General features: G+C 46.0%; 1 protein-coding gene across 1 annotated transcript; it reads right to left on the reverse strand.

Moving 5' to 3' along the window:
• Positions 1 to 43,187: 43,187 nt before the first annotated feature.
• On the reverse strand, positions 43,188 to 56,084 carry KLF15 (KLF transcription factor 15). Its single transcript, XM_056501376.1, has 3 exons — positions 55,961 to 56,084; positions 50,970 to 52,077; positions 43,188 to 45,148 (listed from the first exon to the last, which is right to left on the reverse strand). The coding sequence occupies exons 2-3, from the start codon at positions 52,010 to 52,012 to the stop codon at positions 44,980 to 44,982; spliced, it is 1,212 nt and encodes a 403-aa protein (XP_056357351.1). The 5' UTR covers positions 52,013 to 52,077; positions 55,961 to 56,084; the 3' UTR covers positions 43,188 to 44,979.
• Positions 56,085 to 70,056: the final 13,972 nt, after the last annotated feature.

Here is a 70,056-nt window from a genome sequence, read left to right on the forward strand (position 1 = left end):
TTAAGTGGCAGAAAGGATGAAATTAATTCCTCTTTCCCTTCAAAAAACACAAACTGACAGAAATAAGAGAATTTACTCCATCTGCTTCCAGTCTCAAGTCCACCTTGTAAAGTTCAGTACCAAATTCAGTTTGATACCAAAGTGAAACTTGGGAAATAATAAAGGCATGCAAAATCTTAATAAGAGTGAACTCATTTTTAACTGTATTGTGCTAAATTAGACTGGGGGGGAAAAAATCAGGTCCTGAAAAAGTCTATGAAATTTTATATCAGACATTGGCAACAAGTATTCTGGTGTCTAGACTAGTTCAGTGAATGGCTCAGTCAAACATTGTACAAAACTGTCAGGTTTATACTGCACAGATCTGTTGAAAAGCTTTTTATTTACAGCAGTGGTTTGTATGCAGCTATGCCCTGACATTCTTCCTAGAGTGCTTTTGCAAGCCTCCCCCTTGCAGAAATTCCTCCTCTACCTTCAAAGCAATAAAGAGCAGATTGTTACCAGACAGCAAAGAGTGCTCCAAGCAGCTGAAAACACAGAGGGGAAGTAAATATGGGATTACACAAATTACAATCTGGGCTCTGGGATCAGGACAGAGCTCCAGAACTCCAGCTCTGTATCTGCTGATCTCATCACTGCAACTTCTCCCACCTCCCTTAAGGTCTTGCATTAAAACAAAAAAAAAAAAAGGCAATAAAGAGGTCACAGTCAAAACACATGTTTATTTCAAAACTCTCAACACAGCCTTTAGATAAACAGTTCCTGTAGAGACTACTGAAAATTCCTCTGTTACAACAAGGAAGGAAAGGCAAATATTGGGTTCTCCAGTATCACACAGAATCATCCAGCAAACTCCAAGGTCCTCAAAATGTTTTCCTCAACTTTTTCTCAAGGTATTCTTTCTTTCCACATCCTATACAGAGTGAGCAGGCATTCTGAGGTAGCCAAAAGAAGCAGTTCCAGCCCCTTAAGAGCTGTTTCAGGGAAGCTCCAAGGTAACTAACTCAGCTTTAGCAGCGTGCCAAGAAGGTCCCTTAAACACAAAGGAAGAGGTGGAAGGGAAAGGAGGGTTCAGACCAAGGTGGTCAGGCACCTACACTTAACCCAGAGAAGGGACCTCCATGAATTCTATGTGTTTGATAAACAGCCCCAAGCTATCACTAAAGAAATGCAGCCATGGTGAAAGGTGAGAGGGGAAAACAGCTTCACTGCTCCAAAGAAAATGATCATTTTCTTTTTCCTGATTTATGGCCTAGTGTGAAAGGAATGCAGCTGTCTGACATCCTGATGGTTTTGTTTGTTTTTGCAATAGATAATTCTCCTTTCAAGCTCCACTACCTCCTTTGTGTTATTTGTACAGTCCAGGGTAATGCTCAAGGCTACCAAGACTGAAACTCACACAGCTCTTTTTTATAGATATTCTGAGCTGCAATGCAACAGCAGAGAGCACTGCAGCCCTACAGCCTACATGAATTGTCCCCAAATCACCCCCACCAATCTTCACTCTACCATCTGCAAGTCCTTCCCCAAGTTCAGTGTTGCTGCACCTTCCCCTTCCTTGAAGTAGAGGATCCAAGGACCTGCAGTGGAATTAACAGGAGAGAAGATATTCTCATTTCATACAATGCTCTGCTGATCTCTGGTCTGCCAGAGGCACCAACCTCATCACCAGAAAGAGGATGAGTGAGTTGAATCTCCTGAGGAGATGGAGACAGTCAAATAATTCCAACTTTGGAAATATGAGCAGTTACCTTAGAAGCTGTGGCAGGATCCAGCTTCAGCCCAGACTGCAACAAGAGGCATCTGGAAATGTCTTTACATCTGGTCACAGAATAAACCCATAGCAAGAAGCTCAAGGGTTGCTGCTCTGGGAGTTCTAACATAGCTTCAGCTCCAGATAAAACACTCTTATGGGTAAGAAGCAGATTAAAAAAGCATCTATTTATGGGTTCTGTGACTCACAGTCATTTATTGGAGCCTAGTTCTGGGGACCTCACTTCAAGAAAGGCATGGAAGGGGGTTTGTTGGGTTTTTTTGTTGGTTGGTTTTAGGTTTGAGGGGTTTTGTTTGTTTGTTTTGCTTTTTGAAAGGGAGGGAAGGGAGAAGAAACAAAAGTCCTGCTCACACTGCAATTTTAGTGGTCCAAAAATTTGGGAAAATTTGCCTCTCAACATTAAAGCAAGCAAGCTCTTCCTTTATAAACCTCTTACTTTGCATTATTTTTCTCCTGATCTACCCTTTGCCAGACAGAAATAAAGAGTTTAATTCTTAAGTTAAAAAGGGCAAAAAATATTTCTTACCACCATATGCTTACCTCTCTTTTTGTCCCTTTTTGTTTAGCCCTGCAGCTGCACCTTAACCTGGTCTAAACATCCTCTTTTCTCTGTCCCCATTCCCTTTTACAGCTACTCCTGTGTAAATCAGATTTCTCTCAAATAGCTCCTGCTAATCTGACAGCTCAGCAGGGACTAACCCTGTCACTTCCTGCCTAAAGATAAATATCTGCTATAGCATAAAAAAAAACTGAATGAGAAGGAAGGGATGCTCTGGGTCAACAGCTATCTTTGTATCACAGAGGGGGTGGGGACCAGGGGAAGAGTAAAAGCTCCTCAAAGAGTATCTTTGCCACCAAAATAACAGCTCTGAGATAAGAAAAAAGATGAGCCATGTCTGTCTATCCACCAGGCCACATCAGACCTGATGAATGTGCATCACAGTTTGTTACAGGCCAGAGTGGATGTTCTTTATTTAAACCTTTCACATTTTTCTCACATTGACCATTATTACTCCCTTTTTCACTCTCAATAACACATCCAGCCAGCTCTCATCACCTGAACAGTGGCAATCTCACAAGGTTACAAACCCTCCTGTCAAGAGGCAATAAACCAACAGAGGAAACGTAGCCCAGCCTATAATCCCTTCTGCCCCACACACACATCCACTTCCAAGGGTAGCAGAACAGCTCCATACCCTCATTTCTTCCTCACTCCTCATTCTTGGTGTATTGTCAGTGATGGAGGCAGGAGGTGAGAAGAAGTCAGGATATTGTGCAAATTTCAGGATGGGTGTTTAATACCAGCTGCCCTTCTACCCCATGTCACATCAGAGGAGCCACACAACTCACATTCAGCCTCCTAAAATTGCCAGCATGTGGGAATCAAGAGAAAGCAGAAGGAAGCCCAGATTTATTATGTTCAAATGATCACAACTTAAGGCACATCCAATCCTGACACATGAATTAGGAATGACAGGAGCAGATGCTGTAAAATACATTTAAAGAATAATTCATAATTATGATAGCTCATCACACCTTTCCTTCAAGTAGCTGCATTTGCTGTAAATCCTCCTGCTTTTTCATTGCCCTGGCAATGGGAAGCCTCACTTTCCAGAGGAGTTTCTGGCTGATCTAAGTTAGCCTTTCAGAATGTAGCACTTAGACTCTGGAAAACTTCATTTTTGAATCCCAGCTTTGCACCTGGGCCCTAGAAATGCATCTGGTTTAACCAACTCTATTTTACCCCTTAGCAAAAATCTAGCAATTGTAAAGGTGTTTCCTAACTGCCAAGAATTCTTTTCCTAGATATATATCCTTCACTGTCCATTGTTCAATTTATTTTTAACTAACTACTTCAAGCTTTAGCCTTGATCTTGCTGCTCCTTGAGCAATGCCTTTCCTCTGTCTGTATGCTAATACATTTTAGAGAGTCTGTAAAAGGCTAATAAAAATTGCACCATCTCCCTGATCAGATTAAGGCAAGATATTAGCTTTATCTGTTCTCTAACTGCTGAGAAAGGCAGGATAGCAGGGTCTGTGGGGCAATGAAGGAAAATGTTTTGTTGAAGGGGTCAAGACATGGGGATGGAGAATAATGAATGCAGTAAAAAGATGAGATTTGTGTAAGGCAGCACTACTTCTTGGGAGTGTTTTTGCTTCACCAAGTTCAATTAGAAGCGGCTAGAAAGATAAATTTGTTGTGTTTATTAAACTACAGACCAGGAATCTGGAAAGGGAGAGAACAAACAAAGGTCACAGTGCACAAGCTATCACAACAAATGTAGAGACCTTTGTGTCTCTTAAAAAACTTTGCCACAGTAGCTCAGTAGGGCAAGCTCCACTTCCCAGTGGCTACAAAGGCTTTGCACAGTGTAAGAATGAGCTCATGTGTGATGGTGAATTAAGTCAGCATAATGCAGGTTCATAACCAAAGTGGCCTTTATAACCAGTTCAGCACTTTTTCCCCTCCCTTGCACTGCCCTAGGCAGGGTAACCTCAGGAAGTTGCACATGCAACAGAAAATCACCCACTTCCTCCCTTAATGTGCTCTCAGACCAGTTTCTGCAGTTCTCACAGTTTTCCCACCTCTTTTGACTGTGATGCACAAATCTTTGGCTATCTAGGAATTCAAAGGAACACTGGAGAAGCCTCTTGGCTACTGCAAACAGTCAAAATTACCCAGCAAAAAAAACCACCAGGAGCTAAATTTGACCTGGACATTATTCATTTCAGGAGTGAATCCACTCTGTTTGAGGCAGGCCCCCAAAGCCTACAGGTTAAGCAAACACTAGGTGTGATTTCTCAGCTGTTGCTTATATGTCAGTGTTTGAATTAATTTGCCTGCCAAAAGGCACATGAAGCAGTGATCAAGCAGGGTCACAATGACACCTGGCCCCCTCAGAGCAGCTCTCTGCTCCTCCAGCACCTTTGCTCACTGTGCTGTGCACAGCACCTTTGGCCTCAGTCTCTTTGATAATCAGCTGAGCTGCAGAGCTCCTCCATGGAAGCAGAACCTGGCCCCTGGCTTTTCCAGCACACCTGCAGCAGAATGCAGAACTTGAGCAATGGCCACTGCTGAAGCCTCCTTCCCCCAGGAGAAGCTGGAACATGCAATGCCACAGGAGGCAAGCTGAGCTGCAAGCACATTTCAGCAGGGACCCAGCAGGTACAGTTGTGTAACTGCTGTCACAAGAGAACCAACACACACTAAACAGCATAACAGAAACATTCCTGTCTCACCCCCTAGCACAAACATTTCTGGAGAGTTGGACAAGGACCCCTAACCTGTCTTCACTGAAAAGATGTTTTGGTTTCTCCTGGGGGCTGAGCCCTCACCAAAGAGAATGAGGGATGGAGGGCTGTGAGCCAGGACACCCTGAGGTCAGGGGAGCATCAGGGTGTTGGTGCCTCATCCAAGGCACACACCTGAGCAGGACAGGGCCAGTCGTGCAACCTCATTTTGCTGCTGGCAACTGCAGCATTAAAAGCTTCAGAGTGGAGCCTTATGCATATGAACAAATGTTTTAATTGCTTCTAATCCCATCTGTACTACACTTTCTCCTCCTAGGCATTACCACATTCTGGTTGCTTACAAACATCTCAGCTCATTAAGTCTGAAGAGTATAAGTTTTGACCTTTGCATCATTTTCAGAGACTTTCCTACCATGTTAATATAAAGATGCTTCTTCAGCATGTTTTGACACATCTGCCTTGCTCAGAAGGGGCAGAACACCTCTCCCATGAGACACCCTGGGAAGAGTCAACAGGAGAATGAACCAGAAAATCTGCATGGGAAAGACAGATGTTTGTATGGGAGAGGAGCTGCCACTAATTACAGCTATGACAGCACTGAAAGCTATCAGCACAGGTTCATGTTTAATGGAACAAAACATCCTACAAGGCCTGATCTGACCCAATTCCCAGAAGTTCTGCCTCATTAACAAGTGTTATTAACTCCAGTGAAATTACTCAAACACACAAAAGGTATCCACAGACAAGTCCTGATTCAGTAACCTCTAACATGTGACTAAAGCCCTGGAATGTGGGTAGTCAGCATTGCTTAGAATGACTCAGGTCACTCTAAATATAAGATATCTACTTTGCCTTATAGCTTTGGAGGGTTTTAAACCATACATAAAATGATCTCATCATGTGCTGCTTTGCACCTTATTGTTCAATCAGGTGTTGCTAAACAGAAGCATTAACTGATTTATTGTATAGTAGACAGCACTCTATAGTACATACAGTACAGAGAATTCCACTCTAATTCCATCAGCAGTTTGTTGTGTAATTTCTGGTGCAGGCAATATATTGTCCTCTTTACAGCTCCAGGAGCACTTGGAGTTGTAGATCCTGAGCATACAGTGTCTCTCTACACCCATGAAATCCACTTGTCACCTACACAAGACAGCCACACACATTTTTCAGAACTTCTTATACTGCAGAATGACACTGGTTCCAAGCCTTCCTAAATTCCCTTCAGACAGCACCTGGGGGTCCCTTTCATTAAATATCCAAGGTGACCCCATGACACCCATTATTTTGCTGACATTGAAGATCTATGCACATAAATACCTTCACACTGAGAAATGCTTGAACAAGATCCTGTGAGATGGAGATGATCACCTCATCACGTTAGAAATAGGCCCCTTCCCATGTCAAAAGCAATGATCACAACCTAAAATACTTTTTCCCTCCTTTCTTTTTTTCCTTGACAAAGGACTCCCACTCAGGTATAGCAAAGTGAATGCATTTCAAGAACAAATTTAAAGCACATGCACATCAGAGGGTTACAAAGGAAAAAGCACACACTCTCTGGGACGTTTTGCTTCAGTTCTCTCAGGCCCCAGTTATACAAACACATAGGCTTGTACTTAACTTTAGTACAGAAACCAGCAGGTTTTGTAGCACAGTTGTGGAAACTGTGGTGGGCTCACTCCCATCTGAAGAATCAGGGCTGAAGCCATGGTCTCTTACTGGAGTGAAGTCTGAGAAATACAAGATAGAAGTGAGCAAAGTAAGGTCACACAATTGGAGTAGAAACTGTAGAAAAAAAGAAAGAACCCTGTTGGTAAAGCCACGGTTGATGGATCTGCAACACCTGTTTAATTTGGGGGGAAACTACAGTCTGAAGAGCTTTTCATTTCTATCCACATGGGACATTTAACAAGTATTCAAATACAGTACTTATTACAGCAAAAACACCCAAGGGTTAAGCTCATAATCACACAAAAGGGGAACTAGGGAAGCAGAAGCATTCAGGTGGAGAGCACAAGCCTAGAGCATTCCTAATCCCAGGAATCTCACATATTGGAGCAGCAATTTTGAGCAAGAGAAGTGCTGTGGCCACCTTCTCACTGTTCTAGGCTGGAACTTATCCAGTGCATCTTACCTCACAGAAGCAGCCTGGGGGAGAAAAAAAATACTTGTTTTTTTGTTTTTTTACAATCTGGGAGGCATCCACTCAGCAATAAATAGCACAGCATACAGCATTCATTTAGCAATATCCCCTTTCCTCCACCCACTCAGCCTGGGCTAAGCTTTTAGCACCTCATAGTCTATTCATTCTCAAAATCCATCAGGATGCAAACAAGTACTCAGAGGAGATGAAGGATCTGTGCCTTCCTGTGTATGAATCACTAGAGCAGACTCACCATGTTCAAGTGAGTCTCAGTAAAGGTACTTTGATGAGAGTTTCTCTCCAAGAACATGAATAGAGTGGTTGAGTAGAACATTCTGGTCTGCACAGGCTTTGAGATGCAGCTGCCTCTCCCCAGTCCTGGCCCTGGACGTGCCCAGCAGCATCAGGAGAGTCAGGGGACTCAGCTGAACTGCTGCTGTCTGACTGCTCCCTTCCCAGACACTGGGACTGCCAGGGCAGGACTCTTACAGCTTCACTCACAACCTGAAAGTTTCCTATCACAAACAATTATCTGTTGAATGTTTTAGATACTTTCACAATCTGACTTGCATTGCTGGTCTTCCAGAAACCTGGCATAGCACATTAACAGATGGTCTGTTTGGCATTTGAAGAGTTTTGCTTTTTTGCTTTGGTCAGATTTAGGAATTTGGCCTGCCCCAGGTAGCAGCTTCTTTTACTGGTTTCTGTATTGATGAAGAGATCAAGGATCTCAATCATAAGCAGTCCTGCTGAGCAGGAGCTGTACAAATGCTGAACAAAAAGACATCTCATGCTTTTTACTTCACTTTGAAATAGATATTTAGATGTGAGACAAGAAGATCTTTCTTCCTCACAATAAGTACACGGAGCAGCATAAAGAGAGATGGCCAGCAGAAAAAAATTCTTTCACAGAACTCCCCAGAGGGGGGGATGAATAGATTGGTAAACAGGCTTCGGGAGACTTCTACAGAGCAGTGGTTCAATATGTTCTCTCATCACTTAAAATCCCCCAGACATACACACACACATAGCAAACACGGATTTCACTTACCATGTTCCCAACAGTGCCTGGTTAATTTTTTAATCATCCATTCTTTGCTCATAAAAGTAAGCACACACACAAAATCCTGTGTATTTCAATCTTTCCTTTTGGGTGATGATTTTACTGTTATTATTTCTAGACACTCACACTCCTGACAACTCTATAGTTTATTGCAATTCCCAAAAAAAGCCCAGAGAATGCTGACTAATCCTGTTTTTGAGGGAAAGAATAAGCAGTGATGCAGACAGCTGTGAGACATAACCTGGTCAAAGTGTGAAACTGCAAGGCCATGGACACAAGCCCCTGTGCATGCCCACAGGGAGCTGAACATGTGCTCTGGCAGGATAGTTCTTACTGTCACACACACACTACTTCTGCATCAGCTGCTGCTCTGGACCTCGGATCTAAAGAGCTGCAGAGCCTATTAGATGCCTAATCAGCCACGATTAATTCAAATGGAGCTTTCCCATTCACAGGAACACTCCCTGCTCCCGAACAAGAGCAGCAGTGTTCTCCATTGTGTCTCAACATGCTCTATAAAGTGTGATGAAAGACGACAAGAAATTTTCCTCGAGAAAGACAACAGCCTACTCATGTTTTAATAAACTTGTACATTTAGTTCTTCACGAGTGCAGACTTTTATTACCTGTGGCAAGCCAAAACTGCTAAGCAACACACGCCTCTGGGATAGACCCTTTAGAGCTCTCAGAGCCCAAATTAACATGCCAAACACGCTAAGCTTTGCTTCTCTTTGTTCCTCTCACAGTCCCATCTGCCATTTCCTTAAAGTGAGACCCAGTTTCAACAACACACGCCACTCACACGAGAAATTCATCCTGGCAGGTTCGTAGCTGCATCTGCTGCTCCTTGCATAAGGCTTGTATATTTTAGAAATGGCAAGTCACGTCCTTGGCAGCCCATTCTCACCTGTGCACTACAGACAAAAGCTAAGTAGGCTCTCTGAAGCAGCCCCTAGCTTCAGGGTACGTGTAGGTGGAACTATTTCCCCCGGGTAGTTTTTCTTACTCAAGGAAGAAGGTGGGTGAAAGGTAAGATTTTTTTCTTTCTTATTTAAGGTGGTGCAAGGTAAGAACTTTTTCAAATACATATATTATTCATACAATTCACTCCTACAGCAGCCAGAATTGTGCACTGAAAAGGCACCACACACCTCCTAGACAGGAGTGCACACCTACAGTGGAGAAAGAAAACAAGGTGGGGTACACAGACAGGGCTGATGAAAAAAAACCAAAACAACAAACAAATAAAACCCAAAAAAAACCACACAACAGATTCTATTAGAGGTCTTGCACTGAAACACCCAAAATCATCAGCTCTAACCAAAAATCCCACCCCAAACCCTTAGATGACATTCTAAGCTCTCTCAATGATTTCTTGCCTCAGTTTCCTCAGTTACACAACCACGAGATTAAATCTTATTTGCCAATACAGAATATGGATGACAGCAGTGTGGGGGGTGGTGGTGGCACCATTTTCTTCTTTTAATCTGGGACACTGCCCATGAATTACTGCTTCACTTCATGCAAAGGCTCTGACCTTGGTTTTTTCCCTTGAAAATGCCCAGAAATTCTCTCCCAACCATAAAATTTCACGTGGAAGAACCACACCAGCTACATCAGCCAAATTCAGCTTCTATAACCCCTGTGAAACATAAAGAGATTCATAAACCCAACATGGAGAAAGGAAAGTTCCTCCAATACTGTGCTGAGCCAGCCAAGCCTTTCTCTTGCCATCTCTTATAGCAAACAACCTCTTGGTACTTCAGTTCCAGCCAGACAATGTGAATGTTACCCTATGGAAAATGAGTGTACCAACAAAAAGAGGTGTTACAGGTTTCCAGGTAAATAGGAAATGATGGATAAAGCAAGTCAAATAAAAGAGAAGAGCCTCCCATCACAGAAGTACATGCCAGGAGCTCCACACTCAGCTGGCCCAATCCAGCTCTCCAAATACACCCAGAGGGTGAAACAAGGATCTGCACCAGCAAGATAACACTGAGATAAATGAACCCAGAAAGCACAGAGAGCCTTCCTCACCTGCTGCCCTGGACCTTCCCTCCTGGCCCTGCCAGCTCCAGGCAGACAGGGCTCTCCTCCAGTGCCTCTTGGGATGAAGGGACAACGCCAGTGCTCCCCACTTCCAGAGCAGCCAAGCTGCTCATTCCTACAGCAAACACCACTGAACACAGCTCTTTTAAACACTGAGCCCATCCACCTCTGCTGAGCAGAGCCTCCTGCCCAGCCCAAACCCCACCAGCTGACAGGTGTCCCTGAGCAGCTGGGTGATTTCAGACAGTCACAGCCCCTCAGCTCTCACAGGGGAAGAAGGAAAGAGAGAAATTGCTAGAAAAGAGTCACCTTCCTCCCAGTGTCCTGCCCAGGGCTGTTGGCTGACTCCCTGCTGAGAGGTGTGCACCAGTCCCTCAGCACTTTTCACAGCAGGCTCTGGAGCCTGTGGGGAAATGACAGCTTGCCCCAGGGCTGAGAAGGGGATGGGCAGAAATTTGGAAGCCCCCTTCTCCTCCTGGTAAAATGTGAAGTGTCTTGGGATCTGTTTTCAAATTAGCAAAGTACTTCAGGCATTATGAGGCTTGGGTTTTGCAATACAGAAGAAGCCATGGAATACTGTGAAATGGCCACCAGCTGAGATACTGCATTGCTCTGAAAAGCATGAGGTGATAGGAGGCCACAACACACAATTAATGCAGTTTTTATAAGATCTCTTCACAGCCACAAGTCACTGCATGATTTTACATCCTGCTCTGGCCATCCTGTAAAATCGCCTCTACCTCTCCCTTGAGGTCACATCCATCTTTATTGTGAGTACAAAGAATAAATGAAACTTTGTTCAACAGGGAGGTTAACTTGCCTTCTCAAACCAAAGAACATGTGTGGTTAGGGCTGTGAGTTTCCCTGATGCATCAGAATCATCAGTCTCATGGAAAGGACCACAGGGTTGACAGAAAGCTCTGACCTATTCAATTTCCCAGGAAGAATCCTTGGTGGTGTAAAGTCTGTCCCTCCTCTGTTAAAAAAGGAAGCTATAAGACTAAGACTTAGCTCATTCCTCCCACACATCACTCCTTTAAAGCACCACACCACTGCCCTAGGTTGATGAAGTTTATTCAGCTTTCTTCACCATTTCCACCTTAGAGCTGATGAAATCATTTATCCTGTAACTTGATAGTAAAATTCACCTATAGAGTGCACACAAACTCCCAGCTGGCTGCCAGATGACAAGAAAGCCATCTGATTTCTATTAACTTCATTGGATTTGAACCTGAGAGCTGAAAAGTCCCACATCTCACAGCCAGTCCTTGGCTGAGTCCCTTCCCTGCTGCTCTCCTTTCTTTGAAGATTGAGATTCCATTCACACAAGTCTGGCCAAGCACCACCTCCAGCCCCAGCTAAACTAAACCCAGCTACTCATGTGAATGATGAGCACAAAATTAACCAAGTAAATCTTTGAAATGCAGTGTCTGAGCAGACATTTGGAGGTGATCTCTCCTACAAGTGTAGCCAAGCCACCTGCACCTGCATCTTCCAGGAAAAGAACTTCAAATACAGCAATGATTTTAAATTCACAGTCAAGTGTGGCTGCTCACACCACATTGCAGTTTAAAAGCCATGAGGCAAAGGTATGCTAATCAACCCAGATCTGTGGCAAAGCTTATAGCAAAACCCAACTCTCTCTGCCTATAGTGCTAAGCTGTGACTAGAAACACAATCTTCCTTTATATTAACACCTCCTCTGCCCAGTGTCATTGAGAATAACGAGATAAAAATTGCAGCAACATAACTGGAATGGAAATTAGTTGGAAGTCTTTGATAAGATTGTCTTCATTGCAAGGTGATATTGCTATGTTAGCTTCCAGCTGACACACAGAGAACTGGCAATAGCTTTGTGGTCTTGCATGGAGCCTGGAATGGATCCATTCCCCCCTCTTTGGTTGAAAACTGAATGTCATACATTGATTTTCTGCTCAGCCTAGAGGTGTCCTTCACAACCTGGGGGCTCAGGCAGTTGCCCTGAGAGCTCAGCCTAGAACTGGAGATTTTGACAGAAAGTTCTGCTAGATGTTACACCATAACTTTGTTTGAAGGGTGTGGAGGAAATGCTGTCCAACCTGTTAACTGCGTAAAAGGCTGTTTGAACTGTAGTTACCTGTTGGCACAGAGCTCAGTTAGGCAATCTTAATTGTTTGCATTTGATTATACATATAAAGAAAATGTGGAGCTGTGTCACATTGAACTGAGATATTTTCAAAAGGACGTGGATAAACAGCTCAGGAACACACTGCAGGAACACTTGGAAGTCTGCCAGGGGAAAAACAGAGGAGAGAGACCTCAGGTCAACCTTCTAGATTCGTTCATCTGGTTGTTCATCTATTCACAGTCACCATCCTCCTTCTTAAGTGCCAGTGGGTTTTGGTAGAGCAAAAAGAAGGAAAGTTTTGAGTGGAAAAACACAAAATCAGTGTCCTCATGTGGTGGCCAGTCCTTATGTTTGGACTGGGCTCTCCCACAGCATCTACATTTTGGGAGAGTGAAGGTTGCACACATGCAGAGAAACACAGCAACAGGCACATGTCATGGGGCTTTATGGGACTGGTGGCAGCCTAAAAATACATGGGGGAGCACAAAGTGTTCTGGTCCCCCAGTGTGCAGGCATCCCCCACTCCCTGTGGCCAGGCTCTCCAAGGGCATTTGTTGTGTAGTGTGGAGTTTTGGTAATGGGGACACTAGCAGAGATACAGAAAGGCAGCTGGTTTGGTTAACAGAGGATGCACTGTGACTGTTTTGTAGAGGAAAAATGTAGCAGTGACTAAGGGAGGAAAAAGAGGAGAGAAAGAAGATATTTAATGATTTAATGTTAAAGGGCTCCAATGTACATCCAGATTTTTAGCATCAGCCTTTCTGGGTCGACACACGTTTATATGGAATAATTCCTGGGTGGTGAGAAAGCAAATAAATGTAGTTCTGTAAGCTGTATGTCAGAATGCTCCTGACAGCTGTAGGTGATTTATAACTTAGCAGACACTGAGATCAGTGCTTGGACCACACTGGCTCTTTTCCTAAAACAAGGCACAGGTCTGTGTAACACAGAGGGTTTAGGGCCTATCTGTCCATCTGAGACACTCATGGGACATCAGGTTTCTGATGCCAGGGAAAAGAAGTTTCCATTTACTGCTCCTGGCTCTGCCCCATGAGCTGCAGCATGTCATGTGCACCACTAGTGCTTACAAAGCAGATGTTTGACAGGCACAGAAATAATTCCTTCAAGATCTGCAACAGCTGTGGCCAGCTCTTATTCAGATAAGAGGTTCTATATTTCTACAGCCACCCTGCCAAGGCCTTATGCAACTTGGTTAAATTGCCTTTAGAGACGCTGCCTTGCCAGCTCGAGTAAGTGGCAGATACCTCGCTGTGGGAGAAGAAAATAACTCTTTTGTTAGACATCAATTTGCTTTTCCTTTGGGCTCACATTTTGAAACACTTCATTTTTTACTTCTTTTGGGAAGGTTTTCATAATGTGGAGTCTTCATGCACCAAAACATGGGCTGTTCCTGCCCCTACCAGCCTTGTGTGCTTTTTTTCCTGAGGTGCTGGACTCATTGCTGTTGAGTGGCCATTTTCATAACCCCAGACCTCATCCTCTCTTGCTGACACTGTTCACTCTGTGCAGGGTAGAGCCTACAGCTGACATGGGAAGTTTAAAAGACTCTCCTTCTGGAATTCAAATATCATCCTTTAAGGAAGAGGAAAGAGAAACCAGGCTGAGCTCACCAAAACCCTCCTCAACAAGCAGCAGAAGTGAGTCCCAAGATATTTATGCACACAAATGGGAAATGTAGGAACATACAATGCAGAGGTACTCACTCTGTGAGGACACAAGACATCCACAGTAGTTAGCACTGACCTAGTCCTGTACCCACCCAGTAGAGCCAGCCCAGCATCAGGGATTAGTGCTGGTCTCAACAGCTCCACGTGCTGCAGACTCAGCTCTTCTTGGCTGAAGTGAGTTCTTCTGTAGTCCCTATCTGTGGTGTTATCACAACTTCCTGGTTCACTGAAACCACATCTGGCTCAGAATTTAAACACAGGACCTGTGCACATGAGGCAACAGAAAGTCCACCTGGCACATTTCACACGTGTTTTTTTGATCCTAGAAGTAACAGGACATGTGCTGATGACATGGAAGAGCTGACACCAAAGAAGGCAGAATTAACTACTGCTCTTTAATTAGGAACACCTTGGTAAAAATGCAGATAGAAGAAAAACTTCCATATTTCCAATGAGAAGCTGAGAATAAAACTGAGTTTCATCAGTTCAGACATGAATTTCCTCCAGGTTGATTGCTCTGGGAGTGGCCATCACGAAGGCAGATCTAGGAAACAGAAAAGCCATGAGTAAACAACAGCACATGACCACTCATTGTAAAACAGCAGTCATAAAAGCTGGAAGGAACTGTTAACACTTCACCCTCTATTGTACCTCCCTCTGCAGGACTTCACTGGAGACATGTGCCAGATTGTGACACCTTTACTCTGCACCTTGCTATCTACCTGACCCCATTTGATTTTATAGTTCAAAGCATTATCTGAAGTACAAAGGGATCAACTCCTGCCCCAGCTGGGACAGTGTCAGCCAGCTTAGCACTGATTAAAATGTTGAGTCAAAAATTGCTGTCGCTTTCTCTTGGCATTAGTTTTGATATTCAGTCCAATGTATAGCAAAGTTGCAAATACAGAAGTCTGATAATCAAGGTACTTGTCAAGAAAAAATGGAAAACTGCCTGAGGTGTTCAGCACTGATCTCAGTGGTTGATACACTGCACATGCAACATTATTTACTGCATGAAAAAGGTATGAAGGACTCTGCTCTTGCACCTGATCTTCCAGATTCAGATGAGGCACCAGCTTAGCTCCTCCTTGGAAAGGTCACTGAGGTCAGGCCCATTGGGATAAGGGAAGGTGAATCAGGAGCCTGCTCTGTGCTACATTTCACCCCTGCTGAAAAAAGGTCACCCACAAGGGCAATTCCACAGTGACTAAAGTGCTGATCATTAGATCATCACAGCATGGCACAATCCTACTGTTGTTACAATGATCCTAATAAAAAAATCTTCATGAGGCTTCTCTTGGGTGTAGCTATCATTAATAAGCGTTTCCTCTTGCAATTTATCTCAGTTAAGTTAAATGAAAATTCCACTAAGAAATAATGTCCACACAGCAATGGTATGCATGACATGTTCCTGCAGGTAGCCAACATTTAAAAGAACTAAAAATATCTCAAATGGTTTTTATGGACATTTTACAGTACTGAGAAATTAAATTTCTTTACATGGGAGGAGATTAGAATAATTTTTTTCTGGCCAATATTGTGGGGGATTTCTGGAAACCTGAAATCACATTGTGAATCCATTCTTCAAAGGAGGAAGAGATGGAGCAGAATTTCCTCAAGATTTTCTGTTGTTTCCTCAGCTCCCAGGTGCAAATTGTGTTGACTCCTCCCTTTTGGCCTCCTCCTCTGAATTTTGAGTGTTTAGAGGCTTCTCATCTCTTGCCAGGCTTATTGAGGTAGGGACTGCCTGGATGTCCCTGCCTGTACATGTCCTTCACAGCCCAGCACTGGGGGTCCTCTGCTCTGCCATAATCAATCAACAGCTCCGAATACTCATCAGAACCTTTCTTTGTGCCATGTTCAGGTGTTGAAATGCCCACTAATACCAGAGATGATCCCAGTGTGGGAATCAGACCTAATTAGACGTTGTACCTTCGTGTTTCAGCCAGTAGTCCACACTTTGAGTCAAAGCAAGCAGCTGAAACCCTGATGGAGGGCAATGGAGCCCTCTCATTTATCAGTAGCACAGAGCAACTAAAATAACAGCTGCCCAAGAAGACAAAGAAGAATACTTTGAAGTGCTAGTGCAGTCTTGGGAGCTATTTCACAGTAAAAATCTTAATTACAGTGTTGCTCTTTAACCAAGTATTTCCATTTCTGGTTCTCATTGCTGGTGTTTTAGCTTATAGAGGTTTTTCAGAATGGGTAAGATCCTCACTTCCCCTGAACAATTGCTCAACATGATCACAATTTTGAGACAATATGTATTAGTCAAGGGCAGAACTTGGACTGCCATGCCAGAATTTGGCATTTGCAGCTTTTCTGCAAGCATATTTTTTGGTTTAACCCTCAGGTCAGACATCTAGCTGATATATATAGAAATTACTTTCTGTGGACCCAACTCAAATTTAATCTCAGTGTCCAAACAGGGAATTATTGTTCACAACTGATTGCACTTAGAGTTGCAACACAGGGGAGAGTGATTTTTTGCCTTTTTGCTTTTCCCCCTTGTCGCCTTTGGAAATTTCACAACCATCAGTTAGCCAGATTCAGTCTGAGCTGAGAATCTTGCAACACTGCTTCATCAATGCCACTGAAAAGCAGATCTGGACACTGTCATAACTTTCATTGATCCACCAGGCTGGATCCAAGCTGATAGCAGATCAGATGAGATCTCAGGAAAAAAAAAAAACAATTCAGATCTCTTTGTTCAGGCTGACATGGAATTGCATCCTGGCAGCACATCAGCCTGGTTAGCACAGAGACCCACAGCCCAAGGCTTCAGCCAGGATAAACTCTGACACAGGGCAGTAATCAGGCATGTCCCACCACAGAGAAGGATTCTCACATCCTGGGAGCTGTGGGCACAGCCAGGAGAGGCACCACAGCCACGTTATAGGGCAGGGTCTTCAAAGGTATAGCCCAGGCCAGAGACCCCAGTGCCATTCATCTAGGTGACCCCAAATAATCAATGCCCCTAGTCCTGCTCTTGCCCAACAAGACAAGCTTAGGAATGCTCTCATTGATGCTTTTGGAATATGTGACCTCGGGGCTGTTGGTTTTGTTTGCATTTTCTCTTTATTTGCTCTCTGTTACTACGTTAATGTAGTTCTCCCTACATGTACTGTAGCCTGGGTCTGTCCCGTGATCCTGTTAGTGATGTCACAAGCAGGGTTATGGCCACTTGTGACAGCACATGCTAAAAAAACACTTCAGAAGATAAGGAAGCCACTGGGAGGACTGACACCCTGGGGGCAGAAATCCCACTTTTGTGTGAAATGCCCCCTGTTAGTAAACCTGTAGAGAGGAGGAGAAATATGTGGAGCTTAGGGAACTCTGCATCAAGCACTGGATTTTCCTTTAGATCTCATTCCAGGCTCAACAGAGAGACAAAGGATCAGGACAACACGTTGACTTGATCTCTTTCATTCTCTGAAAATTCTCTGAATTCTTGAAGGGAACAACTAAAAACGTGAGAACTGACCTTTCCTAGAGCCCCTTCCGCTTTTCCTGGAAATCAGTCCTCAGTCACATGATAGGGTTTTGCTGCTCTTTAGGAATTCCAGATCCTGAATGAGGCAGACTGTAAACAAGGAAACCCGATACCTCAAGGACAGAAGGAGAGAACAAGATGTCCACAGACACACTGGAGTGTTTTCAAGCACTGCAGTGTGTTCTGTGGTTTGTTTATGGATGTGCCTGTCTCTGAGTGCACACACACATATATACACACTCCTACAGAGGACATGCTATCATTTTTTCTCTCACATCACTGGAAGCAGATTCAGGCATAAACAAACTGACATTCTCCAGGACAGACTCTGCTCTTTCAGCCACAGCTCTGTGTCTGCAGCTCTGTGGTTTAAAACCCAGTTATTTTCTAACATAAGGCTGAGATTGCAGGGCCTCATTTGTGGGTGCAAGCAGGTATATGAGTACCCACAAGCTGCCTCTCAATACCAGCCTCTCTTGACTAGCTGGTTACTAAAACCCTGTCTGGTTTTTAAGGAATGTATCTGACTTTGTGGCTGCTGGAGAAGAGACATGGGGTGGGCAAACAGAATTTTTTCAGCAAATAAGAAGCGTGGTTGAGAAAGAGAGGGCACAGATTCCTCAAAATGCACAAGGAGAAAAAAGAAACTTGGGGAATCAGGGTAGCAGCTGGATTGGTACACCCCAAGGGAAAATGGGAACTGCAGGAGAAGTTGAATCTTTACACTAGAGCATATTCTTTCTCCTCCGAGTCATATGGAGTTTGCAGTCTTAAGCCAAATATTCACATTAACTACTAGGAGCTCCTTATTTTTAAGACATTTATATTCTTAGTATTAAACATTTACTCCTTATCAGAAAACTAGCCTTAAACCTAATACAGCTGGAACTCAGTCAGAAACAGGGTCAAAAATGGCTTCTTCACCCTCCATTTATAATAGACAACTTTCAGACAGTTGGAGACAAATATTTGTTATCAAGAACTTCCCAAGTGAGTTGATTTCTTGCCATTTGCAAAACATTGATTAAGGAGCGCTGTTTGCTCCAGTCTGTTTTGGAGGCACAGCTCTGAGTGGTACTGTGAGAGAAACACACAATCACAGCATCCAGGCCATTAATTCAAGCCTTATAAAATCCCAGTGGAAGTTACTGGATGAATTCCCATTGATCCATTAGATTTTGGATAAGTCTTGAAGTACAACAACTTAACTGATAAAAGCAGAGACCTCTTCCTTCTCTTGCAGCATTTTTCCTGCTGTTTGAATCCTTTGCATGTCAAATGCCATCAGGATCAGCAGCCAAAATCTCTGCCAGAAAGGAAGGGGTTTGTTTGTGTGTGGTCACTTCAGGATTGGTGTTAGGGCTCAGTCTGAGCTCCAGGTGCTGTCTCCATCCTCTTTTGCTGTGGGATCTCCAAGATCTTGCAGTCAACATAATTGTGCCTGCACTGCACAGAGTGAGGGAAGAGCCCCATGGCCAGTTTTGCCAAATCCAGCTGAAATGGGCTGAGCTCTTCTGGTCAGTGTGGGCAGTGACCTCTAGGTATTTATCTGAACAACTTCACAAAACAAAACTGTTTGCTTACACTGCATGTGGAGCCACCATCCAGAATCTTTTCTCTGTCCTTTCCATTGTTATATTCTGATTTAGCTGAAGAAACACCAAAAGCAAAATAGTACAAAGGTGTAAATCTGAAACTGCTGGAAAGAAAAGGCCTCCATCATCTCAAGGACTCTGGGAGTAAAGCTTCTTGCTTAGGCAGCTGCTGAGGACTCATTTTGTTCTAGCCCTGAGCTAAGCACCTGCCAGGCCATTTTTCTGCTGAAGTTTTACTTTCTGTAAAAATAGAACTAATTATTAAATGTCACTAATACAATTTATACCCATCTTAAGAGCCTAATAAATAGTAGCAAATCCATGAGGGAATACATTTAGACTTGAAATACAATGTTAATACTAATCACATAATTGAAAAATTCAGCTGCCCTGGAAAACCAGTGGAGTTATGATGTTCCTGTTGTTTCCTCCTGTCCAAGTCCAGCTCTCAGTGACTTTGCCATCCTGCAGTGAGCTGCCTCTGTGCAGTTGGATAAATGTCACTGTGCTTCCTTGGCCATGAAAACATGGGAAGATGCTTTCTACCCTCTGCAGTGTCAGAGTGGAAAGCTGGGCTCTTACTGGGACAAGCCAGAAATCAGCCCCAAATTATCTTGCTCATACAGTCATAGCCTGGAGCTGCTGCAAAACAATACTGGTCACAGATTTTTATCTCTGGAACCTCTGGAGGATCCTAATGGATTGAAACATCTCAGAGGAAGATAAAAAAAAAAACAGCCAACAGCAATATCTTTGGCCAATCAGCAATTTTTTTTCCCAACAGTCCACCAGTGTGTGGATGCCTGATTGTTTATATCCCTTCTGATATTTTTCTCTCCTATCACTTTTAACTGTGAATCCTCTTATTAGTCATACTGCACTCATTCCAGCACATCATTTAATCTTTCTTCATCAAAACACCATTTAGACAAAGATGATCTTACTAGAAATGTGGCTGCTGTCATCACTTCCCTCTCTGCTGCATTTCTGCTCTATTCTTTTTTTAGCTAGTCGTGCCAGGTAGCTTTTGATGAGTAACACACTGTTCATCTGTTGCTGTCATGTAGCCAACAAAACCCCAAAGATGCCATCAGAAGTAAAAATAAAGCCCATTGCATGGTACTGAAATAATCTTTTCTGCATGAGACTGTGAGCCCTTCCCCATCAGACAGCTCTTTTCCCTACCATTCTCATAATCCCTCTCAAGAAAATGTCTTGTTTATTTGCACAAAAATAAAGCACAAATCCCTTAGAGTTCACTTGAAAGAAGCATTAAAACACTAATTGCAGATAAAAGTTGCTAGAGAGGGTGCAGGATACTGCACAGCTGCTTAGAGAGGCAAATTGTCCACATTGAAGTTAGTGTGAGCACGCCTGTTTCTTGGCTGAAAAGTCATGTATGCAGCATGGATGTGTGCAAGCATGAGCTAATTTATGTTATTGATGAAAATGTGTTTGCAAGCAAAGTGCTGGGCTTCAGAAATGTGCTGTGTTGCCTTGCTGGTTAGAAGTGGCCAGCAGAATGCACTGTACGTGCAGCACAGATATAATCTGCACCATTGCTCAATGCCCACAGGGCCAGGGTTAATAAAGCAAAAGGGAACAGAGCACCAAAGCACTGTTGATATCTGTATGTGCACCAGGGACCATTTCATTGGCTTTGTGGAGGAGCTTTCTGTCATGTAATTGCTCAATATTCAAAGCAATACTTGATACTGCTTATCCAGGGATCTACAGTTCCAACCAGAAAAATATATAGACTGACAAAAAGGGCAGTGTTGGGAAAGTCATAGCAGGAGTTGCAATGAAAAAGCAACTAGCCAAAGAAAGAAATTCAGTAATCAAGCAATATGACATAAAGGTCTAATGGAACTCAAACTTTGGATGTTTGGATAGCAAGGGTGTAATTCTGGAAGGAATTAAGTGATCCCCACTCTAATTTGAAGTGGGCTTCAAATTATTCCCACCACAAAGGTAGGAATGAAGGTTAAGGATCTGCCCAATATCTTGTGGCAGAGAATTAAGCAAATGTGGGGTCTGGTGATTCCTGCATGTGAAATCAGCTCCTGTCACCAGGTACCTTCTCCCTGCCTAGAACACCATGTCAAAGACAATTTGTGAGGACTCACAGAGGAAGAACTTGTATTCAGGGGACAGGAACTTGTGTTCAGGGGAAAGTTTCAAACAGGAATAAGAAGGAAAAGGAGACTTGCTGTGTCTTGGTCATGACAGGAGTGGAGCTGGGGGTGCAGGAGGAGACAAGACTAGAGTGAGCAGGGCTGTCAAAACAGTACCCATCCATCTCTGAAGGGAAGGGACACACTCACAGTCCCTTCCCTAGCACACAGGGAGGGGTCTGGGGACCTGAACTAGAGGGGAAGGAGAAGGAGAAGGAGAAGAGAAGGAGAAGGAGAAGGAGAAGGAGAAGGAGAAGGAGAAGGAGAAGGAGAAGGAGAAGGAGAAGGAGAAGGAGAAGGAGAAGGAGAAGGAGAAGGAGAAGGAGAAGGAGAAGGAGAAGGAGAAGGAGAAGGAGAAAAGGAGAAGGAGAAGGAGAAGGAGAAGGAGAAGGAGAAGGAGAAGGAGAAGGAGAAGGAGAAAAGGAGAAGGAGAAGGAGAAGGAGAAGGAGAAGGAGAAGGAGAAGGAGAAGGAGAAGGAGAAGGAGAAGGAGAAGGAGAAGGAGAAGGAGAAGGAGAAGGAGAAGGAGAAGGAGAAGGAGAAGGAGAAGGAGAAGGAGAAGGAGAAGGAGAAGGAGAAGGAGAAGGAGAAGGAGAAGGAGAAGGAGAAGGAGAAGGAGAAGGAGAAGGAGAAGGAGAAGGAGAAGGAGAAGGAGAAGGAGAAGGAGAAGGAGAAGGAGAAGGAGAAGGAGAAGGAGAAGGAGAAGGAGAAAAGGAGAAGGAGAAGGAGAAGGAGAAGGAGAAGGAGAAGGAGAAGGAGAAGGAGAAGGAGAAGGAGAAGGAGAAGGAGAAGGAGAAGGAGAAGGAGAAGGAGAAGGAGAGACACTTCTAAGCCAGATGTGAGCAGCATTGTCCCCCAGAGTCAGGTCCAGCTGGGGGAAGCAGCCAGCCTGGGCTGCAGCTGTGTTTTCCCAAGCAGAGGCAGGCTCCCTGCAGAAGGGCAGAAGCCTGCAGGTTTTTCTCCAGCAGCTAGGTCACCTTTTCATTTCTCACCCTGCACTGACAAGCTCTACTTCAGCATGATTTGCTGTCACAAAGACAGAGAAACCAAGCCAGACACTGCCAGATCAGAGAGCTTTGGGACAGCCACCCAGTCACACTCGTGTTGTGGAGGAGCAGTTTGGGTCCATCTTTCACAAAGTGGCCTCACAAGCCATGGGACAGTGGCTCCCACCCTCTTGTCTCTGGTACAGGGTCTCAGATGGCTGGGAAGACTTCCCAAGGAAGGGAAGGGCAGGACTGACACAGTTTGTTTTGCACATGTTTTCATCAGCAGAGCAGAGCTTTGTGAGCACTCTTGAGCAGGCCAGAAAAACCCTCCTACACAGAGTTGTCAGTGATGTTAAACAGGGAGAAGGCAGGACCCAGCCTCACACAGCCAGAGCTGCTATTTTCAGGGTCAGATTGAGAGCTTGAGGGCTGGACTCTGACTGAGGAGATTTCCTCTCAATTCTACTGGACAGAGTGAACAGGCTCTGCACTGTTCTGCATCTGAGGATGTGGCAGAGTGGGACAGGAGCCCCCTGCAGAAGCTTTTTATGACAGGCAGGTAAAATGAGGTTTTCCACAATTTTTTGAATGAACAAGTGCATGTCTTTCCTTTGCTGAGTTTATATTTATCCTTCTCAGCAGTGCTAGGTTGTTGTTCTACTACAGCCCAATGGCTGATGATAATAAGATAATGCAGAGTTTGGACTGCTGGGAGCTTATAATTATTTATTTGGAAAATAATGGTAAGTATATGTGCATGTTCTCACACAGACACATGCACACAGATATGCACATATAAATGCTCACCTATGCACATCTCTGTAAAAAGCAGGGAGAGGAGAATGAAGACACTGAATAATGAGTCACAGATTGTAGGGGTTTGACCCTTTGGGTTGCCACTAACAACAGAAATAGTGGTGCTGTCAGAGGGGTGATAAGCTCAGGTTGTTCTTTGGTACTGTGGGGATCTGTGCCTCAAACAGTCACAGATTCATAGATTCTTATTTGAGGTCATATTTTTATTTCTTTTGGGCAAGTAAATATCTTTTTATTCCATTTGTAATAACACAAAACTCCTTTTGAGCATTGTAATAATTACCACTGGTAATAATTTCTGTAATGATGAGTAGCAAACTCCTCTGGCAACGTGCAAGAAATACCTGCACTCTCCCCTAAAATGATGCCAGGGAATTGCTCAGGGATACTAATCATATTCTCCCATCCTTTACCACACTGGAAGCAGGAAGAAATGACAGCAAACCCAATGAGTTGGATGTTCCCACCAACTGTACCCACCACTAAATCACAACTAGGAATGCTGGTGCACAAATGGAGTCTGCCATGGGAAAAAAAATCTTACTCTCAGCAGCTTCCTAGGATTGCTGTGGTGAGTGCAGGATTTCTCATCTCTCCAACACAAGCAGTTTAAGTACAGACTGCTGAAGATCCCCTCTCCTTCCACAGGCTCATGATCAAATTGTAATGGTGCAGCTATTGCATCTGTTTGCCTAATTAAAACCAGCTGTCTCTGTGTGAGCTCCCATCCAAGAAATAGCTGTGCAAATACATTTTTTACTGTTAATGTAAAGAACAAATCTGTGGCCCCTGCCCTTAATGGCCCTTCAAAAGAAGCACTGGTGTTTTAATTCCTTTCAAGTTCACACAAAAATGTGATTCCCCCAAACAATCAGTTCCTGTCCTTTCCTACTATCCAGCACAAGGCCTGAGACATTTCCCATTTGTATGGATTTATTGCCTAGTAATTATAGTTCATGAAATCCATTCACAGTAAAGTGTGTCCTGGATACTCCCACTCATCCTGGCAAACCAAATGTTTAACATCATGAGGGGTATAAAAATATAAGCAGTCGTGTTTGAGTCACTTTTAGTATAACAGATTAGTTTGCAGGGTCTGGCAGTGTTTATAGTATAAATCACACTTTAGAGATGGGAAAATACTCTGAGATTATCTAGTTCAACTGAGTTTTTATGTAAGTATGTATTTTCTGCTGCCTTCATCAAAACCCAAATTGAGAAACATCTTCATGTACAAGATTTCCACCGCTTCCCTTTGGGATTATCCAACAACTTGACAGAAATTGCTATTGGGAAATATACCCTGACATTTAGATCTACAGTCTCCATTGCTCAGTTTAAGCTTTTTACTCCTTTTAGCATCCCATTCCCTTCCTTTCTTTCAGTGTTCACAGCCTCCAGATCCTTGCAGGTGGTTCAAACATCCTGTCACTGTTTCTCCCAGCTCACCTGTGTGCCAGTATAGACAAGGACACTTCTCCAGCTCTGCTTCCCTTCAGGAATCACCCTACAGCTCTTTGACATGGGTTTGTCAGCAGCAGAGAGAAAATAAAAAAGTATTGCTAAGGACTGGTCAGTGGCCAAATCAAACAGGTATGCTCACATAAAGGAGCCACTTCCAATATTTTGAATTATCCCATTTTTAATAGGTGTTTTTCCCCTCTGGTAATGGTACAATCACCTTTCCCTTAGCTGAACCACTCCCCAGACAAGAAAACAGGAGCAACCAACCGAGACATATTTGGAGCTGGAGGCAGCTGCTGTTTACTTGTGTATTTTGCTTTCTCACAGAAGTGCTGGGTACGCTGTGGCCTTGACGCTGAGCAAGGAGAGGCTGAGTGCAGGGGGCATGGAAAGGGCATATTCATATTCCCCTGCCTGGCAGCAGCAGCAGCAGCCTGAGGCACAGCCCAGCGCCCTGCCTTCCTCCTGCTGCCCCTGCTCCTGCACTGGCCCCTCTCTTCCCAGGCCAGGGACAGGGCAGGAGGGCTGCAGCCTGCTGGATGGCCGCTCTCCAGAGGCAATGAAGGATTAAAACTGTGCCACATGAGTGCACTGGTTAAAATGGAAGACTTGCTAAGCAGTTGCAGGGTCGAAAAAGAGTTAGAGAGGGTCAGGTTTCCAGTTCAGTGAACCCTGCCAGCTGTCCCAGGGCACTGCCTCACTTGGGACAGCAGGCACACACACCAAGGAGAGTTAGAGGCTGAGATTTACAAAACTCAGGGCACAGGACACACAAAATCCATTTGCTTTTATGCTGATTGGGAATCAGATTCCTACCAGATCCAAGGCCAGAAGGGCACATTCTCTCCTCCAAATTCAGAATCAGGTTTTCTGGATCTGTCAAGGCCTGGCATTGACACTGTACCCACAACAGCTCCACTCAACACCACAACCCCCATGGCTCCTGGAAGAGGCTCAGCCCTGCTGAGAGCCCCTCATGCTCCCAGCAGAGCCATGCTGAAGGTGCAGCCACTGCTTTGGTGGCCACAGGGCTGCACTGCTCCCTCTGCATCACTGCTTTTGGCACAGAGGAACCTGGCAGCAAAAACATTAGGTGAGATTAGTGAAAAGGGAAGCAATGAAGGAAAGAACCCAAGGCAAAGAGAAAATTTTTCCCTTTCAGTCTGACCTCTTAGGAGTTGGGCATCTACATGTTTATACCACTTGAATATAAAAAAAAGGCAGCTTAAGGTGCACATCATGGAATTGCCTGGGTTATTTTACATATGCAGATATCTTGCAGCAAGCACTGAACTATTTCATTGCCAACAATTTAGCAGTATTTTAAATAAGTGCAGAACAGATTATCCCTTTAAAAATGTCTGAAACAAGCACCTGGCCAAACTAGGCAGCCCTGTCCCTCTTTCACTGAGGGCAAAGCTCCTGCCTGATCATCTTACAACATGCTGTAGCCTGCAGATGGGAGAAGAATAAACTCCTTCTCATAGAGATGAAGTGTTTATAAAACAGTGACCTGCAGCAATGGTAGAACAAACACAAAAGAAAATATCAGGTTCAGCTACTTCTGTGCCCACTTTCCCTATGTGGAAATGTCACCAACTGGACAGGTTGACACAAAACCAGAGAAGCATCTCTCTTTGTACAAACTCCTGCACCTGAGGAATTTCCCTTCTTAGTCCCCAAAACTTGTGACCACGGAGGCAAAATGCTCCTGTCCTCACCTTAGCACCTTCAAAAGGGCCCAGGTGAGGCAGGGTGTGAGCAGCACAATGCAGAATGCCAGCAGCCAGTGTGGAGCTGAGCTCCTGCACTGCAGCAGAGCTGGTCCTACCAGCACAGCACAGGTATGGGTGTGTGCCAAAACCCCTATTTTGACAAAACAAGACCTATCTAACAAGACAGAGCACTACAGAGCCAAGGGTCTTCCACAGTGCCAGCAAATCAAATGCCCTCCACTTCTGTCATAGGCTCAGTGCTCTGATTGTTGCTCTGAACATGTGCCACAAAATGCTCTGCTGGTCAGAGTTTTTCTTATTCAAGATATCAGATCAAAACATTTATACATGAATATGTCAGTCAAAAACTCTGCAGCTTTCTGACAAGCCCTGGCCCTTTGCAATGTGCACCTCTCTCCTGGGAGAGTGCAGTGTGAAGATCTGCACAGTGTCCTCTCATCTCTGTAAGGTATTTCATCAGTCACCAGGCTGTTCTGCAATGTGCTTAGCAGCAATATTGTGTAAGGCTCAAAGAAAGTGAAGGCAAAGAGCAACTTTGGTAATCCCTGGCCAGGCCATTGAAGGTGATGAAGCCTGGGAATGGTCCTGCCATTCAGCCACATTAAAGGTGGTGATTAGATATTTGCCAAGGGGTTTGCAGGTGTTTGCAGTGCTGAAGCAAGGAAGCAAAGGCTCTGAAAAGTCATAGATTTAAGCTCTTTTACTGCATTAAGCTGGTTGACTAAATACAGAAAGCAGTGTAAAGTTTCATGTCTGTGTTTCTTCCCTTTGCTGGAGCTAATACCTCATGATAATATTATGGTTTATAATACCTTTATCCAAAAAATGGTAATCAGCAGTAATCACAATCAATACTCAGCAAAGAACAGCCAAGAAAGGGAGCTGAGCCCGAGGGAAAGGATTTAATCAGCTTCATTGACATTTGGCCTGGTTAATATAACTGGAACTGGTCTTCTCTCTTGTTTAAGGAAAGAAACACTTGCCAACTCAGCACCAGTAAACCCCAGACTGTTCATGAGAACCAGCCCTAACATTAGATCAGGGAGGGGAAAAAAAACCCAACAAACCACCAACACCAAACCACGTTTGTCTTGCACTTCCACAAAGCTTTCTCCTGCTCTGAATGACAGTGGCTTCCTCCTGCCCACAGGATTTCACTTAAAAAACACCTCACTTTGCTCTCTGGAAATGGATGCATTAAGGTAGTTCACACTAGAACACGAGGTGGGATTTTACAGCCTTCATCTTCCTTTCTTTCCCCCACACACTGTGGGGTGTCTTTTCATGTGGTTCTTCTAGTTTTGAGGGATAAACAGCAAAAGCCAAAATTTCCAGGAGCAGATACAATCCATCCAGACAGGAACCACTCTGTGCAAACCACCTGGCAGGACACACATGCTGCCCTGGATGGGAGCTTGGGATGCACCTGGACTTTTTTCACGTGCTAAATGCACGTGAGGATTGTTCCAATGGAAGGTGCAGAAGCCTCGTATTGATTTCCCTAACAGGCAACAGCAGCACAACGTGCCCTGGCCCTGACCCCAGGGGTGCCCACTCTGGCTGAGCCCTGGGCCCCTCCAGGGCCAAAGCCAGCCCAGGGGACAGCTGGTGTCACCACTCTGATGACCAGACAGAGCACATGCATCGATTGGGTATGTGAACCCATTGCCACCAGGAGTAATCTTGTTTAACACTGCTAAACGTCTCCTAAGGGCTTCTTACAGCTCATGGCATGGCAAACTGTGGAGGAAATCTGTGCAGTGGGTGCTCTTTGTGGAAGGCTGGTGTCAGGGCTGGCCTCTGGCAATTCATGCAGCAGCATCCAGCTCCAGGGATGCTGCACACAGCAATATCCACTTCCTGATCACAGACAAGGATGCAAGGATCCACAGAAAAACCTTACCTTTAATAAAGCCTAAAGCAATTAAAAGCTGAATCAAACATTTTATGCTGAGATACAAAGTCTTTTTGGCTCTAGATAACCAGCACTAATTATAGAGATTTTATTTTATGACAACATTGCAAAGTCATGATGGCTCAGACAGTTCCTGGGTGAAATGAGCCCAGTTCAGCTCAGAGAGGGCTTCAGGCAATGAAAACTCAAAAGCAGTTGCCTTTAGGAACAGCCCTGGCTTGTTACCTCAGCTTCAGGGCCAAGGTTTGGCAATCCTAAAACAAAGGCTGGCTTTCAAAAATGGCTCTTCCCTGTTGAGAAAAGAACCACATTTCTGCCATCCTCCCAACAGCACAGTGGTAAAAAGGTGTTTCACAGACAGTCTTGGAGACAAGATTCCCCACAGTAAAAACTTACAGTCAAAATAAAAAGCTAAAGAAGTAAGAGAACAAAAAAGAGGAAAAATGGAAAAAATTTAAAAGCAACTGGAGTGCAGTGATTGGGGTCCTTTGGGACACTCTGCCAGAGCTGTCCTGGGACTGGCAGATAATCCCAGAGCTTTGACTGAGGACTTTTGCCAGCAGTATCCTTTGGTCTGAGTAACAAAATAGTCAAACACCTCAAAAGGGGCTGCCAAAGGCATTTGGATTCCCTTGTGACTAATTATAGATTTTAAAGCTGTTGAGGGAGCAGGAGTTTCCCCATTAATAAAAAAGTATAATTGTATAACTCCACACCCCCTTCTTTCTAATGCAGCGCACACAGAGAACCTCATACATCAACTACAAAGTGTGCATTGTTCTGTGTCAGCAGATAAATAATTTGCCATCTGAAGACTTGGAAGCTGCTCTCTTAGTTCAGGATTATTGTTCCACTTGAAGCATGAAGTTGGCAGCTTTACTTTCTTCTTCTTCTCAAGAGAATTGGATCGCTCCAAGACTTGAGTGACTTCCAGGCCAATAACTCACCAAGATATTTGTGTGAGCACACACATGCATTCTCTGGAAGGAGTTAGGTGGAGAGGTGATTTCATTTGTCTTTTATTGTCACGCATTCTTAACTATATACTCTTTAAAAAAAAAAACCCGTGGTGTTGAAACAGTTGCCTCTTGAATTTCTTTCAGTCGTCTTTAAAATCTTTGATGTTCTATCAGCCAAAAATTTCAAGGGAGGAGGAAAGGGCTGTGTTCCTGTTTGAGGGTTTATTTTTGTTTTACTTTTTTTTTTCTTCCCCTCTTTAAGTGAATTTTTATTAACACACCTCCAACCAGGGTATGGCTTTGTGGTCATGTTTGTCCATTATGTCAGCCTGCCCCTTGCTAGACTGCTGCAGCAATCAAAGAAGCACATGTTTTCTAGCAGGCATGGACTGGTCTTATACCCCTTTTTTCAAACCAAGGGGAAGCCCAGATCATTATCCAGTAGCCCCATTCCTAATTTTAAGTAGTCCAGAAGAAGAAAAAATTAATATAAACCTCCATAAAGAAAGCAAATTTCTAATGTCTTTATGCTTTTATTCTGGTACTTTTAATAGTAATTAAGTTCTCTTGAAGAAGTATGTTTTTCCTTGACTTCAGCAGGCTTTGGATGAGAAACAGTCTGGAGGTTTTTGACAAAATGTTATTTTGACAGAAAATGCAGACTGGCTAAAACTGAAACAGTTCCTGGGAATAGCTTTCACAGTGACAGCTCAGTGAAAACGCTGCTGTTATCTCAGGTCCACAATGTACTCTTCAGAACCAGAGCTGGAAGAGAAAACATGAAGTAGCAAAGTGCTCTTGGCCAGGCCATCCACCCTGAGGCAGCAGGCTGAGTCTGGATTTAAACACCTCTCAGCTTCTCCAAGAGAATCCAAATTACTGGGGCTGTAACTACTTACAATGGGCTGCTTCTCCTCTCCAGTTTGGGAGCTGTCAGTCCATCTCAGCAAGGGGCAGAAATATTTTTGAAGGTTTCAAAGTGTTCTTCAGGATAGGAAAAAGCGTTTCCTCCCAGCTGTACTTTAAATTGGACCATAAAGGTTTACACTTAAAAACGATTGTGAAACATGGCTCAAACAAGATGCCCTCGGGGCTGCACACTAAAGACTGCAGCAGCTCTGCCATGAGCTTCGATGAGCACTCAGCTGCACATTTGCAGCCCCACATTTCACTGAAATATTTATACCTCTCCAAGAAAGAGTGGGAGCATTCTACCTAGAAAGATAAATGTGTGTAGTGCTCACAATCTCGTTCTGAACCTCTGCCTATATCAGGGAAGGAGATGCAATTGCGCAGACAAAGAAAAAAATTTTGACCTTGAGAATCAGAGAATTCAAACAACACTGTTAAGACAAACATTCAGAGAAGTAAACAGAACTGAGGTGGTTTCTACTGCTGCAAAAACAAGTGGCCAAAACCTCATTTGGCATGAAGTGGCATATTTGCTGTGAACTCAAGAAGGTGATATTGATTTATACCTGCTTAGAAGTCATCACAAAAAGGGTTTGTAAAACTGAACCAGCATTCAGGGGAAATTTGAATATTTTAAGTCTGGTAGAGGTCCAAGAAGAAAGGACCTTCTGGCCAGAACCTGTATGTGAAAGGGACAGGAAAGAAGAAGAAAAGAAAGAAGGAAAGCTGAGCTGTGGCATGGTGCTGTGCCCAAACACGTGCTGGCAGGGGGCACAGAGGAGCCAGCCTGTGTCACAGCCCAGACACACGGGACAGCTACAGAGATAACTCTGCAAGGGCAGCAAACCAGCCTGTCTGCTCTCTCCAAACAACATCACTGAATGGCTTAGTGGTGTCAGAAGAGGGCACAGAATTTAAGGTTTGTTGGTTTGTTGTGTTGTTTTGTTAACAGGCACCAGAGCCCGTGGCTGGGAATGGGTTGCGCAAGGATTGCATTAAACCCTGTGGTACATTTCCAAGCCTTGTTTGTCTGAACAATTGACTCTGAGCACAGACACTTATCAATAGAAGCCTAAGCAAATTTCAGAACAAGCTTCAATTTTTTTTTTTTCTGACTTGGACATCAAGGTCTTCCAGGGCTGCAGTTGCTGTAGCAACAGAAAGGAGCTCATTAAATGATCAGCCTGAAGGCCAAAGCTATCAGAGTTGAAATGACCAAAAGTTAATATTTAACCTAAATTCTCTTATTTGTTTAAAAACATGCATCTCACTTGTATTAGCAGCTGCCTCATGGACCTACTTCAAAAATAAATGTAGAGTCATGAGATAGCAAAATTTTCATAATGTCCAGTTCCTCAGTGGGGCAGGCTCTGAAAGCTGCTTCCTACCAGAAGTCATGCAACAACATACTTAGGTTGTTGGACCTCTGCTTAGGTAGGTAGAGACTATTTCCTCTGATCTTTTGTGTCTGACAGTCACTTGTCACTTTAATGATTTATTGGCATTTAACACTATTTTGTCTGAAGAGCTAAAGAAAAGGAGCATGATCCTTTTTTGGCTTCATTAGAGTCTGTCCTTTAGATAACCATTTCAGGGGCAAGTTATGCTTTGCCTTGGGCCCAGCAAACAGAACCAAATGGAAATAAATTGCTGTGGTAAAATTACATGACCCATCCCCTACTATTGCTTAAACATGTCTAGCCTGCCTCACTGCTGTTTCAAGTGCCTGTCAGGCCACTCTTTGCCCAGCTTTCAGTGCTAGCTGCTGGTTTTCTTCAATGAAATAGCATCTGGAGAGCCAGGAGGGACCTATTAACTGAGACTGCTTTGGGCTTGTCCAGCAGCAGAGCAAGAACACATTAAAGATGGCCCTGACTTGGTCAGCTCCTGCTTTAGGAGCATACACATTTTCTTCAGCTCAAATCCAGAGTGAAAATAAACAAATAAATCCAACATTCAGGTTTTGTACATTAATTGTCAGCAAAATCACCATTGAAGTAAAGCTGTGAAGATCATTATGTTACCCAACACTTCACAATCTTTATTGCCACTGCTGATGGAGTGGGAGGACCCAAAGTTTTACAAATACTTTGAAGGAGCCCAGCCCAGGTGCAGCTGCCTGTCCTGGGCTCACACCATTTTCAGGCATGACCCTGGCATTGCCTTTGCACAGGGACAGCTGGAGGCAGTGGGGTGGGAGGCTTGGTCTTAATCCAGAGCAAGACTGTTTGTTTAATTCTAAAGAGACATCATCCTTAATTAAACTGTTGTGTCTCTTGCAGAGCTAGAAAGCAGTGTGGAAAGACCTGAGACACCCACCCACACATCCTAACGTGTCCCAGTTAGACAGTACCTTGCTCAGCTTTTTTTTGTTATCCTTTTGCCCCTTGTTCAGCATGTTTCAGCTGACCCTGTGATGGAGCAGAAATAGCAGTGTGGCTGGGAGGGAGGTACACCACAGCTTGCAATGGGGAGGAGGAAAAGGAGCTGTCCTGATGGATGCATCCACTTGGAGTTTTTTCAGCCAGCCTGACCTGAATGACTTTTATCATCAGGAGACCTTGATTTCCCCTCCCAGGGACCCTCTGCCAGGGCCTGGCATGCCTTGGGCACACTCTGACCCCAGCTTCCTCCTGTGCCCCCTCCATCCTTTACCCCTAGGTTCACTTTTGACCCAAATGACCATGAAACCAGCCTGGGTTTGCTTGTATCACCTTCACACTGATGCTGTGGAAGGAGTGCTCTGCAAGCCAGCAGAAACATTTCTGCAATGGTAAACCATGCCCTGAGCCCTCCCAAGGAACAGCCCCCCAAGCAGTAACCCCCAGAAAACATATAAATAAAACAATAATTTAAAATACTCCACAAAACAAAGCACAACAGCAGAAGTGAGATTTGGTGGAGGTGTGTCCTGGCTGCTTTCTCCAAGCTGCACACCCCAAGCAGGAGGTGCATTTGGACTTCACACAGGGTACAGACTGGGGAGGGGGGATTTCTTGCCTGTCCCATCTCTGAAATGCTCCCTGCAGGATCCCAGTGCTGCCTGCACATCTGCAGCTGTCAGGAGTCTCTCCCTGTGCTCTGTAACCCGAGGCTCTGCAGGGCAGCAGGAGCTGCTCCCCTCGCCTGCCTTCCTAAGGCACCACTTGCTCAGCAAACACAAATATGTTTACTGTGGAAACTTTGTACTTGCCTTACTGCCCTTGCTGCTTGCCAGGTGTTTTTCTTTTTATACCCACAGGAGATGCAGAGCCATGTTCTAATATAGAAATATAGGTTCGTGTGCATGTGTTTATTAATAAACAGGTGGGCAAATCTATTTGCTTACTGCCTTGTTTGAGTGATTTATTTAGTTATTTTTAGACTTGGTAGTTGTACAGCCTCAAAGCAGCTACATCAAGGGTTGACTATTGTAATATGTTGAAGCTACATTCAAGACTGATTTTTCAGGAGAGAGAAAAGAAAAAAATACTGAAAAAGAAAAGAAAAAAAAGGACATATAGCTATAAGGGAAGCCAGCACAAATCAGCCCTGCTTTCCACTCACCAATTTTAATGTTGCTGTTATTATTGTCTTTCCTAGTGTTGCCTTGGGGATAAGTTGGAGAGAAATTCAGTGCCTAGGTATACCAGGACCCCCCTCAAAGGGCTGCAGTAGGGCATCATGTTCAGGCATCCTGATTGCATTGCTTAGAGCAGCAACTTTCTGTACTATCTATGGAAATAAATACACACATGTAAGAGGCCATGGTTTTATCTTCTGCTATTAAAAGAAGCTTGAGATACAGTTTTCATAGCCTCAGCTTCAGGGGCCGTCAGAAGCAGACTGGGTAGTCCATGAGAAAGCCACACAAAGCAGAAGGGAAGGAGAAGTTGGTGCCAATGTAAAAGAAGGGGCTACAGCCCCTGGTATCTCCCCTTCTTTCCCCACAGGGAATCTTGAGAGGTGCTGGGCATTCAACACAAATCCTTATCCCACTGAGATTCTCCCAGCAATGAAAACCCCCTTGAAAAACCCACTTGTGTTATTCACAAGTGAAAGAGCCAAAAATGCAAAACCTCCTTTCCTGAGGTACTGCTTTCACCTCCTGAGGATGGAGTCCTACCCATGAGGACACACAAGGAGGGAGCCTAACACAGCACAGCCAGACAAGCAGCACTGATGAGATGCAAGAGCATCTCATGGTTATGGGTCACACAGGGTCCCCCAAAAGCTTTTGCTTTGACAAGACCATTCTTGCTGGTTCCTGGGCTCTATCTCACTCTGAAAATTGCACAGAGCCTCCCCAAGGTATCTGCCCTGGGTTTTGGATCCCTGGGGATGCAGGCAGAGCTGAAGAGGCACTTTCACTGTTCTGAGCATCCTCCCGCTGCCCTGTTGCAACAAGCAGAGTTGCTTTGTCAACTCCAGCCAAATAAGCAAGCATAAATGCCAGTAAAAGAAAACATTGCATACATCCCTCATCTGGAAATTATTTTTGTTTGTATTTATGTTCCCACATGTTGTCAGGGTGATGTCTGGGCTCAAGCCCACACGTGGAAAAATCTGGACTGAGCCCTGTACTAGGAGACTCTCTAGCTCAGAGGCAAAACTGTGCCTGCTCCTCCTTGCCTCACAAAAACAGCCTGTGTGCTTGCCTTTGTGGTTCAGAGCACAGCCTCTTTTATCCAGAGAAGAAGAAAATAAAGAATTGAAAATAGGTTTATTTTTACACTAGGACACTGGAGAAGGAGGAAGCCCTCTCTTCTGTGCCAGGAGAAGAAAAAGGAGAACAGGTCTGGAGAGGAGCACGATCCCCTTAGTCATGATTTTTGGCACAGCCTAGGCTCAGCCACCTGAGCTGAGCCAGGGACCTATCCTACATCCTTGAGCAGAGCCAAACACAAACAGGACACTCAAAGCTCAAACACCTCACTGAGGGAGCACCACAACTTCCAGGCAGCCAAGCACAATTCCCCATTGCCTGGGCTGAAACACCAGCAAACAGGCTTTAGCCACCAGCCTCCAGCCCCTTTCATACCTGAACGGAATCCATTTTCTCAAAAAAATCCAAAAGGCTCAACCATGTCAATCTCAGCCTTCCCCAAACAGTACCTACTGAAGGTTCATTCCTCAAAGCCTCTCACCACTCAGGCCAGCTGCTCCTTGTTGCAGACTCCCTCCTTGTAGGTGTCTACACCCAAACCACCTCCCTAGCCAGCCATGAGCACCCATCACCATCCCACCCCTTCACCTGAGCTCCTCAGCTGAGAGCTCTGACTAAACCCAGGCCCAGGTGAGGCTCCAAACTCCCCCCCAGACCAGCCCAGAGTCAGTAGCCCTGGCAGGGAGGGCTACCTCAGTACAAACTGAGCATGAACCCATGGCTCTGGCAAATTCAGGGAGGCTTTTGCCTCCACTGGCAGAGATGAGATTTCACCTGGCTCAGAGTTCTTTTTTTTGTGGCCTGAACAGGAGAGGCTCCAAATCCATGTGCTGCTGCTTATCAGGCTCACACATTAAACACGAGGCAGGAGATCAAAAGCTGCTGTTCCACCTTTAGCAAGGAGGTCCAGCTCTGGCCTTGTGCCTATCCGAAAAATTAGGGGAGCAAATGCTTCTGCATTGCCCCAACAGCACAGCTGAGCAAACACAGCACAGCATGGTGGAGAATGGCTGGGAATATGACCTTGAATATTTAAAAATCTTCTCTCTCCAGAGTTTTACTCTTTGCTAACTTTGCCTTAACTATAGCTTCATAATGAGTCTTCAAGGACAAACTTAGAGAAGATTCCACTCCTCATTGTCTCTGCACAGTTGTGTGACCAAACAAGTCCCCAAACAGCACTTGAATAAACCCCCAGCTGGCTGCCATGCTTTGCACTATAAACTTTATTTGTCTTTAACATTACCTCACTCATAGAATCCTTCTGCAAAATCACAACTTCTTCATTTCACAAGGGGAGCCCCAGTGGAAAGAAGACGAGGAAGAAGGAGCACCACCTCAAAGCACACACGTGGGCATTGCTCAGTGAGGGACCAACAAACCAGCACAGCCAGCACCCCCAGTGACTGCCTGCCACCACACTGCCAGTCCTGCTGACTCTTTTGCCTCCCTTGCTCTTTTGGTGAACGCTTCAATTTTTTTTTTAAATGAGGAAGAATTTTTTTCTTTTCTCAACAGCCCCAATGTGCTTTATAAGTTCTGTGCATCCTGTTAGGCTGCCAGCTGACTCAGCTATTAGCTTTGCAAATGTACTGCAAAGAGACCCTACTTGCAAGGTTTCTCTGTGGGTTACAAATGCCTCCCTAGTCACTGCAGGGTAGAAACCTCTCTCTGCCAACAGCACACCCCTCTAGCTAGTGACTGGTTATCTGCTCATCAGACAAACTGCCTGGAAAGCAATAATTGGAACTTACCACAACAAAGAGTATAGTTTATTAATTCCCACACAAATTATCTAGTTCCAGAAGCTGAGTAAAAGATCAGGACAAACAGCATAGATTACATTGGACTAGTTCTTCTGTACTAACTTTCAAAATGGACACTCTTATGCAATCTAAAATGTTTGGGTTAATAGATAACAGCTCGTGCATCAGCAGCAGGTAATTTTCTTTAGAACAAATGTGTTTGAGAAGAGTAAGCTGGAAGTATCAAGGTTAAGGAGGAAAGATTGTAAGTAGATGTTTAGGAAGGTGGTACAAGGTTGAATTTTAGTGCAAGGAAACCTCTGGTCATACCATGAGGGTGACAGCTTCAGCAGCACGGCCATGTTCATGGGGTGATCAAGGCAAGAAAAATCCTGAGCTGAATTTCTTGCTGCTTACTGTAGGAGCCAACAAGTTTCCACAAAAGATGAAGGACCCTTGCAGAGGTCACCAAGGCTCATTGCAATGACTCAAAAAGCAGATACAGCCAGGTTTTTTCCCCTACTGCTCCCCAGATCCTGCAGAAGCTGCGTGGGCCACACCTGCACCAATGTCACTCCTGCTACATCAGCAAAAGAAATGTGTTTGTCATTCCTTGCATTTCACCTCATGCAAGGCTTAAGCCATCTAGAGGGATAAAAAGCATCCTCACTTCTTCCCCAGTGTGCATCTATACATCAGTGAGTAGATGGCTCCAATGCACACCAAATCATTCAGCTGTGGTTGATATCTGGGCCTGAGGAGGAGCTGGCACACTTGGACTTCCTCAACAGCTCTGCCACAAACTCCCTAAGGACTATTGGTCAAATAATTTAAATCCTTTTTCTGACTTTGCACGGTGAAGGTGACAACTGTTCTTCAAGGGACAGGCAAAATGCTTAATTTCCCACTGGGAAATTTCGTCAGCTGGAATATGCTAGAGAGCTGCCAATACCATTATTAATTTAGAACAGCTAATTTGATTCAATGAGACTGGCATGAAAATTCAGAAGCAAAGCTAGCTCTCCCTGGATTCATGTCCTCCACACCAGGGATTGGTCACAAGGTATCAGGTAACACACATGAAGTCATCAGGACCAATTCTAATTCTTTAATCTCTCCTTTAGGCATGACAGAGATTGATTCACATTAAACTTCCATGGCTATTACTGATCTCAAGCCTGGATTATCTAGCAGGCAGTGCCAGGGACACTGAGTGAGGAGTTAGTGCTCAGGAGCTCAGGGTAGTGCTGGAGAAGGGCAATTGGAGTTTCAGTACCAACAAAACCCAATGCCTTACTAATGTGTGTTTATTTATCAGTTGGAATACCAACACCCTGCAAGGAGACTAAAGGTCCTGGCTGCAGGTAAATGAACACCCTCCAGTTGTGCCATTAATTCCTAGGGAACAAGTAGGAGAGTTTACCAGCAAACTTGTCAGCTGTAACTAACTTGGTTTTCTGAGAGATTGCTCACCATCCTGCACTCCCCTTCCTGCCCCAGGAGCACCTGCCACTTCCAGCAGTGCTGAGCCCACACCAGAGCCCTTTCTACACCAGCCAAGGCAGAGGTCTGGTTAGAGCAAGGGGCTCCCCCATCAGCCCTGTCCCTGGATGCCCAAGGCCGTTCCCAGTTCCATGGAGACACTGTTCCAGTCAGACCTGGCCCAGCAGAGCTGAGCTCCAGCACAGGCAAGGTCCAGGGGCTGCTCCAGCCCTGCCACCGTCAGCACAGCCCTGCTGTTATTGCAGGATGCAATGCTGGCTGCAGGATCACTGCTCTGACTAAACAACATTTCCAAGCCCTTTGCCCTCCCTGATGCATTATCTGCCACCAGGGACACAGGAGCTGAATGAATCTAGCTCCAGCCAACTCTCTACGGTCCAGAACATGTTGTCCATGGAAAAACAAAACACACCAGAGAAACAAAAAGTGAGAGACTACCTGGCTGCTGTTTATAGACTTCTCAGAAAAAGTCAGCAGTCAACAGCCAAACTCAAATTCTCACGTCACTCCCTTATGGAAGGTGAGTTTATTAAATGCTTGGATGCTTTTCAGCCCAATAGCCCAATTTGCAACCAAAATGTTGGAATAAGTAGCAGGGCTTATGCTGGAGCCCACTGGACTCAGTAGGAAAGGCAGATGCCAGAATCTTTTTTAGATACATAACAGCAATTCTTTTTACTTCTCTTTTTACTTCTCTTTTTGTGGGCTACTGGACTCCACCCTCAGTCACATGTAAAACAATTCCTGGATAGATTTTTCTACTAAATGCCTTGGTCTGTTTATGGAGGTTCCTGGTTTATATGGATAAATAACATTTCTGCTTTGGAAAGTGCTAAGAATCAGCTAGAGATTCAGGAGAAAAGCAGTATCATACAAGGAAGGGACCTGAGGGACTGAGAGCGAGCAATCCCAAACCCTTCTCTTTGTGACTGCTAACAGTCCAAGGCACAGCCCTCTGATGATTATTCACTAAACCTGCTGAAGTAAAGCTGCTGTTGCCCCAGAGCAGTGCACAGCTGCTGCTCTGACGCTGGCTGCCAGCTCAGACCTTTCTCCTGCGCAAGCAGAGCCCTTTCTGCATAAAGAGCCCATCACTCTGTTTTTACTGGAACAGACAGAACAGTGCCTCTTGCGCCATCACTTGCTCCAGCTTCTGTTTCCCTTCCTCAGCTCCCTTACAGAAAACTACAGGCCACATTCACCTCGATTTTCTCTCCCTTTCAGGATGCTTTTAAACCCAACACAAGCAGAGCAAGGGCTACCAGATGCACAGCAGTGTGAGCAAGAGGAGAGCTGCCTTCTCAACTTGTCACTGCTGTGTTTCACTCCCATCCCACCCAATGCCTTGTCCTGCTGTGCTTGGGCAGAGATGCAAACACTGCCCTCTTCTTGAGATGGCCAAGCCCTTGTCAAATGTTGCTGTGGTGTTCAGGATGGTTTGAACGGCAGTCTGGGGCTCCGTGAGGTGCTGGCCAAGGCACACACACCCCGCAGGCAGGATGGGTGAACTGATGAAAGCTCTCTGCTATAGACTTCTCCAGGAGCTAAGAGGTTCCTTCAGCCTTATCTCTTCAGGAGATCAGATACTTACATGCTCTTTGAGCCAGCCTAACCACAAAACTATCAGAAAAGTAGAGCACAGTAGAGAACATGGCAAGAGATGAAGGATGTGCTCCAGCTCCAGCTGGAGGAGACCTGCACTGATCTGGCAGAGCAGATGAAAGCTTAGACTGTGAAACACTCAGTACTAAGGAGCTGCAAACTTCATGATCTGGATAATTTAACCAGAAGAGGCATTATTTCTCAATCCTCTGAATATTTTTCAATACCTATTTTTTACACCTCCCCCACTTTCAAACACCTCCCACCCCTTCCACCCCTCTCACACTCCCTCAAAAAATAGCCAAGGACAAAACTAAGATGCATGGAATAAGAGATTAAAAGCCACATAAACACAAATGTCCCAGAAGGAATGAGCAAGGGAAGCCAAGGACCTGTTGGGATTTGCAGTTCCTGCCCCAGCTGGGAATTTTTCCCCCTTGATAAGCCGTGGCAGTCACTGTCTTTGGCTTGTGCTGAAGCCAGTGGGAGCTTAGCACAACTCATTCTCTAAGAGCAACATCTCTGAATAACAAGCAAGCGTGGCATGGCAATCACTGAACTGAGTGAATAACGGGTTTCATAGGTGCTGTCAAAAGGAAAATCCCAGCTGGCTCCAAAGAGCTTTCTATGTGTGTTGGCAGGTCCTTGGTATTTCTCCCAGACAGGGAGGGCAGGTCTGAGCCCAGAGCCCAGTACAGCACATCCAGACTTACATAACCCAAGGGGCCCAGGGTAATCATTAACACTGGATTATTGCCACTGGCTTTGTGCTGCAGTCACCTGGTTGTTTGGATTAAATGTATAGTGGCCATTTAGACAAGGAGAAGGCTCCTGGCACAAGGACTTCAGTGAAAACAGCCCTCAGGGAGGGTGGGAAGCAGAAGACTGTTGCAAATACCACAGGCTCTAAACTCAAGCACTCTCCCAGGGAGCCAGAGCTCTTTCATCACAGCACCCTGCTCCATGGGCTGGTTTGCTTTCCACGGGGGTGCAGCTCTGCTCCAACCCACCAGGGTAAAGAGCCCCCAGAGCTCACAGGTCAGGGGGCAGAACTCCTCCTAGGGAGCTTTGCCTTGGTGACTCCCACGTGTGGCACACCAGCAGGCAAGATCTCACTCCTCTCCCCTTGGCATCCTTTCCAAAAGCACCATTATCAGTGCAACCTGACTTTACCTATGTCCTGTCTGTATCTTTGCTTATCTGATGGCTCATGTGTCCTATTGCTCTTTGCCTCCTGTAACCCTCTGGGTGTTGCTGATCTGTGGTCTGTGCCACTGTCTGGGGCAAAGGAGATTTAGGACTTCTTGGTTGTGCTCCCATTTTCCCTCTGTGTTGTTCTGTGGTCTCAGACACATCACTCCACTGCACTATGTTTAGCCACAGGTCACAGAAGTCAGGTCACCTCACAGAAAGATCACTTTCCTCCATTCCTCCTGCTCAGTCCTTACCTGGAGTCCAACCTCCCCAGCTGACAGCTCCTTACCTTTCCTAACACTTCTCCTTCACCACTACTTCTGACTATAAACCTTTTAAACTATGAACCTTTCCAAAGCACACAAAGTTCTGGCAAGCATTAGGAACCAGATCACAATGATTTTGTGAAGGCTGTGCCACTGCACACACGTCCATTCACACCTCAGAAACCAAATTACAGAGGTTTGAAGTCTATGAGACAGGCCTGTGTGTGACCCTGCCATGCTGTGCTTTGCCATGCAGAGCTGCTGAAGCTGAGACAACTTGTGGTATCAAAACATTGAATTATATGTTTATCTTCAGGTGGATAAAGCCAGGATTAAGGCAAGGCCACATTTTTCTCATGAATCAGCAAAGACTAGCCAGGCCAGTAATTTCACATAAAACAAACATGAAAATCTCTTTTGAAAATATCTACTTTTTTGAGGAAAAAATTCTGGAAATTTCAATCATTTCATGCAGAACTTTGCTTTCACAGCAAACATGGCCCTACTCTTTTCAGCAAAATATAGCAACTTTTACATAAACTTACATTTCCTTAGGTATTAACTAGAAAAACCAACACTATTCACACTCAAAATCCATACTTAATACAGACAAGAGAGAAAGGAAAAGAAAAGAGAGAGAGAATACACATTTCATGGAAAATACTACAGGCTAAACCAAAATTTAGATGTTACATTTCTGCCCTGCTGTGCTCCAACAGTAGGCATTTTGCATTACTCCACTTCAGCTTTCAGTATTACCTCTTGCAGAAAAATAGGAACTTCTGCCCCCAAGGTCTTGCAGGGTGAATTGCCCAACTTCACAGCAATATCAGAACTCCAGGTGAGATGGGGAAGACACTCAGATGCTGGTTAAAGTAAAGCAGCTGGTTTAGTGGATGAAGTGGATAGGGTGAGAACAGAAGGGAATTGCAGATCCTCGTGGTGCAGGCTTGCTAATTAAAGCTTAAAACTGCTGTCCTGAGCACTCTGGTCTTCAAGCTACACCTCAGGAGGTAACAACAACCTGGATTGCACAGAACTTAGTCTGCCTCATGCCTCAGTCCTCTTGCCAGGCTCAGAGAGATTCTCTGGGAAAAATAATCAGGGGTGTGGAGGGCCCTGGCTCATCAGCTGGCGCCTTTTGGTGGCTGTTCTTCAGGGAGAGGCTTTAATCCCTCAGTGCCTGTTAGTCTCAGAATGATTCTTGCTGGGAGAAGATCTGGACCCACTGCACCATTGCTCCCATGGAGACTCAGACTTTAGCACCAGTAATGCTGCTGGTTTCTTCTTCCAGTGGAGGCCAGAGCAAGCAGAAGCACAATGCAAGAGATGTCCCAGCTTGCAGATGACAGGAGCAGGGTGTTCATGCCCCTGTTGTTACAAATGGAAGCAATGGCTTTTGCAGAACGGGGTGTCTTCTCCTCAGGCCTGAGGCAGTGTTTCCTGCCAGGCTCCTTCACATCACTCAGGCGTGGCATTCATTCTTGGAGCCACCCTGGCACCAAGACCTCTCCTGCCCAGCCTTTCTCTGACAACCTAATCCTGCTCTCAGCGCTTGCTGCGTCCATCCAAGGATCACACAAATGCAAATTGAGTCCCACAGTATCACTGTGATGCTATTATTGATGTTGTTATCCTGCTTTACAGGGAAGGGAGCACAGACCAGGCACTGGAGTCCTTTGTCTTGGGTCACACAGCGAGTCACCGTCACAGTCTGAAGCAGACTTTGAAGCCCTTCCTGCTCCACACTAATCACTAAGCTGGAATTCCCTCAAAACCTGTTTGTTCTGCTTTATCAGCCACAGTTTTACTGCACCTGCAGAGCTGTTCCAGAGCAGTCAGGAGCCACGGAAGGCGTTTGTGTCCCAGCAAGGCGTGAGGGCTCCAGGGGAGAGAGAGCTGGGGCATCTCCCGCCTCCCAAGAACTTCCTGAGATGAGAAAAACTGAAGGTAACTTCAGAACTGATCCATCATCATCTCCCTGTTACACAGCACCTGAAAAGTTACATCCAGTTTAATCAAAATTTCAGGTGCTATTGTCCTGATTACAGAGCTGGCTATAAAGGAAATTAATGAATAATAATTTCAAGGAGGGATTTAAAATTTCCATTTTCATTTTATTGTCAAAGTAAATATATTTTTATGAAGAACAAAAGAAAATATACAGAATTGTAACTTATGTACACTGGCTTTATAGGTATTTTTGTTTCCAATTTACACAAATTTGATACGTTATTAAAAGATATTTTATATAGATATGCATCTATGTACAGTTTTATTTACATACATTCATAGGATGTGATATAAACCAGTCAATAGATGATAGTTCAATTATATTAATTTCTAGAGGACAAAAGGAATGCATTCACTTTAGCCAGACCTGCTGCTCTCACACAGCATGGGCTCCTGCTCTGCCTAGCTCTAGGATCACACTTTCCTACTTCCCATTTTGCCAACAGAAAAGACAAACAGATGCAGTCTGCAAATGGAAAGGAAATGCAACATCCATTATAAAATCATTCCTAATTACTGAATTCTATTTTCTTCTAAAGCTTCTTACAATCGCCAGAGTTCAAAAGGAAAAACAAAACAAGAAGAAACACAAATAAAATCACTTGCCTGCTGCCATCTGATTATTTGCTTAAATTCCCTTCTTAGCCAGCTATCACACAAATTTGTTTCTTTTGGCTGCTGTTCTCACCCATTTGCCCACCCCAGCTGCGTGGAGCTCTGACATGGCTGTGGGGAGGGAGAGGATCAGGCTGAGGATCTGGAGCTCGATGTCACAGTGCTGTCCCACCAGCTCATGGTCCCCACCCCTCCCTGGGCACAGGCACATCCTACACAGCCTGCAGCAAACAGAGCTGGGCTCCAACAGCCAGGCTTGACCTGTGGGATGCCCAGTGCTCACCGGGGGCTGGGGCTCTGCTTTGTCCCCCAGCTCACACGGGAGGGCAGGAGCAGAGCTCAGAGGCTCTCACAAACACCTTTGTGCTGCTTTGTGGGCAGACAGCAGCTCTTCTGCTACAGACAGTGGGTGCTGCAAACCAGCCTCAAAGGGGAGCAGCGTCCTTTGGCACCTGGGCATCCTTCCACCCCTCAGCAGCACAGGACAGGAGCACACACAGTTCCAGAGGCTGCACTCCAAGCCATTCCATCCAGCCTGAGCTTCTGGGTTTGTTGGAACATGACTTTGCTTAAATATATATATATATATATGTATGTATGTATGAATATGTATACATAAATATTTATATATGGCCCTAGCCAAGGAAGAGGTAAATGTGAGCTGGGAAAATCAGAGATGCATGGAGGCACATTCCAGTGATCTCCAAGCCCTGTTTCCCCCCATCCCCAACTCCCACTGTTCCTCCTCCTATGGCCTGCCCCTACAAATCCTTGGCTCAGGCGACCCAAAAACAAAGGAGTTGTTTTCATGTCAAAAGGAATTTGCTGTTTCCAAACTGGACAAATAGAGCAGCTTAATAAAAATTCACAATGAGTGGCCTGTACATGAGCAAAGCCCTCAGGAATGCCAGGGCTATAATTAACTAGCAGCAAGCAACTTTTACATTTTCCTGTGCAGCAGAAAACAGCTAAAAATAAAACACTGTAATTTCCAAAAGAAGCAGCAGCAAAGGAGAGACAGATAGAAGGAAAGGAAAATAATATCCTTAAAAGAAAAAAAAAAACAAAAAAAAAAAAAAAAAAAAGGAAGAAGCGCCCCGCTCCCCTGACCCAAAAAGAGCTTCATTCTCAAATCATCATTGAAGGACGTGGGGCACTCAAACACGGTGGTGTCAAGTGACAGCATTGACTGTTGTGTGGAGACAAATAAATTATCCCTAGAAATGCAGTGGGCACGGTGCTGTCCTGGCTGCTGCAGCCTCAGTTCGCGGCGCGCACGGAGCGGCTGCTGCGCGGGAAGCGGTGCACCTTGACGTGCTTGGACAAGTGGTCACTTCGAGCAAACTTCTTCTCACACACTGGACACTGGTAGGGTTTGACCCCTGAGTGGGAGCGCCGGTGCCGGGACAGCTCGTCTGACCTGGAGAACCTGCAAGAGAGGAGAAGCCTTTTCAGATAAGTGGGGTTTTTAGAATGCTAAGCCTCTCACAGCGAGTGAAAAAATGTCCCCTCGGGCCATTGGGACACTCCAGGAGGTGAAAGGGACACAGAGCAGGGCAGCAGCAGTGATGGAAACACACACCCACCAACCTCACCCCGTGTCACTGCACTCACAGTGTTGGTACCTGCCTTGCCTGGACCCCATGACATGGGCACAGCTGGACAAACTGCTCCCAGTCCCCCTGCCAGCCCCCTCCAAAGCCATCCCCACCACCTGGCTCCTGCAAATCCAAGCACAGACTCCTTGAGCAGAGACAACAACCCCTGTCCTGCAGGTGAGGTCTGTTTCAAGCTCCCACTGACACAAGCACAACAGACACCCCCTAACTGCACCCAGTGTGAGAGGAGCTCCAGATATATACCCAGCCATAGCTACAACGTACTTATTAGATCCAGATGAAAAAATATGTGTGCTCCTGCAGGCTAAATAAAGAGTCATTATAAGTACCAGAAATGCTCAGCATCTCAACAGCTGAAATTCAGGTGGGCCTCAATGGCCATTAGCATAATTATGTGCATAGTTAGAATGGGTAAATTAAATCAAGAATGAGCCTTTAATTACCAAAACTGTATTCCATAGTCTTCTGAATTTTAGATATTTTCCACCTTCCATCTCCACAGAAAAATCCTCAAATAGCCACCATGAGTCCCACAGGCTTTATTGATCCCAAATGATCTAATACTTTGGTCTAAAGAGCAGGGCTGTCTCTATTTCCACTTTGGATACAACTGGGAGACAGAGGGTTAATTAACAATGTCACACTAAAACAGCCCTGTCCAGATGGGTACAAAAAATTTGCTGCCTGACAAAGAGCAATTAAGTGTTTTGTTGCCAGAGCAGTAACAAAGAGCAGCACAGAAAAAGAGCTTGCAAGAAATGGTATCAGCTGTTTATTTACAATAAATAAGTGAAGTCATGGGCACTAGCTGAACAAATCAGGGAAAGAACATGTAGAAAAATGTGCCTTTCTGGAGCAAAATATCACATCACCAACAGAGCAAACAGGCTATTTTTGTGAAGGGGAGAAAACAGGACTGCTGGGCTCCTATGAATAAATCCCTCATGGAGGAAAAGTAAGTTTCCACATAAAGGTTTTAATTAGCTCTGATCTCCTGCCAATAGTTGAGGACCAGGGCATAGGCACTGGGAAGGCTGGTAGTGGTTTCCTCAGTTCTGCAGCTCTTCAGCCTGGCCATGCTCCCCAGAGAGCACTCAGCCCACAGAAAGCAGAGGCAGGCACCCACCATGGGTAAGATATGGTGCGGACACTTCTCTCCCAGAGACATTTCTAGGGGAGATTCTTTCACCTATTCACTTGTTTTTCTTCCTTCCCTTGCTCTGCTATCCTTATGGCAAAAGGGTCACATTCTCCATGAAAAACAGGCAGTTGTTATGGAACTGTCAACTTGCTCCTTGTCTGGAATGAGTCTTCTTCATAAAGGCTAGGACAGAAGTTTCTCTTCACGGCTTCTACTTGAATGTTTGCTTTCTCTAATACCCCTAGTCCTTTCAGCCATAACTTCCCAAAAACACAGACTGGACCTGGGAGCAGCAGGGCCAGGGATTTCTCCTGTCCTTAGCAGTGAACTAGTCCCAGTGCCAGACCCCTGCAGGGATGCTCTTGTAGGGCTATGGGTGAGTGGGCCTGGAGAGTGTAGGATGGTGCCTGTGCAGGCTGAGTGTTGGAAAGGAACAGAGCTGTGCCAAGGAACAGAACAGACCTGTGCCATGTCCAGGGGAAGAGAGGGAAAGGCACTTGTGCAAAGAGCCATCCTCTTACATACAGACTTCAAAGAGCCAAAACCAGATGTGGCTGGGTTGCCTTGTCCTATGTCCTTGCCATTAAGGTCACCATCTGCAACAGAAGTGCAGCAGCACTTGGCTAATGCTGCACAAGAGCTTCACAAGTGCATTTTGAGGGGAATTGCAGGGATGGTGGGGGAGAAGGAGGCACATGTCAGGAATGAGCTTGGATGAGTTCATTTGATAAAAATACACTCTGCCTCATAACCATGTCCTTAGCTGAAGAGGCAGGAATGTTGCAATACTGTTCCCCAGCAGTGACGGAAAGATCAGCTTACAGAGCCCACAGAAATAAACCTCGAGCTGTCTGTGTGTTTACAAAAAAACAACGCAAAGGTTAGGACAAGGAAGCTGGGAGGATCTGGCGGTCTGGCTCTGCACTGAAATATCTGCAGCACACTCTGGCACTGAGATCAACCCCAAAAAAGTGAAAAAAAATCCACTGTGGAATGCAAAATGCAAAAGGGAAAGAAAAAATAAAAAGAGGAAGACCCAAGGAATACCTCACTATTCTGTCACTGCCATTTCCAGAAGGATTCCTCCTTCAAAGGAAAAGTAAAAGTAAAGGAATCTGGGAAATCCCATAGCAACCAAAAGAGCCTCCTTCATCCTTCTATCTGGCAGGACCCCAAGGGACTGTAACTACATCTCCCTTGGAGAAAAATCCTCGAGCTCCCTGATGTGTAGGACGTGTCCTGTGTCCCCCAGCAATATGGGGACATTCCCATGTGGCTCATGGGGCAAGAAAGGTCAATAGCTTCAGCCTGCTACTCCTGGTCCCTGCCAAGGCCACCAGCCACTGAGGCCAACTCAGGCTGTACCTCTCCTCCACAGTGGAGGGGAGGGTCTGGATTGGTTCCTCCTGCCCATCCCCAGAGCTTTCCTACAAGAAACCAGCCCAGCTCCAGTGCACCTGTCATCCCCTTGCACAGCAGCAGCAAGCAAAGCCTCTGCAAGGTGCCTGCCCTGCCCCAGGTGTGGTACTGCCCATGGTCCCTCAGGCCCAGGCACACTCCTGGGCACACTGTTCCAAGCCTTTAAACCCTCCCTGCCAAACCAGGCAGAGCTGGTGGCCCATGCTGGCACCTGTGGAGCCTGCAGCCAGAAGATGCAGTGGGCATTTAAAGGAGATTGCCTCATCCCCAGCCTTGCAGCAACTGCAGCTTTGCACAGTGCAGTGCCAGGGAGGGGAGCAGGAGCTTCTCCTGCCCTGTGCCAAAGCACAGCTGCTGGGCACAGCCCAGGCTGCAGCTCGGCTCTTTGGCCTGAGCAGGACAAACCAGAGACTGGGGTGCCAAAGGGAGAAGGTGGCACGACACAGATCAGTGCCCTGACCAGTCCAGGGAACACAACGGGTCACTGGCCACTGCCAGGTGAGCACCACTCTGCCAAAAACAGCCCTTGCCCCATGCCTAGGAAGGGCACAAGCAAGCAGGGTTCAGCCTCCATCAGAGGTGCTAGGGGTCCCCAGCCATCCTAGGGGTTAGCAAAAGGGTTTGCTGGGTGCACACTCCAACCCTGGTGAATTTAAAACATCATAGCAGGGCTGCACAGAGAGCCAAGGAACATTTAACCCTCCCACCGAGCTCAGGCACTTCGTGCTAGGCAACACTTTGTTTTGGTTTTGAAATTACTATCTCCAGTGAGATCAGCTCTTAAGTGCCTTCAGTGAAAAAATAAATACACAAGCACAAGAATGCAGGGAAAAGAGGGGGAAAGCAGAGCCCAGCAGTGTTTTAGTGCTTAAATTCATCTGAGATTATGTAGACCTGGGAGCAAACAGAGTGGCCAGATGCATTGGACTTAAGTCATGTGAGACTTAAGTCACAGCTCTCAGTGAACTTCTGAAAAGGTAAACATGGTTTATTGATGAAAGGGGACTGAGTAATTCAATGCTTGGTTGGGTCTGGCCTTTGATGTGGGAGCAGCAGGAGATGTGCAGCAATCTCAGGCTGGAGCTGAGGATTGCTGTGAGCACAAGAGGCAGCCCCCCAAACACAGCCTCTCCTGCTGCCTATAAACTTCTCCTCTTGTAGCAGAGCCCTTCCAGGGTTTGGGGGTTTGGGGGATTGGGATTGCAGCCCAGGCTGTGAAATCCAACAAGACAAGCAACAAAAGAGTTTGAAAAGCACTTTGCAGCAGCTGTTGGTGGACCAGCCACATGTTCTTCATTATGAAGGTGATTAATTTCTCATTCATGCTGGGCTCATCTTTAGAAAGTTGTGGTGGCTAAAAGTTCAGGGTGTTCCAGGTTGCAAGACCTGCATGCCAGCATCCTGCTTTTGATGTAAGCCATTCACTGCCACGCTTTGAGAAGAGAGGCACCTGTTGCAAATTTAATCATCCTTTATCACTTAATATTTTCCTGAATGTTTCCCTTGGTTCTGTATCTTGGAGAACACCAGCTTTGTGATAAGACAGAGCTGGAGAAGGTCATCCACAGGCAATGCTCTAGGTTCCTGATCCTGAGCCACAAAAGTCCCTGGGAGCTCCGGTACAAATCTCAGACAAACCCCCTGGTGCCACCTGCATTTGTCACATCCCAGCACAAGGAAAGCCAGCCTGACACCCACAGGCACATCTGCCCATGCACACATACTCTGGAACCAAATAAAAAGCCGCAAGAGCCTGTACTGCAGGTCAGGAGCAGCCAGCCCAGAGTTTGTGGGACCCATCAGCTGAAAAACGCAGCTTTGGTGAGAGGACACCTGAGCAATAAACTGGGCTCATGAGAGGTGCTGCCTGGACAGCAGGAAACAAATCACCACCAGTCTGTAGAGCAACCATAATCTGATCTCCTCAGCCCTCTGAGAGGCAAATTTCAGACTGGTCCAGCTGGGGAACAGAGGGCTCAGCTCCACTGTGACCTTTTCCCTCAAACCAACCCAGCCATCTCTAACTGCTGCATGTCTCACATACTTGCATTTTTACACAACACTCTCCTGTTACTTTTTACCCCATCTGTTGCCCATGATCACAACCCATTTTCTCATTAGACATTGCTCACTGAAGCTCTGCAGCATATTATTTGCAGGAAATTAAGTTTAATTTAACACAAGGTAGTTAAGATTATATTTTTTCCCATCGTTGTGGTGCTGTACATTAGCACTTGTCAGCAGGCAAGCCAGAAATACAGCTAACTGGAAAGAATGAGGAAGGCACCTGTCAAAGGTTCCTTAAAATTAAAATTTGATATTTTTTTAAAAGACTAAATTTTTCAAGTCATATGGGAATAAAATAAAATATTTAAAAAATCCCTCTGCAAAACATTTTCTCAATCAAACCTGCAATCTCTCATTCAAGCAATGTTTAACTCCACCTCAGCCTTCTGGTTATGTTGTTACATCTGACAGCTTTTTTGCAACTTTGAGTGGCACCCACGCGTTTTTTCTGAATCAAGGCAGAGAATAAAACCCAGAGTATGCCAGAGTGTCACTGCCAGCAATTTCAGAAGGAGTGGGATGGAGTGCATTTTCTATGAAAGTGCACAGAACACTGCTTTTAACCACACTTGCTTATCACAGCCCTTCACTGAGCACATTTAGTCCCACACAGGGCTGTGCACAGCAATTCTGCCCTAAACCATCCAGCTGGTGCCAACCACGGGTCTGCTGCAGCCACACCAATGCAAACACCAGGTCCTACCTGTGGTAACAGGCTTAGTCTGACCCTCTAGAATGAAATAGAAATTATGATGGACTACTTTTATATTTTTTTAAGACACTAAAACTGCTGGTGCCAGCCGGTGATGCTGTGCTATTTAATTTATCAAAACCCCTGGGTTACCTAACAGGAAGAAAAAAAGGTCTTCATTGTCAAACCAACCAAACAAGTTCTGGCAATACAAACAATTTATAAATCAGAGTACAAACCTACTTGCCCAGCAAGTTAGGTCAAGTGAGCCATAAGGGGAAGGGGGTTGGACAGAGTGCACCCCGATACTGACCTCCATCCACAGCCCGGCCACGTGCAGGCAAAGGGCTTTTCTCCTGTGTGCCTCCTCAGGTGGGCTTTCAAATGGCTGCTTTTGGTGTACATCTTGGTGCAGCCAGGAAAAGAGCACTTATGCATTTTAATGAGTTCGGCTGCGGGGTTCTTTTGAAATTTCTGACCCATGATGATTCCTGCCTGCCCCTGGATCACACCCCCTGGCCCAATGGGCTTGGCAGCAATGGGGACGGGAGCAATGCGGACAAACTTAGAGGACAAGTTCAAATTGGACGACTGAACTATCTGAGGCACAAGGGCAAATGTCTGTCCTTGGATGTTGACTAGGAGCTGTGCAATTTTAATGTTCTCCTGTGCTGGTCCTTGGGAACTGGGGCTCGTGTTGGACTCCTGTTTGATCTGTACAGGCTGAATTTGGAGCATAACCGGTATTCCATTCTCCAGGGTCATCCCTCCATTTGGAGCTTGGCCACCTTCTGTTGAGCTGGTCAACTGTTCACTTTTGCTCTCTTTTAAACTAGCACTGGGTAGCATATGGTCTTTTTGCTGCAGCGAAGCAACAGAAACCTGGCTGCAAGCTCTCAAGTCCTTGGTCTCGCTTTTAGGTCTTTCTTTGAGCTCCAAGTCCATGTTCTCCTCCAAAAACTCCTCAATTTCCTCAAGCGTGGGCTGAAATGGTCCTGAGTCTTCCATATCCACAGGAAATTCAGGCAACCTAAAGTACTCCTCTTTCACTATTGGCTGAAGTCTCCTTTTGTCCCACCATGATGCAGTGGTGCTCCCCAAAGATGCCTGGGACAATAAATAGTCTAAGATACTGTCCTGACTTTCTGCACTGGATGTGCTTCCATAGCTGGAGCTGAGGACCTGGGAGTCAGGGCTGGAACAAGAACAAAAGCTGGACGAGTCACTGTCATCTTCTGACAGGGGAGAGGGCAGCATTTGGTAGGACCTCACGCCTGCTGTCATGTCCCCAAAGTATCCAAGAGAAGATCTTGTGGATGAAAAGGATTCATCAGTAGGCAGCAAGTGATCCACCATTCCTGGATGATCTCTTAAGGATATCCCAACAGCATATACCAGGCAGCCAAAGTTCAGGTGAGAGCCTGAGTGCAGGAAAACAAAACAGCAACAGTCAGAAGTTGGTTTAATGATTTATCTCCATGAACTGAAGCTCGTAGAGCCCTCTAGCCCACAGGAAAGTCCAGAGCATCCAGCCTCCCTGGGTACACAGGCTGCTACAAGCTTTGATATGTCTGCACCACCCCCTGAGGACTGTCAGGGCTGAAGCACTTTGCAGGATTGCACCACATATTTGCAAAAGAATGCTGTCAGAAATCATTTCCCAACCCTGTGTGCTCCAGATTTACAGCTCCCTTACAGAATATTACCGGCAAGAGAAAATAAATAACGAGCTTTCACCTAGCAGTGAAATCCAGAGCCAAAGAAGGGAATGGGAAGAAAAAAATAAAGTGTTGAAATTTTTACCACCGAAAAGAAACAAATAAAAAAAGTTTATTGCTGGTGGTCATAAAATGCAAATCCTTTCCCTATCTTGTAGCTTTCCACCAAACTTATTTTTAACTTCTTCAGTTCTACAAATATAGACTGTTCAGCAGAATGCAAGGATCAATCTGGCAGGAGCCAAAAATATTTACTGTGCTTCAGCATTTACAAGGCGGATTTTCCCTCCAGATGTAATGAATCAGTGTGCCAACGTCATCATCACCTGCACTGTCCTTAATAAGGCTGGCACTGCACTGAGCTAATTACCATGGCCTGGCTGCCAGTTGGTGGCTGCTTTCACCCCTCTGCTCCACGCTGCTCTCTCCGTGGTGATTGCCCCTTGCTTCACCAGCTAACACAAGAAACTTCCTAGAAAGGAGCCTGGGGAGGGGGGAGGCAGGAGGGACATCAAATATTTCTTTTTATTCCCCACCTCCCCGAGGGAAAAAACAAAAATTGCTTACGGGTGGAGATTGTGCCCCTTAGAGAGCGAACGCAGAGAGCTCGGGATGGAGCGAACACTGGCCCTCAGTCATTCGCTCAAGGTGACTGATTGGAAACAGAGCTGCACATGTGCATAATAAAACTCTTTCTGTGGAAGGTATGTGGGCTGCAGAGATAGGAGTCATTCGATCAGCCTATCCCGAGAGGAGAGGCTGTGTGAGTGTGTGAATTGGGAGGCATGTGACCCAGCGTGAAGGAAATGCCAGTCAATCTTGTTACACGCTGTCATTTTCCACAGGCTCTGCCGCTGCGCTCTGGACGCTTTGCCATGAATAGTCAATAGCTCTCAGTTTCGTGCAGGCGAGAGGATGGTTGTTACTGCTCCTGCAGAGCATCTTTGCTGCCTCACCTCCAAAATTTGCCCTGTTTTTCCTTCTCTGGAGAAAAATCAAAAGGTGTCTGTATGCTCAGTGCTGCAGCGAGGTATTTTACACAACACCCTTAAAGAGCTCTGTCCCATTGGCAACATCTATATTTCACAGGGAGAGGGGGGAAAGCCATATTTCTTAAAGATATGCTTCCTCCTTCATAGACACGTGGAGGAAACACAGACGGGTTGAAAGAAAGACCTAAAAGTAAGATTGCACATTTTCCTGCTGTGTGTGTCCTGTCAGTCAGCTATGCCTCTGAACCAATAATGAAATGCCTACATGTGCTGAGCACAAGGAAGTTCAAACTGAGGTTAGTGGCTCTGTTTTGTGACCTTAGCTTATAATCATGTCTCGTAGTAAAAGCAAAGAGTCAGAAGAGCTGAACTATTTCTAACACACTTTTTTTTTTTTTTTTTAAATCTCTGTGCTGATGGAAAGTTCCCCCAGCAGAAGTCCCATAGCTGAGCTATTCCAGTTTTGAAACAGAAAGCACCATCTGCTTCTGACAAATTAGTATTGGCATCTGGTAAGAATTCACCTAAGCTTGATTTTTTCTGTCTTGCAGCAAAAACTGGTGAGTGCCTTGAGAAACACAGGGCAGAAAAGAAGACTTGCCCTCTGATCTGTATTATTCTAGCTTAAACTTCTGAAGAATGGAGCTGGGAGAGAAATCTGGGCTGCAACATGTGCTTTTCTAAGAAAAGCTGGCGTGCTCTGTGTGCACCAAAAGCAGTTGGTGAACTTCTTTAAAAAAAAATAAAATTAAAACGTTCGAGGTTTTTTTAAATGCCTGCAAGAGCTGGGAAGCCACATATCAAAATATCCATGTATTTCCCTGGGAATAGAACTAAACTGTAATTTGAATAAGGACTTAAACGAGGGGGGAAAAAAACAACAATGAACCCCTAGCAACTGCTGTGGGCCAGTTACCTCAGCAGAAAACAGCCAGCAGGCTTGTTTCCCATCTCTTTTGACAAGGAACAATATCACTCGATGTAACCAGAGGCTTTTTAAGAGGGGACTGTCAGAGCCAAATAGATCCAGGCACATTACGGGCCAGTTCTGCTTTCTGTGCACTCTCAAAGCTTGCAGAACAGCCAAGAAGATTTTGGGGAATGCTTGGAATGCAGGATCGAGCCTGGCTATATTTTTCTCCTAAAGGCCAGGCTAACAACCAAAAGGCTTTCATCATTACTTTGCCTGAAGACACAGCCAAAACCAGAAGATTAGTAAACAAAACCAAAAAAAGCCGGGGCTGTGAAGGCTGTGAAAACGAATGATGCTGTTTCCATAACGCACTTTCATCTCCAGGAACGTTGAAAACATGTTAGAAATGTAAGCACCTATAGCGAGAGTGCAGTGCCTGAGCCTTTGGAAACAGCACTTCTGGAGTGAAATACAGCAGCTGTTTAGCAGCACCACCGTCTCCAACTTTTTTTTTTTTTTTTAAGAGTTCCCTGGGTTGTTATGATGTCCTTTCTGCCAAAAACATGTTGTTCTGTTTAAAACCTAATTTCCAGCTAAAAAAAAAAATAGTGGCAAAAAGCAAACCAGAGAAGACATATTTTGACGCAGAGCAACATTAAAATGCAAAGTCCTGGGAACTTGCTGAAACACGGGGATGCATTTCCCAGCCTGTCATTTCTGGACAGTCAGCCCAGCACAACTGATCGCACAGCATATATGAGATGCTGACAGTCATTCCTATGTTTACTGCCACAGCTTTTTCTAGTTTAAGACTAATCTCTTCAGGGTTTTCTCTTGTTCCCTAGAAGGTTTTAAATCTGTTCAGGCTGACTTCTGCTCCACAGATAGAGCCATAAACAAGGCAATGAAGCAGACCCAAAGTTTCTAAGAAATTAAAAGAGAAATGCGGGGGGGGGAGAAAAAAAAAATAAAAAGAAGCCGTGAGCCAGGAGTAAACACATTTGCTCTCATCTCTTCCGCAAGGTGGCTGTGCTGCTCCCCGGACACAGTGGGGTGTTCAGGTTTTTTTTTTCCAAACCCTTTGCTCCTGGGAAGCTGCAGAAACATTCCCAAAGCTTTCTTGTCTGAAAACTCAGCCGCTGCAGCCCCAAACTTTGGCTTCCACGAGGGGAAGCGTTTCACCTGCAGCGGGCACAGGCAGCCGGAGCGCATCCCGCTGGCTCTGAGCGCCGGCAGCGAAGGGTGCCCCGAAATAACGTGTGGCACAGGGAAAGGGCTGCTGGGGGACACTCACACGGAATTCCCACTTCAGCCCGGTTTCCATGCAAAACATGCTTGTTTGAGGGTTTATTAATCGTGGTTCTGTTTGTTTGTTTGTTTCGTTTGTAGAGGGTTTTTAAAAATTACTATTTATTTTATTTGCTTTTCCTTTCATCCCTTTCCAGGAGGCTTTGGGGGCCCGAGCTCCCGGTCTCCCCTCCACCAGAGTGGTCACGATGATCGGGAATAAACCCCCCCTGGCCGCCTGTCACTCCACGGCACGGCACCGCTGCAGCCCGACAGCAGCCCCCCAGCCGCTGCCGCTGCCCCGCCGGGGATGGAATCCGAAATTCGGAAACCTTGGAAATTGGTGGCACCTCCGCCGGCGGGACACGGCCCCTTTCCCCCCGCTCGCTCTTACCTGAACTCCTCTGAGCCGGCGAGCCACCAGAAGAACGCGACAACAACAACAGCGAAAACGAGAGGAGGAAAAAAACCCCAAACAACACAACCAAGCCACCAAAAAAAAAAAAAAAAAAAAAAAAAAAAAATTAAAAAAAAATTAAAAAAAACCCCAAAAAACTGTCAAAACAATAATTTTAAAAAATTACAGAAAAATTTAAGCAGGCACTCTCGCACGCTAAAACTCCGGAGCGAAGCCGAGCAGAGCCCGAGCAGAGCCCGCGGAGGCAGGAGCGGCGCAGGGAGCGGAGGCGGGCGCAGCTCCCCCGGGAGGCGGCGCGGGCTGGGAGCGCGGCCCCGGCCCGTAGTACTATATCCCTATAAACCCTCACATGACGGGCCCGCCGCGCCGGGGGAGGCCCGGGAGAGGCTCGACCGCGTCCGCCGCCACCATTGGCCCCGCAGCGGCGGGGGCCGGCCCGGCACCGGCCTCAATGGAGCCGCGCCCGGCCCCGGGGCGGTGCCGCCCGGGGAGGGGAACGGCGGGATGGAGGGGGAACGGCGGGGATGGAGGGGGAACGGCGGGGATGGAGGGGGAACGGCGGGATGGATGGAGGGGGAACGGCAGGGATGGAGGGGGAACGGCAGGGATGGAGGGGGGAGAACAGCGGGATGGAGGGGGAACGGCGGGATGGAGGGGGAACGGCGGGATGGATGGAGGGGGAACGGCGGGATGGAGGGGGAACGGCGGGATGGAGGGGGAACTGCGGGGATGGAGGGGGGAGAACGGCGGGGATGGAGGGGGGAGAACGGCGGGGATGGAGGGGGAACGGCGGGGATGGAGGGGGAACGGCGGGATGGAGGGGGAACGGCGGGATGGAGGGGGAACGGCGGGGATGGAGGGGGAACTGCGGGATGGAGGGGGGAGAACGGCGGGGATGGAGGGGGGAGAACGGCGGGGATGGAGGGGGAACGGCGGGGATGGAGGGGGAACGGCAGGGATGGAGTGGGGAGAACAGCGGGGATGGATGGAGGGGGAACGGCGGGATGGAGGGGGAGAACCTCAGGGAGGGAACGGCCGCGATGGAGGGGAGAACGGCCGGGGATGGAGTGGGGGAACCGCCGGGATAGAGGGAGAAAACTGTCGGGGATGGAGACGGGGAACGGGCAGGATGGAGGGGGAGAACCGACATGCACTGTCCTGGGACTGAGTGTCCATCTGGGACTGAGTGTCCATCTAGGACTGAGTGTCCATCTGGGCCTGTGGCCACAGAACGAGGAGCAATGATTTTAAACTGAAAGGAGGCTGGTTTGGATTCGGTCTATAGCAGAATGTTTTACAATGAGGGTGATGAAACACCGGAACAGGTTGCTCGGGGAGCTGGTTGATGCCCCATCCCTGGAAACATTCCAGGTCAGGTTGGACGGGGCTCAGCAATTTGATCGGGTTGAGAACGTCACTGCTCCCTGCAGGGAGTTGGCCTAGGTGGCCTGTTCATGTCCCTTGCAACCCACACTGTTCTGTGAGCCTGAGAGTGTGCAAGCCCCTAGACATCTCCTGGAGATAAGCCAGTCCCTCCTGCCCCACACCTGCACATCTGCCCCCTTCCTGCCTGCCAAAGCTTGATGGGGGCATTTCCAGCATGCTAGAAATTTTTTGGATGTGTGTCCCACACACACACACACACACACCAGTGTTACTACAGACATCGCTGTAGTTTTTAATATAAACACACATCATAATTTATATATACACATATACATACATATATACACGAACACACTATAGGCAGTACATGGTATGGATCAGGATCTGTGTTCAGCTCCTGCAGAGGAAGCTCACAGTAGGGCCAGCTGCAGCAGCAGTCATTGAGCATTTTTCTGCTCATTTAGTGGCTTTTCAAATTCAGTTTTTCCTTTTTCTAGATTTCCTGGGAAGGTGCAGCCCGGGATATCAGAATGCAGTCCTATGACGACAGGTCTGTGCACCCTTTTTTGAGAGCACGTGGGACAGCACTCCATTCCTTCTTCCCCACAGTAGGCCTTGTTGTCCTGCAGGGAATATGAAGCATTATTCTCATTTTATGGAAAAACTGAGGCACGAGGATCAAACAAAAGGTCTGTGGCAGAACCAAGATGCAGCCTCATCTCTTTCCAAATCCAGCTCGATTTAAACTCACAAAAATATCCTCCATCTGCATTTCTTCAGAGTTGCCAGTAACACATCCCACAGCCTGGCAAACATGAGCCCATCTCTTCCCAAGAGGACGTTCCACCTTGACAAGTCCTGGCTGGGCAGCAGCACAGGGGTGACCCTACAGGTGCTCCTTCATCCCCCTGGGGACAGCTAAAGGACCTGGGGGTGCTCAGGGCTCTGCTCTCATGCACAGACCTCGTTCTTCTTCTCCACATTGTCTCCATGAATAATGCATGAATACATGCTCATCAAAATTCTAGATACTATATTTATACAAATACATCAGGGCCAAATTCTGCATTAGTGTAACTTCACTGACGTAAAAGGGATTGCGTTGGTAAAAATGTTGGCCTTAAATATTTTTACCCAAAATAGATGCTTGGCAAACCTTGATTTACTGCTTTTTCTCAATTAAAGCCCCTTTGTTTCCTGAGTAAGTGAAGTTTAGTGTGATTTAGCAATGCAAAGGACATGAAATGTAGATATAGCTAAAATCTAAGCCCTCAAGGCCAGGCTTTAATGGAATTTGAATTGTTGGCTGTACATGTACAAAATTTCCTTGTAATGTTTTTTATATGAAAACAACCAAAATTTGCAAACTTAATTCTATCATCATTATAACCTACCAAGGCACTGGAATGTGTTAGAGCTTTCTCTAACTTGCATTTTTCCACTTGCAAAAGGCAATGTCTTCGTGTTTTAGTCACAGTAGTTCTGAACTTTGTGTAAATTGCTAGAGATGCAGTGAAGTCCCATATTTACCTTATGTGGAATTAAAGGTGTTTTCCCCGTTCTGCTTTTCAAGTTCCATCTGTTTTGCTGGGCCCACAAGCTTTTCACTTCCCTAAAGCAGCACTGCAGGCTGGGTCCTTTTCCCAGGGTGCAGCTGCAGGGCTGCACTGCTGGCTGTGTCTGAGGCTGCAGGTAGGAAGGTGAGAAGTTTTCAGTGGGCTCAAGCAGATCCCAACACGTGCTGCTGTGGAAGGGGATGCACAGCCACCACCCCTTGTGCCAGCACTGGCCCCTGTGTGTGGCTGCATGTCGTGATGGAGGAGGGATCTGATGCCTTTTCATATCTGAAGAACTCTAGTGAGCATCTCAGCCTTTCAATAGTGCTGTGAGGTGAAAGCAGGGGAAAATATCAGGAAAGTGTAACTAATCTGTATTTATCCCTGAGATTACCCTGTGGGGAAGAAAAAACACCCAAACCATATTAGAAATGCAGGCAGGCAGTGCACAGCACCTGAGAAGCAAGTCCAGAGCATGCAGAATGAGCCCTGACCAAGCTCACTCACACGCAGAGTGACAAGTTCTGGATGCACCAAACCTTGTGCATATTCCAGATCCCCTTGGCTGTCCACACAGAATCCATGGGAAATTTCAGCACAGCCCTTGTGTGCAGGCTCAGTGCCTGTGCCTTCAGCATTCCTGGTGTCCAGAACTCCTGTAGAAATTGCTGCCCTGACCAGTACATCAGTACATCCTGCACAAATATCCAAAGCCCTCTTTTTCTGCCCAGGCAAAATTTCTAGACAGAGACAAAGGATATGTTAAAATCAAACAAACAGGATATACAATAGTACAAGTTCTGATGCCTCACTACAGCACTAACCTGACACCTTACAACAGAGAGTAATTTGAAAAGGCACAAAAGTTGCTACCTCCTAGAATGCTAATCTGGGGTTGTCCTTGCTGAGACATCCCCACAGATTCATCCACTGCAGCATTTTTCCTGAGCAAAGATTTAACAGACAAATTTCCTTTCTCAGCTTGACCATATTTTGTTACCCATGAGTCTGCTGGGAGTGCCTTGAGCTGCAGATGTGGTTCTGAGGTCTGCAGGCACATTTTGGGGCTCAAACCCAAAACTGAAGATAAGCTGCAGTGGCAGGTGGCAGCCTCTGAGCTGACTCAGCCACTTTTCCATCCCTCCGTGCTCTCTGAATGCACCTCTCAAGCTGTGAACTGGTTAACTGTTCTGAGCCCCATGACACTGAAAGCAAGCTGACACACATCTAAGTTTTGCTCAAGGCTTTGGAAACATTACAAGCCTTTATTAACAGCAGGGGAAATGCACAGATCTAGACAAATATAATTACTTCTGATCCCTTCTTTCTGCCAACTTTTCATGAGAACCAGCAATGGCTGTTGGGCTGGGACAAGATTTTGGGAATGAATTTTTGTGCCTCTGTGACTGATGTTACATCAGTGTCCTTCATTTGGTACTGCAGCACAACTGAGCCCTCAGTCCATGCTATGAAATACATCTGGATTTTCCTAACCCATCCTTTTTGTACATCACTAAGAGATTTCCTTCCCTTTTTCACCTCTTCAAAAACTCCTTTGAAAATCTATTGTTACTTCTGTACTTTGATATTATTTGGGCATTTTCCATTTTCTCTTTTGCTACCTTTCAGGAGAGAACTTCAGTCAAACTGGTTGCCCTGCTCAGACAGCCTTTCTGGTATTAGCACAGCCCAGTCAAACACTGGGATAACACAGAGTCCTTTTCACTGGCTTTTGTCTTATGGCTGTGTGCTAAAGATCTAGTCAGATAAACCTCAGCATTCAAGCTTTTAAATATTTTCCTGAAGGTAATAATTTCCATGCTTTATAAAGTCAAAGAGGAGCCATAGGCTGAGCTATTAATGAGCTGTTCTGTGCCACATAGCACAGAGCCATTAAAGGTGGGAAAGGCAGCAAGGGGTTCCTCCACACCACACTTGGCATTTTACACCTAAGAATTGTCTGGCTCTGCTCATACTCTGCCTCTCCATACCTGCTCCACAGAGGCTGACTTTTCCTGCCTCAGATATTCTCTTCTTTTGTATGTTGCTTGCACAGTTCTGTGTTGCAAATTATTTCTCATTTTTCAAGGGACTCGAAGGGAAAGTGTTTGAACTTCACGGACAGGCAAAAAGAGGGATTGTGTCACACTGGAGAGCTGTCTTTAGAGGTCACCTGTGATATTTCTGCCCCAGCCCTTCTATTTCTCATTTACTGCAGCAACAAACTATTAGTAATCTGATGAGCCAGCCAGCCACCTGACAAAACAAGGGTTAGTCAGGCTGAATCGATTATTCACACATTTCCATCTGATTTACAAATCAAGGTTGCTCTTTTTCCAATAAAAGAAGCAAAATAATCAAGCAGAGTAAAAAAAATAAATAAAAAGGAAGTTCGAATTCTACTTGTTGGCTTTGTGTGTTATTTGGGGCTTTTTTTCAGTTTTTTTAAATTAGTCTCCTGCAGATGGATCCTTTCCATGTGCCACAAAGCTTATGGTCACATCCAGCTGAGCTCTACTGGGCTTTCAGCACCATAACAGTTACATGGGGACAGAGGGAACAAAAAAGCCTGTCAGACTCTCCAGTAATGTTATGCTCACGTTAACTTAGCAGTCCTTGACACTCACAGATAAGGACTGTAAGTTCTCTCGTACTACAGAAATATTGACACAAAGAATATGTTTATCCCTGGCTGTGTCTCTGCAGGACAAGGTGGAAACAGCAACAGCGATCTCAGGACTTAATTTCTTTGGCCTTGCCAGGGCATCTGTGCTGCAGGGCCAGCAGTATATTGATTTTTGGGTTTTTTCTTTCCTCCACTGGTTTGGAAATGATGTTGTCTTTTCAAGTCAGAATCATAGGTCCAGGGGGAGATAAACTGGAAGAAACTCAATTTAGGATTTTTTATTCTATTACGCTTTTGACTGTTAAAGACAGTGGGGGGACCCGGGGAGAGTTTCTGATTTTCTCCCAAACTTTCTGTTCATTAATATACTGAAATAGAAAATATTAGTTGAACTTTTGGTTGCATTTCTCCAGGGCATCTTTAGCTGGGTCCAGCTCCAACTTGGGATTTCCATGTGCAACCCCTGCACTTTAATCTGGCAAAAGAGCTGAGCTGGTCCTGCTGACATCCGAAGGAACGAGACCAGGCTCTGCAGGGACAGGAGTGTCTGAGTGTGTGATGCACAAGTTGTCCCATCACTGCCTCCCCTGCCTTGTGGCGAGGTGGAGCACAAGGGCTGGGGCTCAGCTCCCTAACTCTAATCCTGAAGCTGATGGAACACACATTGCAGGGGGTTCAGAGCGAGGGGCACAGCCCAGCCCAAGCCACCCCTCCCGAGGTGACTCAGGGACACGCAGGTCTGTAAATGGGACAAAACCCACTGACTCACCTGGAGGAGATTCACAACCCACTTCTGCTCATCCAGGTTTAGGAAAGGAAAATATACTGGAAGACGCTGAGGAAGATTTGGGGTTGGATGGATGCTGGCTCCAGTTCAGGAGAGGATCTGAGATAAACTGTGTTCCCCTGCCCTCTCCTGGAAGGAATACGCCAGGGCTGGGTGTGTTTGTGCAGGATCCTTGTGCAGTGGCTCCAGGAGCTGGTGAGAGGAGATGAGGTTTTGAAGACAGTGTTTACAGAACTGAACAATTCTGACCATGCTGTGTCCACCGTGCATTGCCAACACCACGTCTGCCAGACACTGGCACGCCTCTGGAGAATGTGGATGTCCTCAAGGAAGAGCTGCCTGCCCGTCTGGCCATTTGCACTGAGTTGGGAAACAGTGAGTGACTCAACCGAGGGCATTCAGAGCCTCTGCTCACCCTAAATAGCAAACACAAAGCCTACAGGCAAGCACAGTGACCTTGGCTCGGGTCACAGCTGGAGCAGCACCAGGTCAGAAATGCAGCACCATGGCACCAGGGCAGAGCAGCTGGGACCCATCCCTCGGCCAGGGACACGGTGAGAGCCCAGCAGGGAGTCAGCTCAGTCTCCTTGGAGGCTGTAGAGTAGAGAAAGCAGGGAAGTCCTCAAAATCAGGAAGATCCAGGTCTGGTGCCTGGTCCTGAGCCTTCAGCTGTGGTGTTCCTGTTACTGCTCCAGGCACACACTTCAGTGAATATGACCCATTTACACAGATTCACACCCAGACTTATTTGGAGATTTTGCAAAGCTTCCTGCCTCTCCAGAGACACTGGAATTGCATTCTTCTTTTTTCCAAACATCAAACAGCCAAAGCAAAACTAGTCCTGTCCTACAAAGGGCTGATTAGCAAGCCACTGCTGTTGAGATAATAATGGGAGCAATGAACCACAAAAGCCAAGTGCAGAAACTCTATAAATAAGTCTCTGGTTCAGGAGTTACAGCACAGGACTATGGATCAGGAGCTCTGGAATGGCAGAACCAACCACATGTGCACTAGATAACCTCACAAGTGTCTCACATGCTTCAAGGTTTCTTCGTAGTTGTGTTCCACCAGGTCTTTCTAAACCCAGCAAAGAGTTATGCAAAGAGGTATCTCTGGCATGTTGGTAGGTAAATCACCTCCTTCCAGCTGGGGTGCTCTCAACCCAGCATTGTAGACAGGCTCTGAGCAAAGGTTGGTGGGGACATGATCTTTTAAACTTTGACTAACTGCTCTGTCCTCATGATGGGGGAGTCTCTGAGAGCAAAACAGACCCCACCTAATACCTTGACCAGTTCCACAGCTGTTTTTTCCCAGCTCCACCCAAACATAAGTCCTGTTTGCTGGGTTTGCAGTATTTTTAGCATCTCTTTACCCTCCCCTTCACCCTCTTATCAAAGAGGTGAACTTCAGTAAAGTAGTTCCAGCTGTCTTAAAAAGTGAGGTTTGTATTTCCTGCTTCAATACAGGGTTAAAAACAATGTTTCTGTTCATCACAGAAATAAATGTTAAATGGAAGTTGAGTTATATCTCTCCTGTGACTAATGTTCTAGCTTGTTTTCCAAAGTTAATTCTTCATACGCTTTTTCCCCCCTCTTGTTCCTTTTTACATTTATCCAGACTCCTGTGTTCCCATGGGACTAATTACCCACTCAGCAGTTACTCTGAAGTCCAATTGTGATAGCTGGCAAAACTCTGCTCTTCTATGCAAGCTTTTAAAATATTTCCTCAATTTATTTCAAATAGCACCACTCTCCAGAGCTTCTCCCCAGTTTGTGTTGCCCTGGACTGAGATTTATTTTGCTGCTGTTGAGAGCTGACTGCTTTGTTTATCTCAGGGCAGATATTCTCAGCAGAATAATTAATAATAAAAAACAGACAAAAAACCCCAAGAAACTGGATCACTCGTATCAAAAATTATCCACTGTGATGCAATCTTCTATTTTCTCATCTAGTGGGTTCTTGGTAGCAATGTAAGCAATGAAAAACCACTGATTCAGACCTGGATTATTCTGTCTCAAAATACAGATGTGATCATAATGTTTCCATTCACATCCACCTTATATTGTCTAAAAGTTTGGGAGAAGATTAATGCATATTCTGCAATCTAAAGATGCCCATTTTCTTACTCTGTAGGTGTTTGTGAGCAAAGTATTTACCCCTGCTGGTGTTACAAGCAATAATGGAGAGCTAAATTCAGATTACTGGCATATTTTTTTTCCCCACAAACACTGCTTGAGAGGAAAATATGTCCCTTCCCAATTCTGCAACTATTTAAATGTCTATATGGCCAGAAGTGACTCACCTCATCTCCTTGCTCTGTGGTTTCACCTCCTGTTCCTTAAGGATAATAATCTTGGCAGAGCACAATACAGAACAAACTGATGTTCATAAAATGATTTCAAGTGCCTGGTGAAGAAAATACAGAAAAAAGATTATGAGAAGGCCTTTTTTTCAGGACATCTGAATTGTGCTAGAGGCAGAGGGAATACGGCATCTTTTATGAGAAGAGCCTGTAATTGTTGAATTGGGGAGAAAATCACATTCTATTGAGTGGTTTAATTCTTCCACAACCTCTACTTAACAACATGCTGGTTCTTTTTATTCCCCTAGGGAAAAGAGATCTCTAAATCACTGCAAATCACCCAGTTTTTGTCCAAGTGGACCTGGGTTCTGTCTGCTGCAGAGGCTGACACAGCTGCTGCCCTCAGCTCTAAAGCCAGTTTACCCCCATGACCAAGCCACATTTGGGTGGTTTTGCAGCAGTTTGCATTTGATGGTGACCATCCTGTGGATTCTGCAGGCAGTTGGGTTTCCCTGGATACCATTAGAGCTCCTGGCCAGCAGCAAGCAGCATCTCTCCCACTGCAGTGAGGCATTGATCACACAGACCTGTCAGAGGCAGAGGAAGTTCACTGTGGCAGTTCCCTTTGGAATTCTGTCTAAATACCACAGCCCCCGAGGTAAATACCAGCCCTGCAAAGTGGGAAGCATTGCCACACCAGCCCTTCTCCTCACAGCCTTGGTAACAAAACCACTCAAGGAAAATGCTTTGCTTTTACACCTAGGAATAAACTAGTTATCTCTATCAGAGAAGACAGAAATTATGTTGCTTTTGGAATGTCAAGTTCTCCATTTTTAGCATGCAAAGTCTCTTATATTCACAATAATTTGCTGATGGGACCCACAGCAAACCCACAGAGCAGCACCAGTTCTAACCAGGGGTTTCACTGGTGGTCTTAGCAGAGGCTAATGAAATCAATTGCAAACTCTGGATCTTTTTAGCAAAATTGATTTGGTAATTAAATATCTAATTTCAAGACTTGTCTCAGTCGTATTTCCAGCTCAAAGTTACAGATTTTTAAAGATATTTTACCTTTGCACCTATATGTTAAAAATCAATCTCCCCCATTTTTTAAGGCTAGCAGTATTTTAATAGCTTTCTACATCTTTCAGTTATTTCATTTCATAAGCTAATAAAAATATTCCTACTAATGTTATAGACTCTTTTTGACTTTGCCCAGCTCATACCCCACATGTGGCCACATCCTGGGAGCAGCCACCACTGGCTGAGCTGGCTGAAGGAGAGGATGCACAGCCACAGGCACACTGGAACTCCTCCTGCTGGAGTGACAGCTTGGAAAACCTCAGTATTTCCAAAATCCCAAGCTGGGAGCTGTTCTTAATCTGTCATCAGCTTTTTAAGAAGAATCTAAGAACTGTCTGGGCATTCATATAAAAATTGAAAACGTCAAACGCTCCTTCCTTCCCCCTGACCTTTGTGCAGAGCTGTCAGAATGGGCCATGGCTCTGGCCAGCACACAGCTGGTGATCAGGAACAGCATTTCATGGACTCCAGGCTGGGTCTGGCAGATGGGAATGTCAGCAGTGCCCCAGCAGCTGGCAGGGCTGGTGAGGCACAGGCAATGCTGGCATTGGTGCCAGCAGGTCACTGGGAATCACTCCCTGTCACACCCCTGCCCTCCTCAGCCCCCAGAGTGCAGAGCAGGAGAATCCTGCCCCAGGGATGTGCCAGTGCCCTCCTTCCCTGTGGCAGTGCTCAGGTGCAGTGTGTGTCACCCTGTGTCACCACAGCTTGCTGGGTACTGCTGGGGCTGCTGCTGCCTTCAGCAGCCCTGCACACAGCACCCAAAATATCTGCACATGGATAACTGCTGTCCTGTGCTGCTGCCTTCAGCAGCCCTGCATCAGCATCCAAAATATCTGCACATGGATAACTCCTGTCCTGTGCTGCTGCCTTCAGCAGCCCTGCACACAGCACCCAAAATATCTGCACATGGATAACTGCTGTCCTGTGCTGCTGCCTTCAGCAGCCCTGCACACAGCACCCAAAATATCTGCACATGGATAACTGCTGTCCTGTGCTGCTGCCTTCAGCAGCCCTGCATCAGCATCCAAAATATCTGCACATGGATAACTGCTGTCCTGTGGTGTGCTGCCTTCAGCAGCCCTGCATCAGCATCCAAAATATCTGCACATGGATAACTGCTGTCCTGTGCTGTGCTGCCTTCAGCAGCCCTGCACACAATATCCAAAACAGCAGCACATGGATAACTCCTGTCCTGTCCTGTCCTGTCCTGTGCTGTGCTGCTCAGTGCCACAGATGGGTGCCAGGGATTTACTGATACCCTCTGCTCTGCTGGCTGCTGCAGCTCCATTGCAAATGACATTTGTTTGTGCCATTCTGTGTCACTGGAAAGGCTGTGAGTTTTTTTATCTGCCCACATGTCGACAATGGAGGATGCTCCTTGTAAAATCAAGTCTGGTTTGCTTTCAGTCAGGGGTTTCTAGAGCAGCAGGAATTCCCAAGGAAGCCCTAGGTGTGTGAGCAGATCTCCACCGTGCAAAGTGGCAGTGGCCACTGTGCTGGCATTTGGTGACAGGTTATTGCCACTGTGCAGTTATTGCCATGGTGGCAGACCCTGGCCAGGCTGCCAGCTGCAGGGAGAGGGACAGGATTGCAGCCTTTGACGTCATTGCAGCAGGATCCAGCTCAGACATTGTCCCAGCAGAGATTGCACGTGGCCCCCCAGAGAGCAGACAGGTTGTGCAATGCCAGAACAGGCTCCACTGAGGGACTGGGCACATCCCTGCCCCAGCAATCAGCACCACCAGCACCAGCCTGAGCTGGGTGGGAATGGAGTCTGGCAGTGAAATCAGTGCAAGTCTGCTCAAAAAGCTGTTTAATAATTTGCCTCCAGGCAAAAACATTTTGAAAAAGAGAGGATATCACCATGGAGCAGCAAAATGATGGACAAAAGATGTATTTACCTTCACAGGCAGGGCTCTTTGCATGGGTTAAAGGAGAGGGTTTCAATAATACCTCTTTGTTTGTTATTTTCTTTTGGGGGCACTGCCTAATACAAATGAGTTTGGTGAAGAGAAATAAGGGCTACAGATATCCCAGGGACTCATCAGTTAGCATGAGTCTGTGGAGATGTTTAGGCCTTGTCCAGGCAAGAGAATCAAAATAAATTCATGGGAAGCCAGAAGGTGGTGATGATTTTGGAAGTGGTGGGAGGGGAAAAAATCAGAGCACACAGAAGAGCTCCAATCCAGCCAAAGGAGCTGGACAGAGGCAGGAACACAGAAAGCTCCAGGACACCCCCAGGATGCTTGGGGAAAATGGTTCAGGTGTGGGATGTCATCTCCAAGGAGGATGCTAAGGGCCAACATTTCTGTCCAGGCAACACAAGAGAAGAAACAGAGGAACCACTGTTCAAAGTTGGAGCTCCAGCAGGGTGGGACAGAGCCGGAGCAGGAGCAGCAGCAGGGTGAGCCCAGAGTGGCACAGCTCTGCTGGGAACCAGCCACAGCCATCAGAGTCCCACGGGCCAGATGAATGCTCATAAACATACCAGCCAGCAGGAAAACTCCAGCGACCCAAACAAGAGGTGCAAAAGGAAAAGAAATGCTGAAAGCAATCACCTTGATATCCTGGGCCACCCTGGAAGGCAGCCCTGCCTGGGACGGGGCCAGCACGAGGATTTGGCATTTCTCAACCATCCTTTGAAGCCCACTGAGACCCAGGCAGGAGACAAGAAGTTTTGTCAGCTCCATAGCTGCTGCCTCCTCCTCCCTCACACCCCCTTTCAAGAGGAAAATGTGCCAGGAGCCTTCTTTGGCTGCCTCTGAGCCTGCAGACCTGCTGAGGAGTCACAGGCTGCTCCAAGGGGCTGCCTTGAGCAGCCACACATGGATGGAACTGCAGGATTTACCACCTGGAAAGAGATCAAGCTGTGAGCCAGGATGAGCAGAGCATGAAATCCCAGGTCTAACAGATTGTATGGAGAGAGGAAGGTAAATCAGGCAAACTGCTGGAAGTTTTGCTGGGCTTGGCCCAAAGCAATGTGTATTCAAATGTAGAAACTCAGAACATTTTGAAAGACCTTCAGTTAGGAACATGTGCTGTAACAAAACATGGATTATTGTAGTGATAGAACTCCTTGATACACCATTTAGCAGTGTCAAAAGCAGAAATTTGCTGACAAGATGCTAGAAGAAGTATCAATAAAATAAATAAGAGTCTTTTAACTAATCCCTTGAGCATGGTTTAGCCATAGGCCAGGCTTAGAAAGCATTGGAAAGTCTATAGGAAACGAAATATGAGGATAACAGAAGTCTAAAGTCTAAACACTCTTTTTTACAAGACCCTTCCCACAGCCACTGCTGAACAGCCTGAACGAGGTCCATTAGATTTTATCAGGGAAGCTTTAAAAGTGGGAACTGGCAAAAGGGCCTGGATCTGAAGGACAGGAATCAGATGCTTTCCCTTCAGGATACAGTCTAGGGAAATTTGGATCAGTAAATGTAACGCACACATGGCAGACCACTGGAGAGGGTCAGCCTGTTTTCCACACCTGGATGGTGTTCTGCTGCTATATCAAAAGGGCTCACAGTAAGACAGAGGCTGCCAACCTCAGCAGGAACCAAAGCTGTTCCAAACCCAGGTAATTTACCTTGGCCATGCTGCTGCTGACAGGGGAAAAGCCATGAGCAGGCAGGGAGCAGAGTCCCTGCTGAGTCAGCCAGTGCCCAGGCCCCAGAGCTGCTCCTCTGTGCTGAGCTGACCAGGTTTGCCAGCCTTGCACAACCCCTGGGGAGATGGGCTGAGGAGGGGAGCTATTGCACTGGGTACCTGAATGCACCAGAACCTCTCAGCAGCAGGAATGGCTCTCATCTCTATGCCTGACTCAGCCTCCCAGGATTGCAAAATCCCTGCCCATATCAAATGCAGGTGGTAGGATTTCTAATTTAGAATCTGCTTTGGAACAAGAACAGAGAAGGCATTCAAGGCTGATGGCTTAACCTGGCACAAGTCTGCATTCAGCCAGGGGAGATCACTGCCATGCCCCAAAGAAATTCCCATTGGAGGCTCTGGGAACCATTGCCCCCATTCTGCACAGGGGAAAGTCTGGGCTCAGGACACACCTTACATCTCTGGGGCATGAAGGCAGAGTTAGCAGCCACCAAGAACAACTCAAGGAGCAGCCATAAACCTGCCCTCTGTGCTGATGCAGCAATGCTAGTGCTCCCTGCAGACAGCTGAGTGCAAACACAGCAGGGTGGGATGGGATGGGATGGGATGGGATGGGATGGGATGGGATGGGATGGGATGGGATGGGATGGGATGGGATGGGATGGGATGGGATGGGATGGGATGGGATGGGATGGGATGGGATGGGATGGGATGGGATGG

The sequence above is a fragment of the Oenanthe melanoleuca genome, chromosome 12 (assembly GCF_029582105.1).
Source record: "Oenanthe melanoleuca isolate GR-GAL-2019-014 chromosome 12, OMel1.0, whole genome shotgun sequence".
Taxonomy (NCBI): domain Eukaryota; kingdom Metazoa; phylum Chordata; class Aves; order Passeriformes; family Muscicapidae; genus Oenanthe; species Oenanthe melanoleuca.

Bases quoted from the DNA above. Each gene is read 5' to 3' on its own strand.
- KLF15 (XM_056501376.1), bottom strand. From the start codon at position 52,012: ATGGTGGATCACTTGCTGCCTACTGATGAATCCTTTTCATCCACAAGA. The intron at 45,149-50,969 runs GTCAGTATCGGG...CCTCTCTTGCAG, and splicing joins TGGCCGGGCTGTGGATGGAG to GTTCTCCAGGTCAGACGAGC.